This window comes from Oryx dammah, unplaced genomic scaffold (genome assembly GCF_014754425.2).
Source record: "Oryx dammah isolate SB20612 unplaced genomic scaffold, SCBI_Odam_1.1 HiC_scaffold_2, whole genome shotgun sequence".
Lineage (NCBI taxonomy): Eukaryota > Metazoa > Chordata > Mammalia > Artiodactyla > Bovidae > Oryx > Oryx dammah.
This window is the reverse complement of record NW_024070186.1, coordinates 105,388,305-105,460,393: the sequence shown is the minus strand read 5'-3', so window position 1 is coordinate 105,460,393 and position 72,089 is coordinate 105,388,305. Positions and strand designations below refer to the sequence as shown.

General features: G+C 38.2%; 1 long non-coding RNA gene across 1 annotated transcript; it reads right to left on the bottom strand.

The window, feature by feature from the left end:
* Nucleotides 1–16,605: 16,605 nt before the first annotated feature.
* On the bottom strand, nt 16,606–39,075 carry LOC120852092. Its single transcript, XR_005718475.1, has 4 exons — nt 39,065–39,075; nt 31,259–31,263; nt 27,058–27,066; nt 16,606–16,700 (listed from the first exon to the last, which is right to left on the bottom strand). It is a non-coding gene; the product is annotated as an uncharacterized LOC120852092 (long non-coding RNA).
* Nucleotides 39,076–72,089: the final 33,014 nt, after the last annotated feature.

Below are 72,089 nucleotides of genomic sequence, written 5' to 3'. Positions count from 1 at the left end.
ATATCTTTCTCAATGCTTATTATGGAAATTAGAGAAATATATATTATATATATATACAAAGACATAAATAGTATCATTTAATACAGTGGCTTATTTGCTATGAAATAATAAAGATTAGCTACTATTATCTACTGTGAAAGTTGAACATCACAAAATTGGCAGTCAGATCAGTTAGATATCTCTTCCTTGAAAATGTTCTTGACCATTTGAGCAGGAGGATTTACCTTTTATCTTACACCTTAGTGGGATATTTAGAACTTGCAAAGATTTCTTAGTCTACTAGTATTTCTCCTGACTATTCTCATTCCACTCTGCCCTATAATTACTGTATCTAACCATACTTAGATTTTTCTAATTATATAAAAAAAAAACTCTCAATTTTAAAATAAGTTTAAAGAGCCTTATATTCTCTCTGACCACTTATACTTTTAAAACATGTCAGAAGTCTTCTAAAACTATATAGTGTTTTTAGCTGTCTTCACAATGAAAATGCTCTGAATGTGGTTTGTGCCTTTAATCATGATGTCAAGTCATTGCCATAAGCATCATTTATTGTGCTTTGTCCTAACAAGGTGCTACTTTATTACTGTAGAGCCTTATAGGATCCCACCAGCACTATAGTCATTATATCAAATTTGAGTTCAACTTGCTTTTTTTTTTCCCATCTACTTCTTTGCCCTCATGCTGTCAGTGTATTTACTGTTTTTAGCCTTATGTCCATTTTAAAAGAGGAAAGATCTAATATTTGCCAAGAGAATATTTCTTAATTTGTTATATGATAGACCCCACTTGTCTCCTTAAAGTGCCTGGGTCTCCCAGGTGTTATTCATTTTGTTTTTTTGTTTGCTTTCTTTATTTTGTTTTTCCCCTCCTTCTTCTGTACTTCTTTGGCCAAAAGTGAGTAGGACTTTGTTTATGTGTAGAATCGAGAAGGTTTCTATGTGCGTTATATAATTTAAAAAGCACCAGGCTTCTCTGATGGCTGAGTGGTAAAGAATTTGTCTTCCAGTGCAGGAGACATAGGTTCAATTCCTTGTCTGGGAAGATCTCACATACCTTGGAGCAGCTAAGCCCATGCGCCGCAACTATTGAGCCTGTGCTCTAGAGCTTGGGAGCTGCAACCACTGAGTCTGTGTGCCGCAAGTACTGAAGACTGCACGCCTACAGCCTGTGCTCCACAACAGAAGCCACCACAGTGAGAATCTGCATGCATACCACAACTGGAGAGGAGCCCCTGCTCACCGAAGCTAGAGAAAAACCTGCACAGCAACCAAGACCCAACACAGCCAGAAATAAATGAAATTATGAAAGAAGAAAACAATCAATAAATTGAACTTTATCAAAATCTAAAACTGAAAAAAAAAAAAACCACACTGAAAAGCCTATTACTTTCCACCGTGTTTGACTCCTCAATTGTTTCTTTACATATCTATAAAAGGGCCAGAAATTATAGCATTGGAATATTGTATGAACAATTTTAGGTTTAACATAGCAAAAATGGCTTATCATTCCGTGCAATTCTAAAACAGTCAATGATGAAAGCTGGGGATTCAGATGGGCATTAAAATAGGTGTCTCTGAAACAAACATATTGCACCTTCATCTCACTTTTTGTTTCTGTTCTCAGGTAAAAGAATCTGAAATGGAAAAAGTGATCACTGGGTACTTTACAATGAAATGTGGATCATATCTAAAGGACCCTTCTGGGGTTATCTGATTTTATAACTTTCATTGTCTTTGACTATTCTGTAATATTCGAGATAATTTGTGAAGAGATGGTAAATGCAAATGATTTCTGTTCATAGAAAAGCAAATGAATTTTGGATGATGGAGATGAAATTGATTTCTAGCTTGTTGAAGAAACAAATGTTGTATATATCAGCAAATATGCTTCAGCATTGCTTAATGTCCATGTATGTATCTGTTCTCTGTTAGCTTTTTGAACTAATGTAATTACATGGATTTCCTAAATAATGAATGAGATAAAAATTGGCTAAACAAAATCTTCGAATGTATCTATTTTGTATTTTATAAGCTATGATTTTACTTTTCAAAAAGTCACTCTGTGACAATTTCACTTCACCTTTCTGAAGCTTTTTTTTTTTTTTTTTCCTATTTCTTCAGTCTCTATCTATGCTTTAGCACTGGGCTCAATGCATATTCTCTTAATGAAATGTTTCTCGATCTAACAGGGTGCTTGGTACATGGTCCTTACTTATAAATCACTGTGACCTATGGGCACCCATACTGAGCAAAGTAGCACTGTGGTCGTTAGATAGCGAGTCCAGGAATCTTTCTCTGCTCCTCTCTGTCTTATGCCTGACTCCCTAACCTGTGACTGGGCCTCCTGCTGTCTAGGGTCACCACTTACATTTTGAGTAGCAATTGCCAATGTCAGAATCTACCAAATGATAGAATCTGTCTGTTAGGGAATTGGCACTTTAATGAACTACCTTGTTTGTGGTCACCTGTCTAAGTTAAGATGTCTGAGCTTACTAGGAAGAGAGAAGAGTGTACTGAGATCTGAGGCAGAGGGTGATTCTTATTGAAGCAGCTGCTTCCTCACACCCCTAAATACGTGCCTCCCCTCAGGCTGGATTCTCTTGGCTGAGAGAATAACACAAGTTACTGCAGCTGACACAAAGTCCCCCTACCAAAGCCAGTTCACTCCAAGGAAAGCAAGAGTGCAGGGCAAGGGCGTGGGAGGGGTAGAGTACTTTCTCTTTTAAAAATATTTACTATATACTAGCTTCTAGACCCATAAAGCCGTATATACTTATTATTCAAACTTTTAGAGAAAAAAGGTAAAAAGTTCACTGATTCTTGCTATAAGTTATTATTTCAATTTATGACTTCTCTTTCCAAAAAGATTGTAAATTCTTTGGGGGCAACAAAAAGGGATAATTGTATACCATGCTCAATAATTACTAAATGAGTAGTTGTTTGCTTTCACCAATCCATACGCTTTAGAATCAAAATCTTCTTTATTTCCCTATTTAGCCCAATGCTAGACTTATAACTTAAAAAGCTACATATATTTCAAAATAAGAGCTAACCACATAGTATTACTACTTATCTAAGGTATTTTTAAAAAGCTTTGAGGTGGTAATTTTTTAAAAAAATAACTTTTCTATTAGTCAACAATGACAAAAATTTCTTTTTAAAGTTACAGGAGAGGTCCCAGTTAACAACAACAAAAAATTTTAAAGAAAATAGAATTCTAAAATAGGTCTTACTTAATTTTAACTACAGGGTATTAAATATTTCATGAGTTTTATAGGAAAAAACAATTTCCTCTTTTCTAGAAATTTCAAAGTATTTGTTTCAATAAATCTGACATTGATCTCTTACCTTCCTTCTCTGCTCTTTGAATCATACAAGGCCTATGACTCAGGTATATTGCATGTTGTGCGTAGGCCTTAGATAGATAACACTACAGATGTATTTTCTCATTGATATCTGAGTGGAGAGCTAAGAATTTTTGTCAGCCACTGCTCATGTTTTATTTTCTGGTTCTCACCTTTATTTTAAACAAATAACTCATGCTATAGACTGAATTCTACTTATCAAGTCATTCTGTATTCATGAGCTATAAGGTCACTCATGCTCAGGGTAAATATTATGTATTTTTGGTATGTGCTTATTTTGTTTGGGAATTTTGGAACTGGATGAGAAAAAGTCTCAGGTGAAAGGTAAGTTTGAATGAAAAAGCCTGGAAAATGGCATATCCCTGAGGATGATACATGATGAGTTTTTAAAATTAAACTTCCCTGTCAGATAGGCTTCAGAGTCATCTGTTGCCTGTTATGTCCTAAATATCTGAAGGAAGAAGCTCCAAGGAGATAAGCATGGTCATGTGAAAGGCACATTTTTAAGCAAATGTTAACTGTGAATATTCAGCTACATCCAAGGTGCTTGGTAGGGAATAATTCTTATTGTCTAAATTATTACTGTTTTTGCATAATTTTACAGATTTTTTTAGAAGAGTCTTTTTTAGCTGTTTGGAGCATAATACCTGGAAAACTGGGCCAGAGAAAGAAAGAAGGAGAAAGAAAGATCAATTTCACTTTTAAATATATATATGAAAGGGAGCTTTGTGTGGGTAAAAATTCTGTGACCCCGAAGATTATACTTTAGCCTCCTACCAGTCTATATGGAAAAGGCTTGTTTGCAAAGCAAGAAGTATAGACAGTTCAGAGATTGACCTCACACCAGCATTTTCAAGTGCAAAGGGCTTATAGCAAAACTCTAATTGTACCCATTATGAAAAGCTTCTTCTAGTTTATATAAAAGAACCTCCTGAATGTTTCTGTTCATTTAGAAATAAAAAGAAGTCATATGAACTTAGGGCAAATTTTTCAACCTTCTATACCCACAAGACATGACATGAGTTTGAGCAAGCTTCAGGAGTTGGTGATGGACAGGGAAGCCTGGTGTGCTGCAGTCCATGGGGTCGCAAACAGTTAGACATGACTGAGAGACTGAATTGATACCCACAGGAGACTGCCCAATGCCCCACAGGAGACTGCTTTAGGAAGAGAGAGACCGGGTGAAAAGCAAACCAACAACCATGTTGTGAAATGGCATAGATGGACACTTAGCAGGAGAGCTAGAAGCAAATTTCCTGATATAGCATTATCATACCTGGCATTTCCTACAGACTTCACCTTTTCTTTTTATGTAGGTGAGTGAAGAAAAATTAAGCAAAATTGGAAGAACAAACTTCTTTACTGTTTTTAAGAATGAATTTGGAAAAACAAAGCAAGAACATTATTTTTAATACATGCATTGTTGTGTTGCTACTCAAAGACAGATAAATTTCTATATATAAAAAAAATGGGTAGGATTAACTGTGGAGGAAAACCAAGAAACTTGTATATAAGACAAAACTCTATTTCTATTAAGAAATACTTGTTTATCTATATGGATCAAAGAAGAAACCATACTTGTAAATTATATCACAGTGCTCAAAAAAAAAAAAGTGGGATTAAATTTGGTATGCCACACTGGAGCGGACAAGAAGTAGGATTATGGGTATTGTCATGGCCTTGAGCTATGGATTTACGGAGTGGCTGATACCATCTTTCAACAACTTTACAAAGAAGAGCCAGATCTCTTGAGGAGGAAAAAGGACTATATAAAACTTAAAATGCATACCACTATGTTTGTTTGGATTCATTTTATCTGTTGAGCTGCAAACAGACAAGTGAGCTGGAAACGTGAAAGCTACTGAGGTTACTTCAAAGCAGTACTCAGCAGGAAAGCACAAAGAAGGGAACTCAACCTTTGTTGAGGACCTACCATATGCTAGAAATGGTGCTATGTGCTTGGCCACTCACCTGCATTTGATTCTTTGCAACCCCATGGACTCTAGCCCACCATGCTCCTCTGTCTGTGGGATTCTCCAGGTAAGAATATTGGAGTGGGTTGCCATTTCCTATTCCAGGGGATCTTCCTGAACCAGGGATCGAACCCAGTTTCTTGAGTCTCCTGAATTTGTAGGTGGATTCCCTGGTGGCTCAGAAGGTAGAGAATCCGCCTGCAAGGCAGGAGACCTGAGTTTAGTCCCTGGATGGGGAAGATTCCCTGGAGAAGGGAAAGGCAACCCACTCCAGTATTCTTTTTTAATTAATTAATTTTAATTGGAGGATAATTGCTTTACAATATTGTGATGGTTTTTGCCATACATCGACATGAATCAACCCCAGGTGTAGAGGCGTCCCCCCATCCCTCCAGAGCACTGACTTTGGGTACCTGCTTCACGCATAGAACTTTCACTGGTCATCTGTTTTACATATGGTAATGTACACGTTTCAGTGCTGTTCTCTCAAATCATCCCACCGTCATCTTCTGCTGAATCCAAAAGTCTGTTCTTTACGTCTGTGTCACCTTTGCTACCCTGCATGTAGGATCATGGGTACTGTCTTCAAAATTGGTTATATAAGCATTTATATACAGTATTTGTCTTTCTCTTTCTGACTTACTCCACTCTGTATAATAGGCTCCAGTTTCATCCACCTCATTAAAACTGAACTCCATGGACAGAGAAGTCTGACAGAATATAATCCATGGTGTCACAAAAACTGAGCCATTAACACTTTCACTCAGTTTATATTCAAATGACATTTAATAGTCACAATAAATTGACAGATGTTTTATAATTTCTGTTAGAGGAAAGGAAAATTAGAGGTTGTATATGATTTTCACAAAGTCACATAGTTAACTGTGGAGCTTGAATTCAAATCCAGGTCTGTATAACTGCAAAGCTGATGGCCTTTTAGTGCATTGTGGCATCAAGCCAAAGGAGTATACAGGTAGACCCCTATAAATTTTTCCATGTCTACTGGAAATAATATTCTTTCTACTCCAAACACCTCAAAGAATTCTTATGCTCCTTGGAGTCCGAGTAAGTTTTAGTTGAACACACTTATTTTGATCTTTCCAGGATTAATACAAATTACTCATCCTGAAAGATCAATAAATATCGGCTTTCTTTTTGTTCCCCAGTCTGTGTTTTGTGATGAGCTTATCTGATGTGTTAGCACAACACAATGAAAATGATGTGAAATGGCATCAAGGACCCATGACTGATAGCCAGGTAACTGCTCAATTATGGAAACAAAAAACTTTTTTTCCCTAGATATTAGGAAAAGAGATGTCACCTTATATGCCAGAAGAAAACAACATGTTTTCTTGAAAGGAAGTCACCCTAACAAAACGTTATTGAGCCATAGATGTCAGTTCAAAGCTCCATACAAAAAACTAATACAATGTTCCTTGTCCTTTAAGTTTCAGGAAAAAAGCTGTAAATTATAGGCTGAGGCAAATATGTATTCCCATAAATTCTCCAGTTCTAAAGTTTTAGAGAATGTCAACAAAAAATGACCCCTGTGTTCTGGAAGAAATCATCACTTCTTCATAAACAAAGAGCACCTTTTCAATCACTTAGTTTTCAAAGAGTATGCTTTTGCTAAAGAAAACTATTTTTCCCAGGCTATATCAACAGTATGGGTCACTTATTAAAACTGTCAATAAGTGGCTATATTCAGATTCAAAAGCAGTATGTTCTTTATAGTAGACATACATTTGAAAGGGAATAGTGCAAATTTTTTCCATAACTAATTAACATCTATTAATATTCAATATCTATTTAGATCTATTGACATCTCTATCACTTTCTCATTCAACCTATCACAAGGCAGAAAAAACTTTATTTCATTTTCTATCCTTAACTAGTTTTATTTTTGTCACTTATTTATATTTTCATTCATTTAAAACACATCTAATAGGCATCAGATATGTGCCAATCACTGTTCTAATCCCTGGGAGCCCAAACAAAATTGAAGTCCTGCATGCCAGGATCTCACAACTCAAGTTAGGAAGACAAACACTTAAATAGACAATTACAAAAGCAATGTAGAGGTACAGACCAAAACCAGGCAACACAACTCTAGTTTTTTCATGGGAGGTAACATACTGAATTTTGTTTAAATTAATGCTTAAATTTTTATCTGGCAGTGAATTCTTATACATAGGGATTTCTAAGACCAGTTTTTTTTCCCAATTATTTACCACGAGGTAAAGGACCTAAACAAAAGGATCTTTATGTTTCTCTGTTTTGTTTATCCAGATTCACTACGTGTTGTCACTTATGTCAAATACAATAAAAATATCACAGAAATATCAAATCACTATATTAATTTATGTGCTTATCTCATCAGAATCTGTAACTAACAGTTTTTTGACCATCACTAGCTTACAGATCCAGATTTGAGTATCATTGACTTAGTTTACCAGACTCAGGAATGTATTAATAAATCACAATATTTGGCCTTGTTTTAGTAGCAGATGCATCTATCAAACAAACTGAAGAATTCCAAGAGCTGTAACCTGCACCCCCAGAAACAATATTATTTAAGAATTCCATAGCTGCTGCTTTGACACAGGTACTTTACACAAGCTCTGAGATAGGAATACTCCTGGCTCCATTTCACAAAGATACTAAAATCACACAGCCAAAAGTGTCAGAAATGGGATATAAACACAGAGGGTCCAGTTCTGATTATAAGCAAACACCAGAAGGTGAGGACATGGCCCTGGCTATTTTGAGGCAGTTTTCTTTTCTTCAAATGAAAAGTCTAATATTCCCTGACTTCTAAAGAATATATTCATTCCAATAAAAATGTGAGCAGTGTGCTTGTTAATAAAAAGAATGACATTACAATAGTGAGTAGTTTTTTAAAATGAAGAACTTACTCAAATTCTGTTGATGAATTAAAGTCACTAAAATCAGATGAGGTAGGTTTTTGGCTTTATGTATGTTCATGCACTGCGGGAGTGTAACACCTTTCTGGACACTGGAGAAGAGGCACATTCCCTGCCCTCTGTGACACTTCTATGTGTCAGTTCAGTTAGGCTATTTATTGTCATTCAGTCACTCAGTCATGTCTGGCTCTTTGCCACTCCATGGACTGCAGCACACCAGGCTTCCCTGTCCATCACCATCTCCTAGAGCTTGCTCAAACACACGTCTATTGAGTCGGTGATGCCATCCAACCATCCCATCCTCTGTCATCCCCTTATTCTTGTGCCTTCAATCTTTTCCAGTATCAGGGTCTTTTCTAATGAGTCAGTTATTTGCATCAGGTGGCCAAAGTATTGGAGTTTCAGCTTCAGCATCGGTCCTTCCAATATTCAGGATTGATTTCCTTTGAGATTGACTGGTTTGATCTTCTTGCAGTCCAAAGGACTGTCAAGAATCTTCTCCAACACAACAGTTCAAAAGCATCAATTCTTTGGCACTCAGCTTTCTTTATGGTCCAACTCTCACATCCATACATGACTACTGGAAAAACCATAGCTTTGACTATATGGGCCTTTGTCCATACAATTAGGACATAGTACCCAGTTATTTAATCAAACAGATTTTGGTGTGGAGGTATTTTGTAGATGCAGTTAACATCTACAATCAACTGACTTTAAGTGAAAGAGATTACTTTCTCTAACAAGGGTGGGACTCATCTAATCAGTTGAAAGGCCTTGAGAGCAAAACAAGCTTCCCTGAAGAAGAAATTATTCTTCAAGACTGCAGCATTAGCTCCTTCCCAAGAGTTTCCAATCTACCAGCCTGTCCTACAGATTTTGGACTTGGTAGCCATCACAATTGCATAAGCTAATTCCTCAAAATAAATGTTTATATATATGTGTGTGCTCAGTTGTGTCAGACTCTTTGTGACCCCATGGACTGTAACACATCAGGCTCTTCTTGTCCGTGGAATTTTGCAGCAAGAATACTCGAGTGGGTTGCCATTCCCTTCTCCAGGGGATCTTCTTGACCCAGGGATCAAACCTGTGTCTCTTGCACTGGCAGGCAGATATCTTACCACTCGTGTCATCTGGGAAGCCCAAATGTTTATATAAGTGTATTAGTTGCTCAGTTGTGTCCAACTCTTTGTGACCCCATACACTGTAGCCCGCCAGGCTCCTCTGTCCATGGAATTCTCCAGGCAAGAATACTGGAGGGGGTTGCCATTCCTATAAGTAGTACTTTTGTTTTTCTGGAGAAACCTGGCTGATACACACTCCCTTTTGGTTATAACCCAAATTATTCAATTATTTAAAATAATCCTAAGGTATATATTAGAACATCCTCTATGTATATTTGTTAGAAAATTCAGTTTGAAAATTGCAACTTTTTATATATTTAAAAAATTTTTAATTTTATTTATTTTTTACTTTAAAAAATTTTAATGACCAAACCCTCCTCAAAGTCTTGAACAAAAAAGAGAGCATATCATATGTCTGACACTTCTTCATTGTACTCTGTGCTGACAATTTTGAAATATTCAATCTGTTCATTAATATTTTCATTTCATTTCATTACTGGTGGTGGTGGTGCTTAGTTGTTAAGTCAGGTCCGACTCTTTGTGGACTGTAGCTCACCAAACTCCTCTGTCCATGGGATTTTCTAGGCAAGAGTGCTAGATTGGGTTTCCATTTCCTTCTCCAGGTGTTCTTGCTGATCCAGGAATAGAACCTCTTGTGTCTCCTGCATTGGCAGGCAGATTCTATACCATTGAGCCATTGAGGATTACCTTCTTTCAATTCGGTACCTCAATTTTTTTCCTCTGTGTAATAGGAATGAAACTTGCCAACTTTCTGCCTTAGATGAATAAATATTTTAACATATGCAGTGTAGGGACTTCCCTGGTGGTCCAATGGCTAAGACTCCACTCTCCCAATGAGGGGTCCAAGTTTGATCCCTAGTCAGGGAACTAGATCCCACAAGCTGCAGCTAAAGAGTTCACATGCTGTGACGAAGATCAAAGATCCCATTTGCCAAAACTAAGACCCAGCAAAGCCAAAATAAATAAATAATTAAAAAAAAAAATCAATGTATTTAGAGTAACACCATACCTACATAGAAATAGCACTGTTTTGGTTCAAATATTTACTAATTCTTTTTAAATTTCTGGTACAGGTACACACATAAAAGGCAAATATAGTCAAGTTTAGCATTTTTATAATTAATAATTTGATAAGAAATTAAAACTACAAGCCTCCATTACCTACAAAATAAATTTTATTACACTTTAGGTTTATATTTTAAAGAAAATTTCATGAGAGGTCAGTTACAAAAAGCATAACAATTTATTTAATTTTAAAAAGCCATCCACAGGTCAAGCATCAGTCTTGGTAGGTGCACTTTTTAAGTTATCATGTTCCCTCTGAAAAGACTATCAGACATTTTCCAAAGAAGGGATAAAAGCTACTTACGGATTATTGAAAGTGCTTTTGTCAAGGGAATATTTAACTTTTAGTGAAATACAGATTCATTCCAATAGTTCAAAATAAGCCACTCTATTATTTTAACACAGAATATTCGCCATTTCAAAATTCTTGCACTAATTTTCCAGGGTCCATCCCCCTTTTAAATTCATTTTTGATTATCACATTGGAGTCAGTAGAAAAGAATGATTAATCATATCCAGAAGAAGCTCCAGAGTGTTTGTGGCAGCACCCGACATCTGGTGTATTAACTATCAGCAAATCGACCACAGAGCAGCTGATCATAGCAGACAGGACTCCAAAACAGGAGCATCCAGCTCAGTTGCTGCCCTGATAAGGTTCAGTGGGGCTGATATGAGTAGCTCTTCCCAAACACCTAACTGTGGCATGTACACTGTTTCCTGACTGAGGGGCAGAGGCACCCTAGGAGATAAACCTCTAAGAGAAAGGATTCAGACCTGGGTCCAAGTGACACCTATTGATTAACAATATCATATTTTAAAATAAAACAAACACAAAAACATTGATTTGTTAGAGAGGATTATGTACAGGTACATATGGACAGCTACAAAATGTTGTGTTTTGACATCTTTTGAAGATACTTTCCTTTTATTTTCACAACTCCACTGACATATCTCTCAGGGCCACTGTTCTTTTGAGTTTATTTTGGAAAGTCCCAGTAGTAGAGTGGGAAGTCTACACTGGAAGTCTGAAACTGAAAGTCCAGACTTCCACATATCTTTTCATTACCATTGACTCTAGACTTCTTCAGATAGTAGCAGATAAAGTTCAAAACAGTAATTTCCCCCAGTAAATAAGAATTGAAATTCTAAAGAGTTAATAGAGCTTTTTCATCTCAACCCAACTCTTGTGATCTAATTTCAGATAACAGGAAATATGCCAACTTTAGTGGCTAATTAGGGTTATTCATTGGAAATTATTTGTAGCCAATCTTTAGTCTCTTATAGCAAAGTGCATTGACAATGTTGGCAGCATAAGCACTGGCAGCATGAATGCTGGAATGGTTCTCAGGAAAGAGTGCAAGAAAAAATGGTTGCATTTAGATTATGCAATTCACTTGGCTGAAAAATTTATCAGACTATACGGATGCTAATTTTGGCTAAATTTAGCCACAGTTCACGTTTTTCCACTTGGATGCTGGAAGCCTTCATTTGTCGGGGAGGGAGCTGTAGTAGGGAGTGTCTTTCACGTACCTTGAAAATACAGTTTAATTCTGAAGTAGACTGGCACTTGCATTGTTAATTCAGATTTTATTAGATTTATTAAATTTGGGTTACTTTAGGATTAAACACAAAACCTCTCCTTTTGTTGACATAATTATACTTATTTGGGGTTTAACATTCTGTTACTGAAGGAGAACCCATTCTAATGTAAACTCCATGAACTCAGGAAGTTTTGTCTATTTGGTTCACTGCTGTATCTCCAGAGCTCACAGCAGGGTCTGGCACACAAGTAGGCACCCACTATGTATTTATTAAGTGAACAGTTGAATGAATGCATGAGACATAGTCTCAAGTGCAGGAGAGGATGCCACTGTACTGAGATCAGCTGGCAAGCCTAAATACTTGGTTTCAAAGAGGCTCACCCTCCGATGATGCCAGGAATATTTGGATCTCAACCACACCCTGTGTTCCATTCCTTCCTCCTCCTTGCTCTTACTTCCACTATTTTAATAAAAAGGTTTTATTTGAACTTTTTACAAGAGGGGGAGTTTGGCAGAGCTAATGAATGACCTTTCATACCATATTTGCTTAAGGGCAAGAAAACTTAACTTTTTCCCACAATATCACTGCCTTAAGGCAGGATTCTTTTTTGAAATAAACAACAGCTTTAAATCATGCAGGAAGTCAGTTACATCCAAAAGGGACCCTTAAAAAACCAACAACAATAACAAGAACAAGAGCAACAAATATTTAGTCAGCAAATTTTGTCTTTAACACTCCATGCTTCAACGTCTTTTCTTTTTTTTATACTTCTTTATAATTTTTGCACAAAGGTGTCCATTTTCTTCATTTCACCCTCCTCTCCCAGGAAACGATTTCATAACTCATTCACTTGGAATTATAAAGAAGACCTTATCTATTATTATTACTTTCAGAGCTATTATAATTTTAGATCAAAAGGATCCACTTCTAATTGGGTAAGAGTATTTTGTAGATAAGAGGCCAACTCTAAAATCCTATTTTCAGTCCTATAACATAAAAGAATATTAGTTAGCTGCAAAGAGTTCATGGTCTAGCAGTAGGAGCAATATGTAAAACCAATTATAAATTTCCATAATTACGACTAATAATGTGGGATATGACTATTTAAAAGGGAGTGATCAGTTAGTCTGGTACTCTGGAAAAACCACTTTTCATTGAATCAGAATCAGTCTTTTTCATTGTTGGGTAGCATTAATTATTTTAAATATTTATCCTCTTGTTGAGCTGAAGACTGCTTCCATGTGTTTTACATATTTGCCAAGTACTGACTTCTGGAGTAGAAAAAAGTCACAATTCTTCAGATATTTTAGGCAAGTAGAGAATTTTTTTTTTTTAAGGATTGCATATTGTTTAGAGATTTAAACACATCTCCCCCTTGTCTGTTTTTAACTAGTGCCTGTCCTATTAGAAGTGACAGATTACCCAGCATCTGTTCCGCTATACCAAGTATCTATCTAAGTTTGTAGCAGCTGGTAGGAGGCAATGGATTTGCCTCTAATAATTAATGGACTGTCATTCTCTTGGTAAGACCTCTGCCCCACTGCATTATTAGACATGAGGTAGAATATTAGATTAGGAGCTGAAGATGCATAATTTCAAGCACCGAGTTCCTTAAAGGATAAAGACCCAGGTTGTTGCCTGTGGCATTTGACTTTCTCCTTGTAGCCTGTAGCAGTCTACCTCTGAAGTGGTCTGAGGTTACGGAAAGAAAAGCATAGTACCAAGCAGGCTCCTGAATTATTCTTAGAATTCTAGTGGAAAGTTCACCATCAATGTAAAACACAGCAGGACTTTAATGACCCTGAAATTGTCCTGAGAAATTCAGATTAAAAAAACAAATGAGTAGTCTAGATTTAAAACAATGATAATACAAAATGTTAATGAGAAGATACATGCTTACATGATCCTGGTGGATACTGTCTTCTGGGAGGTGATTTGGCAAAAATATTAGAAGTTTGAAAATGTGCACATGATTTGACCCAGCAATATCTGGCATATAATTGGGAATGTACACAAAAGTTTGCCTTATAAACATATTTATAGCAGCATAATTTATAAAAGAGGAATATTTGGGCAATTAAATATTTGGCCATAGAAGATTGCTTAAATTAATTTGCTCATTCTAATGAGGGAATGAATACAAGGAGTCCTTGAAAATCATGCTCTAGAATACTTAATGACATGAGAAAATGCTCATTATTAACCAGTAAGAGGGAAAAAAAACAGGTTGCAAAAAATTATGTGCTGTGATGTAATTTAAATTATGCAAAGTATGTAAATCTACATGGCAAAAACAACATATGAGTATCTATATATACACATCAATGTGTAATATTTGATTCTTTAAGTATAGGGATTAGAGCATAATTTTTTTCCTTTGCTGTGCTTTTCTTGAGAGTCCATATTTTCTGTTAGGATGGGCCATAAGAAGTTGTCTTTATTTAACTGGGTCTTATCTGCAAATGGCCATTTTGTAAGGTTGAACTTATATAAATAATAAGATTTTTTCCTAATAAAAATTATGCTGTTAAAGAAACAATCTTCTCAACACACAGGCTGAGACACTAATCTCCCAACATTTGTTTTGGTTGCAACAACTAGAAGCCAGGCCTGTGCTTTTGTTCTTCAGCTCTTTCTCTATTTAGTATGGATATAGAAAATGATCACTTTCCAAGGATATTGTCAATTAAAATAGTTTGGTGAACACTGGTAGATCAAGAAGACATTTTCATAGTTGTTTTTTTTTTTTTCCTTGTAGGGGGTTGGGAGTGGTTTGGGAAAAAAAAAAAAACACACAGACTTTTTAGCATTATTTCTGGAAAGAGACTCAAATTTAGAAATTCCCTTTCTCTAGGAATCTGTGATACCAAAAAGATAGGTTTATCTGGTTCTCAAAAGAATTTTTCAGTTCCTATAATTAAAAGGGAGAACCGAGTTCATAGAGACTGAAATATAAAACCTTTTCTCTACACACCCTCCCACCCATCTAACCTCAATTTCATTTGCAAAGTCTCTCACCTCACCAGCAATCACTGAAATCCTAACTGCAGAGTATTTCTGCCAAGCTGTGGGATGTGGCATTTAGACTTGCAGCACTCAAGGATTGGTGTCATAAGGTAATCACAACACTGCTAACACACTGAATTAGATCATATGACGCTTTAAAACTTCAAGGAGGTAACATACCAAATGTCATGGCTCAGAAAAAACATAGCTTACTAGGCTAATTTACTTTCCCTTTACTGGATGACTAATGCAGCTGGTAGGTTTTGAACAATCGGTTAAAATTAGAATTGTGGTCAACAGACATACTATGCTTAAAGTCTTTGCTGTGAGTCCAAATTCACACTGGAATAAACTGTCTAAACTTTAAATACACAGAGAGTTGGACAACTGTCTACAGATATTTAGAAAAGAGTTGGAAGAATTTTTGAGGTTTTCTAACTCAACCCTCTACCCAGTGAAAAAAATCTACACTAAAGTATACTTGATTGGTGTCCGTCAGTCTCTGCTTGGGCAAACAGAAAGTTTACCACTCCTTGAACTAGCATTTTCCATTGTTGGAATTAGAAAAAAAAATTCATATTAGGGAGCTGGTATTGGCCTTGCCCTTGGTTTTGATTTTGTTGTTGTTCAATTGCTAAGTCATGTACAACTCTTTGTGACCCCATGGACTGCAGCACACCAGGCTTCTCTGTCCTTTACCACCTCCCAGAGTTTGCTCAAACTCATGTCCATTGAGTCAGTGATGCCATCCAACCATCTTATCCTCTGTTGTCTCCTTCTCCTTCTGCCTTCATTTTTCCCTGGCGTCAGGCTCTTTTCTGATGAAAAGGTGGCCAAAGTATCAGAGCTTCAGTTTCAGCATCAGTCCTTCCAATGAATATTCAGGGCTGATTTCCTTTAGGATTGACTGGTTGGATCTTGCAATCCAAGAGACTCTTGAGAGCCCTCTCCAGCACCACAATTTGAAAGCATCAGTTCTTCAGTGCTCAGCCTTCTTTATGGTCCAACTCTCACATCCATACATGACTACTGGAAAAACCATACCTTTGACTAGATGGACCTCTGTTGGCAAAGTGATGTCTCTGCTTTTTAATATGTGTCTAAGTTTGTCATAGCTTTTCTTCTAAGGAGAAAGTGCCTTTTAATTTCCTGGCTGCAGTCACCATCCACAGTGATTTTGGAGCCCAAGAAAATAAAGCCTGTCACTGTTTCCATTGTTTCTCCATCTATTTGCTATGAAGTGATGGGACTGGATGATGTGATATTTGTTTTTTAAGTGTTGAGTTTTAAGCAGCTTTTTCACTTTCCTCTTTCACCTTCATCAAGAGGCCCTTTAGTTCCTCTTCACTTTCTGCCAAGGTGGGTGTCATCTGCATATCTGAGGTTATTGATATATCTCCCTGCAATCTTGATTCCAGCTTGTGATTCATCCAGCCTGGCATTTTGCATGATGTACTCTGCCTATAAGTTAAATAAGCAGGGTGACCAATATACAGCCTTGATGTACACCTTTCCCAATTTTGTACCAGTCTGCTGTTCCATACCTCGTTCTAACTGTTGCTTCTTGACCTGCATACAGGTTTCTTAGGAGGCAGGTAAGGTGGTTTGGTATTCCTGTCTCTTTAAGAATTTTCCAGTTTGTTGTAATCCACACAATTAAATGCTTTAGCGTAGTCAACTACTCTTATCTGACATTAAGTTGTGACAGATTGTTATCCATGGTTATGGTACATTGCTTCCTTGCTAGAATTTTTTGCAGAAGTTCTACCAATTTGTTGTTGTTCAGTGGCCCAGTCAGGTCCAACTTGTTGTGACCCCATGGACTGCAGCATACCAGGCCTCCCTGTCCTTCACCATCTCCTGGAATTTGCCCAAGTTCATGTCCATTGCATTGGTGATACCATCCAGGCATCTCATCCTCTGATGCCCTCTACTCCTTCTGCCTTCAATCTTTCCCAGCATCAGGGACTTTTCCAATGAGTTGGCTGTTTGTATCAGGTGACCAAAATACTGGAGCTTCAGCTTCAGCATCAGTCAATGAGTATTCAGGGTTGATTTCCCTTAAGAGAAACTGGTTTGATCTCCTTCCTTTCCAAGGGACTCTCAGGAGTGTTCTCTAGCACCACAGTACAAAGGCATCAATTCTTTAGTGCTCTGCTTTCATTACAGTCCAGCTCTCACTGGGAAGACCATAGCCTGTACCCGACCACTGGGAAGACCATAGCCTTGACTATAGGGACCTTTGTTGGCAGAGTGATGTCTCTGCTTTTCAACACACTGGCTAGGTTTGTCCTAACTTTCCTGCCAACAAGCAATCATCTTCTAATTTCATGGCTGCAGTCACTATCTGCTTCGATTTTAGAGCCCAAGAAGAAGAAATCGGTCACTGCTTCCACATTTTCCCCTTATATTTGCCATAAAGTAACTGGGCTAGACCAGAGAAAGCAATGGCAACCCACTCCAGTACTCTGAAAATTCCATGGATGGAGGAACCTGGTGGACTGTCGTCTATGGGGTCTCCCAGAGTCGGACATGACTGAACCAAAAAAATCAGTTTTTGTAATATTTTTAAAAAATCTGTTTATAATATTTAGTTTTAAGCCAGCTTTTTTACTCTCTTCCTTCACTGTCATCAAGAAATTCTTTAATTCCTGTTTGCTTTCTTACATTTGAGTAGTATCATCCATGTTATCTGAGGTTGTTGACATTTCTCCCATCTATCTTGATTCCAGCTTGTAATTCATCCAGCTTGGCATCTCTTGTGATGTGCTCAGCATATTGCTTAAATAAACAGGGTGACAACAGACAGCCCTATCTTACTCTTTTCTGAGTCCTGAATCAATCAGTTTTTCCATAGAGGGTTCTAACTGTTGCTTCTTGACCTGCATACAGGTTTCTCAGGAGACAGGTAAGATGATCTGGTACTCCCATCTCTTTTAGAGCTTTCCAGTTTGTTATGATCCACATAGTCAAGGCTTTAGCTCAGTTGATGATTGAGAGGTAGTTGCTTTTCGAGAATCCCCTTGCTTTCTCTATGATCCAGTGAATGTTGGCAATTTGATCTCTGGTTCCTCTGCCTTTTCTAAACCTAGCTTGAATGTCTGGAAGCTCTTGGTTCATGTAATGCTGAAGCTTAGCATGCAGGATTTTAAGCATGATCTTACTAACAAGGGAGATGAGTGCAATTGTCTGATGGTTTGAATATTTTTTAGTATTGCCCTTCTTAGGAACTGGGATGAGGATTGGCCTTTTCCAGCCCTATGGATACTGCTGAGTCTTCTATATTTTCTGACATATTGAGTGCAACACTTTGATAGCATCATCTTTTAGAGTTTTGAATATCTCTACTGGAGTTCCCTGGTGGCTCAGATGATAAAGCGTCTGCCTACAATGCGGAAGACCTGGGTTCAATCCCTGGGTTGGAAAGATCCTCTGGAGAAGGTAATGGCAACCCACTCCAGTACTCTTGCCTGGAAAATCTCATAGACAGAGGAGCATGGTAGGCTACAGTCTATGGGGTTGCAAAGAGTCGGACACAATTGAGCGACTTTACTTACTTACTTACTGGAGTTCATTAGAAAAGACCTCACTTCTGGAAAAAAAATGAAGGCAGGAGGACAAGAGGATGACAGAGGGTGAGATGGTTGGATGGCATCACTGACTCAATGGATCTGAGTTTGAGCAAGGTCCGGGAGGTGGTGAAGGCAGGGATGCCTGGCATACTGCAGTCCTTGGGGTCACAAAGAGTTGGACACAACTTAGTGACTGAACAACAACAGCAAGTGGAATTCCATCTTATGCACTAGCTTTATTGACAGCAGTACTTCCTAAGGCCCACTTGACTTCACACTCCAGAATGCCTGGCTCTGGGAGACTGACCACACAGTCATGGTTATTTGGATCATTAAGATCTTTTTTGTACAGTTCTTCCATGTATCTTTCCATCTCTTCTTGATCTCTTCTGCTTCTACCAGGTCTCTACTGTTTCTCTCTTTTATTGTGCCCACCTTTGGTCAAAATGTTCCTTTGACATTTCCAAGTTTCCTGAAGAGATCTCTAGTCTTTCTCCTTCTGTTCTTTTCCTCTATTTTTAATGTATTATTCATTGAAGAAATCTTTCTGTCTCTCCTTGCTGTTCTTTGGAACTCTGAATTTAGTTGGGCGTAGCTTCCCCTTTCTCCCTTGCTTTTCATTTCTCTTCTCTCATCTGCTATTTGTAAAGCCCCCTCAGATGACCACTTTGCCTTCTTACTTTTCTCTGGGATGGTTTTGTTTGCGGCCCCCTGTACAATATTATGGACCTCATCCATAGTTCTTCAGGCACACTGTTCACTAGATCGAATCCCCTCAATCTATTTGTCACCTCTACTGTATGGGGGATTTGACTGAGGTCGTACCTGTCTGGCCTAGTGGTTTTTCCTGCGTTTTTTAGTTTAAGCCTGAATTTTGCTGTGAGAAACTGATGCTCTGAACCATAGTCAGCTCCAGGTCTTGTTTTTTTCTGACTGTATATAGCTTCTCCATCTTTGGATACAAAGAATTATTACAATTATTTTGATTTTGGTATTGACAATTTGGTGACATCCATGTGTAAAATTGTCTCTTGTGTTGTTGAAAAAGGGTATTTTCCATGACTAGTGCATTCTCTTGGCAGAATTTACTTCTTTATAACCATATCATTGTTGTTTGTCAGAAAGGAGATATGACACTGATAAATATGTTTTAACCAAGTTAAAGGTAGTTTATTAAGCAAATTTACCAGGTAGTAAGGTCATCTATGGATGTCTACCCAACATGCCAGGCAGATGTCAGCAACAAAAAGGAGGCAGAAAGGTGGAGAAGAAAGTCAACAAGTAAGAACTCCACTACCTTTAAAGATATTCCCCAAGCAAGTTTCTCATTATATCAATTTCTCTAGATAAGAGAGTACAGCATCTTTCTTTCTAGCCAGCAGAATCAATTGTTCAAGCAAATAGAGAACATCTATAGTTCAGAGGTACTTTTTAGTAAGACTTACCTAAAGATAAATGATGAGGAAGCTGGCCTTTACCAGATTGGACAGATATGCATTCCAGAGCCTACTGCTATATGCCCCCCATGGCCATTCCTCCATATTCTCCCAAACAGCAATCCACTAAGATAGAAGAAAGACAAATTGTGGTGCAACAAATATCCCCCTATTGGCCTAGAGATATGAGCCCTTGTTCTGCTTCTGCCAGTTAATATCTTTGTGCCTTTGGACAAGTCCACCAAATAAGTTGTCAACTAAAATAGATGAGTCACTAAATAAGGTTCAAGGTTAGTCAAGCTTTTAATGATTTGCAATAAGTGAAATCTGTCTTTAGTAACGTTAGCTGTTGATTCTATACCATTTTCTTGTTTCTTTTAAGAAACAAAGGAATTTATTATCTTCAAGGGATAACCTCTCTTCAATTCTGTCTAATGAAATTCAGTTTGATATAACAAATACTGAGATCTTGTTAAGTGCCAATAGGCACTAAGATAAACTCCTTTTGAAGATAAATAAAGCCTCAGTTAACAGCTCTAATAGAAGAAATACATAATTAAACATACATTTTAAAATGAAGTGTGATAAGGGCCCTAGTAGGTAAAGAGGGATGACAAAAATACTTAAGAAAGAGCCTCAAACTTTTAAAAACCTATTCCTTGGAAAATCTGAAACACATTCACTTTAATGAGAAAATGTCTACTAATAATTTAAAGATTGTTCCAATAGAAGGAAGAGAATATTTACTGATTTTAGGCATTAGCTAGCTTATAGGTGGACCAGACATTTCCAGGCTCTTGATGTCACCATAATCTAGATGGTCACTTACATGGCTTACTTGGCATGTGGCAGGATCTATCAAGACACTCCATGTGGTTGGAGGAGGTCATCAAGAGGACATGATCTCAAGTTGACCTAAGAGCTGAACTTGGACAATCAAATACTCCTTACTCCTCTCATGAGTTTGGAATGATGTTTGCACAACTGGAGTCGTTTTCAAGGATGCAGCCTTGAGAGAACAAGGTGGTATTGAGACCATCTGGGACTAGTTCCAGATTTCAACCAGCAAAGCTCCAGCAATTGGCAAACCAGCCCAGGAGACTTAATAAATGGGTCTTGAAAGAAGAGGCATCCAAGGGGAAGTCCGAGTTAGCCATCAACTTCTGTGTAGGGAGGGGATACCTGTATGTTAGATGCTTATAGATCACCGTGTGACGATGAGTGATGCCCTAAAAACCTGTCTGGTTTAATATGCTTGTGTAAGGAACTGTACAGAGCACACTGAGGCAAAGAAGAGACATGAACAGTTGCCATGGTAGGCTAGCCTTGTTGGATGCCCAGCGAGAAGCTGAAGCTCAAGTTAGGAAGTTGGAAGATGGGCTGAGATTAGAAAAGGATAGGCAGTGTCCACTGCTCTGCTAGCTCGGGGCTGGAAGACAAGGTGGGAGAGCAGGACAAGAAATCAGAGAACTTCGGGTGCCATTCTACAAAGCTAGGAGGGTGCAAATGGCCATGGAGGAAAGTCCTAGTGTTTGTGACAAAGTCTGATTGGAGCACTGGTAGGAGGAATCCTTGGGAATGTAGGAGAGCAACAGAAGGCGGGCATTATGGTGATTGACAGAAATGGATGAAACACCTGCTGCCGTCTGACTCCTAATGTACAGGAAAGGCAAAAGCACAGTAACCACAACCCCCAGCGGGTGGGGCAGCCCCACATTCAGGAAATGTTCATGATGAAAAGATTTACTCCTACTGAGCTTATTGAACTAGCTGCCGAATTCCAGGAAAGGGCCAGGGAAAGTATCCAGGCCTGGTTAGTGCAACTCTGAGGTATAGGGTGGAGTGGAATTTCCCTGACTGGGCAGGGAAAATGAGCAACATCACTACACATCCTGCCTTCTGTCAGTGCCTGTGTGGTGATCAGAGAGTTTAAGGTGTCCATTCTTTTGCAGACTGGGTTATTCTAGCTACAGGGAGGCTTGGCCCAATAAGGGGAATCTCCCTGGGCCTGTGGGACTCTGGATATCCATAGAGGAAGTATGACAGATTCTTAGGGAGCTGGGAATAAGACAGGCCTTCTAAGCTTCTGCTTTTGAAGGCTCTGCTCCCATCACATTCACCATGGGAGTGAAAGCCCGATCCTGCATCCCGCCCTCAGCACCTGGCATGGAACATCGACATCCACGCTGAGGTGCTGTGGGACAAGACATTTATAATGTTAGACAATTCACTGCTGATCCAGGAAAAACCACAAACTGACAAATCCTGGGAACAGGTTTGAGCTGTGGGAAAGGCCCAGGAGAGAGATGGGAGTGAAAAAACCAAAATGCTATCCCAACAGTCTGTACTGGATCTGGTAAAACTAACCCAGAAACAAATGTGGTTTGACCTTATTGCTGCTGGGACCATATCCAAAAATATACACTAACAACCCAATGTTGTGTTGGTCAGATGAGGAAAGCCTTAAAATCTGAACAGTTCAGACCTGGTCAACCTCCCTCTACAGTCCTACTTAGGGTGGGTGTCTCCACAGCCCAGGTATAGGATGCAGGCCAAGACTGCCTCCAGGTGAAGGGTATGAGGTGATTGGATGCCTCATGTTGAGCTCACTCTTCACTTTTTATGTTGTTTAGTCGCTAAGTCATGTCCGACTCTTCTGCAATCTCATAGGCTGTAGTGACCAGGCTCCTTTGTCCATGGGATTTCCCAGGCAAGAATATTGGAGTGGGTTGCCATCTACTCCTTCAGGGGATCTTCCCTACCCAGGGATCGAACCCCTGTCTCCTGTGTCTCCTGCATCGGTGTTACCCAAGAAGCTCTTCGCTATTCACTGGCCTCTCAGAAATAAGCAAAAGGTGACAGCTCTGTTGACACTGGAGCTGAACATAGGCTAATACACGGTCACCATCTCAAAGTTTTCTGGCCCTCTCAGTACCATCAGTGATTACACACAGTAAGTGGTTGTAGTTAGGAAGGTCCCTTTGCCACTACAAATTCTCTCCCATGAGAATACTAGGTTTTTTTTTTTCTTTTTGAGATACCAGAGAACATTCCAGGCATTGAAATCCTACAAGGTCAATCTCTGAAAACCTCTATCATGAGTTTTGCCTCTGTGTTAGAGTAATCAGACCAGAGCTGAGCAGAAACACCAATTATATCTACCAGTATATCTACCTACCACTCCCATGAAGAGTGACTGTCAAAGAAAATAAATTGCCTGGGGTCATAAGGAAATAGGAGAAACTCTGCAAAAACTGCACTGAGTGTGCATTGTAAATTCTGCCCGTAGTGCTTTCAAGAGCCCAGTATGACTGGTAAAAAGCCAGATAACTCATGGCTGATGATCATGGGCTATGGAGAACTGAACAAGATAGTGCACCTATCCATGTGGCTGTGCCAACAATGCCACCACCATAGATGGCTTGGCCCCTGTCATAGGAGTGTACCATGCTGTACTGAGTTTAGCAAATGCTTTTTTTCAGTATATCCCATATCACTGAGTCACAAAATCAATTTGCCCTCATGTGGAAGGGACAACAATGGGCCTTTCAAGTGCTTCCTCAAAGCTACCTGCCCACCAAATGTCATGGGATGGTAGCCTGAAAATTGTCCCTGTTCTCTTTCCCTAACTGGTAAAATGGTGTCATTGCACTGAATCATGTTAACATGTAAAGACTTGCCAAAACTGCAGGACACTCTGCAGACTCTGCTTGAATACCTATGAGGGAAAAGATGGATGATAAACCATGAAAAATGCAAGGTTCATGCACCACCATGAAGTTTGGTGGCATCATTTTGTTGGGCAAGATGCTCATGACTTACAAGCTGTGATTGATTAGATACAAGCCTATCCAATCCCCAAGAACCTGAGAGAGGTGCCAGCTTCTATGGGGATTTGGGAGTTTGGGAAAACTTGACTTCTTTACCTGCCACAGTGCCTCCATCACTTATACCACTTGGCTAAAAATGGGTATGTGTAGGATTGAAGATCAGAGCAGCAAGCCACGTTTCAGATGGCAAAAGTACTAGTGAAGCAGACGAAAGCTCTGGGTACCTCCAGTGCAAAGTAAGCATCTGAGAAGATGTAGCTGAGACTCTGGAAGGGGTGGGCTGAACACTGTCACAGAGAAACAGAAGGAAAGAGCACCCCTAGAAATTTGGACCCAGCTCTGGAAAGGGGCAGATTCTCTATATAGGGTGCAGATTCTCCATAGAGCAACAGCTCCTAGCAGTGTACTCCTCCAGGGAGAGCCCCTCATGAAGGAACAGTGTATCATGTGTATCATGATAAGAACCCTTTCTATGAAGGGCTGGGTTGAGAATGCCTTCCACCCACTCACCTCTGCCATGGCTCATGCTCCCATGTTGACAGACTGGCCTACCTGCCGCAGCATCCTGCCCACCAACCACTGTCTCTAGAAATGCAGGTTCCACTAGGCCCCATGGAGCATGCAGATCCTCCTGCCTTTGTTCCTGCAGAGGCCCTTGCAGCCCGTAAATAGGGAGTGGGGAAAACGCCCACTGATGCCTGCTATACAGGTGAGTCTATTTGGGGCAACTGTTTCATATGGACTGCAGTCACCATTTAGCCCAACACTGACACTATCTGGTTGGAATCAGGAACAATCATAGCAGTAGTGGGTTCAACGAGGTTTGGCTAAAATCACTCTTTGATCCTGGCTGTTAACTCTTTGTATTTTTTTTTTTTTAATAATTTACTTATTTTAATTGGAGGCTAATTACTGTATAATATTGTAGTGGTTTTTGCCATACATTGACATGATCAGCCATGGGTGTACATGTATAACTCTTTATATTAACAATTGGGCTGTTCCAAAAGAATTAACCCTATGGCTGGCTTAGACAATGAAAACCAAGTAGAGACTGATCATGAATAAGCCATTCCGGGGTCAGGATATGTCGGAAGACTTTTGGGTTCCTCTGCACAAACTTGAGGCAGTCCTCACTGTCTTCCATGTCTCAGTTCATAAGATGCTGACGCCCTCTGGCCATTGGGAAGCTGATTCTCTAGCTTGAGTACAAGCCCTACCAACTCTTATTGCCAGGGAATATGGACTGCCCCTGAAACAGACTGGCTTGATTAACACAATAACAGCATTTCCCATCTGCTCTTAACAATGCCCAAGGCAAATGCCAAAAGAGTATAGGACCATCTCCCAGCAAGTAAGGGGTTTGGAATTGATTATACTGACCCCCTCCCTCTGTATAAGTTCTAAATATGCCTTTGCTTGCATGGTTACTACATCTGGCTTAAGGCAAGCTTTCCCCTGCTGCTATGCAAACCAAGCTTCCATTCTTCATGCATTAGAGAAGATGAGTACCATGAACAGATACCCTCATCAAATAGGCTGTGATTGAGGGTCATATTTCAAAAGTGAATACTGGGCAAAAGGACTTGATATTGAATGGAGATTCCATCTCCCCTATGACAGGATTGGTAGAAAGAAACAATGAAATATTAAAGCAGCAGATTAAATCACTAACAGGTAAAACCACTTTGGCTGGGAGAACTGAAGTACTGTCTCAGGTTTTAACACATTGAATAATCAGTCATTAGGGCTATTGCCCCATGTGCAGACTGGCAAACCATGCCTAGAACCCAACATCTTAAAGACACGGTAGTCTCAGGAGACAGCCATTGCCCCAACTCTAAATGTGAATCAATGTCCTATGGCTGCTGAGAACACTAAGCCCCAGTGCACCTGGGAGAGGTATTACCTACTGAAATTTGCAATGGGATATCCCACTGAGATGTGTGCGTTACTTTGAATTCCTGGGTGAGACAAAACTACTCAAATGCCACTGGGATCCCACTGTTTCTGCTACAGGCGAGATCTATTGAAATGCATTGTACTTGGAATGCAGTGTCTAAAGAGGGAGAAGGTGGGGATCCTGATCTCGTATATCCCACCCCCAGTCCATCTCCTCCCTCTTGACAATGCTGCCTTCCCTAGCCAACGTGCATGGTATACACAACCCGGTCAGATTCCCACTGAAGGATCAGGCCACAAGTGTAATTTTTTTTGGAAAAGAAGACTATCCCACACAAGTTCCTACTAAATATTGGTTTTTTTGAACTTAGACTCCTGTTGTTCCAGCGGTATCTGGTCATTAGATGGGCACCTGATGGAAATGCCTTTCTACCATGGGCCTACTTGTATGCCCCCCAAAGGTATCAATCCGGCTGATGGATATGTGGGCAGCTGCCCTTCTCTAGCTCATCAGGACTACCATGGTTGGCATCACCACTCCAGGGAGGGGATCGGAAGGCCCGAAACCAGTAGCAAGAAAAAGCTAGGGCTTAATTCACCTGACACTACCGATGCTGATCCAGAAGCCTGGCCTGTGGCTTCACTACCAATAACGCCAGGCGCAGGGCTTCTTTCTGACAAACTACGCAGGTAGCCCATCAAACCGCTGATGAGAAAGGTACTAAAAACATCACCAATCAGAGCCACAGGTGTCTACAGTCGGACCTGGATCTGAGATGAGTTCATGTAGCTCACCTGGAGTTAGGGATATTGGAACCAGGTAGATCTATGCTGGGAACAGAAAAATCACTCTAAATGGAACCAATCCAATTGCATCAGGGATAGTGGGGTGGATATCACCAAAACTGTGCAGTCATTCTGTCATATCAAAGGATGGTGACTGGTTTGGCATGGACTATTTAGACTGCCCAGAAATTTAATGGATAGCCCTGAACAGGACCCAGTGGTTGTATGGCATGAATCTTTGGCATGGCTTCCACCTGTATGGTTGGGTCACTGCACCCAACCTGGGTTTTCCCTAGCTACAGGGGAGAATCGATCTCATGGTGAAAAAAAAAAAAAAAAGCCAGCTTACTTCTCCTAAAGGCTAGATGAGCATGTTCTAGTGGCTCAATCATTTGGCCACCATCTGCGTCCCTTCCACTGTGGCCTGGAACATTATACCGCATGTAGAAGCCCTTTCTAAATTCACCCAGCAAACCTTAAATAATAGCTGTCAAATTCTGTTTGTACTGAACACCAGATGTCTCTAATGAGAAAAGCTGTCCTCCAAGATTCAATGGCCTTGGACATTATTACTATCTCACAAAAGGCACCAGTGCCATTATCTAAACTGAGTGTTATGTGTTCAAATCTGATGAGTCTGCTAATGTATCATTTCTATTAACTCACATGAAGACACAAGTGAACAACATCCTGAGTGATCCAACTCCCAGCACGGGGGACTTAAATAAACCAGTGGTTCATGGGTAGGATCGTGGGGGTTTCGGTGGAAAAAATTATTACTTATTTTGGGGATCATTATTTTGATCTGTGTTTTGTCTTACATGTGCTTCTATTGCTGTTGTGTTACCTACCTCCAGAGAAGCCAGATAACCACCTAATGAACCACTTCCAAGCTAACGGGAGCCCTGGCTGATGAGTCAGGGCACATTGTAGAAGGCGGGTGTGGGGCTGGGGGAGGGATGTGTAAGATAGTAGCCACCAGAAGGAAGCGGGAGGGTTGGAGGAGGTCATGGAGAGAATGTGACTGATAGTTGACCTGCAAGTTGGCTCTGGAGAATTTGAGGCTCCTCAACCCCTACCCCTGAACTTGGAGTGTACCTTCTGTTCACCCTTCCCAGAGTTGGAGCCATTTTCAAGGACACAGCCTTGAGAAAGCAAGGTGTAGTTGAGACTATCTGGACTGAATACGTGATTCAACTGGTGGGTACAGAGATCTACTTATCTTGTGGTTGCCCAAGACCAGACTAGCCTTGAATATAAATTCTGTTTATCGGGAGTGGGCTGCCTCTATCTATGGCTTCTCCTTGCCCTCCATACATGGGGGCCAGCTTCAGATTTCACCTAGGGAAGCTCCTAAATTTGCAAACCAACACGTATTTTATCTTTAAATTGTCCTTTTAGCCTCAAAAATATAAATATTCAGTGTTATTAGGGAAAGAAACCCCTTCAACAAGTTTGTGACTTTGCCCACAAGTCCTGCAAGGAGAGCCTGTTGCAAGTGATAAATTCTTAATTTACTGTAATCTCTGTTTCAATCGGATCTGCTGCTGGAGCCTGGTGCCCAAGCTGATAGCTCCCTTATCTGCACTAACTCAGAAAATAAAAGGTGGTTAAACTGAACTGCTGCCAGTCTTCTTCAGTCAAGCCCTTCTACTTAAAAGGTCTGGAAAGGCCAGTTCACTGTCTAAACACAACTATGGAGTATAAGCTCAGCATAACGATTTAAGGACCGGGTGTTGCAGTGGGGGGAAACATAGAGAGAAACACTGATTTCAACTTTAAGAAAGCATAGGGCATTAAATATCAAACTCTGAGCTATGTCAGAGTCCACAGCAGCTGTGGTATTTGTGTCAGACAGACAGGAAATTTATAAACACTATGTTCCCTGCTGAACAGTAGTTACTATTTTACTTAAATTTATTTAGAGATTATGCTTTCTTTTCATATTTCACTAGACAGATTCTGAATTCACTTTGTTGCTTATAAGTCAAGAAGTGTTGGGTTTCTTCCTGTGTGGACTAAATAATAATGCTAAACTGCACATTCTGTCTGTTTCTCAAGCATAAGACTTACCCATACTTATTAAAACACTTCCTCCTGTTTACTCAGTAAGAATCACTGACCACTTTTTTGCCTTCCCCACCAACCACTGATAATTTGCTTATACATGTCCTGCTTCTCCAAACACAGCTGGTTCATATTCAAGTGTACATCCTGGGGCTGTTGTCTACAGTTAAGTCCTGATCAGTGGTGCTAGTGGTAAAGAACCCGCCTGCCAATGCAGGCGATGTAAAAGACATTGCTTCTGCCCCTGGGTGAGGCAGATCTTCTGGAGGAGGGCACGGCAATCCACTCCAGTATTCTTGTCTGGAGAATCCCATGGACAGAGGAGTCTGGTGGGCTACAGTCCAGAGGGTCACGAAGAGTTGGATACGACTGAAGCAGCTTTGCATGCATTAGCACTTGTGGACTGAAATTGTAGATGAACCTGTATATTTCTTTTATGCTTTCTTCACCCTTCTCTTTTATATTAGCTCAAAAACTAGAAAGGTCTTAACAGTGTAAACAGTATCTTGGTTTGGCCACATGGACTGGAGTTATGACTTATACTAAGCAATACAGGTACTCTTTTTAAGGGGTGGGTAGTGGTGGACTAAAGACCAAGAATAGGCAGTGCTAAACAGAGTTTCTGACTCAGCGTTCTCCTTCAGTCAGTTTGTGGAACGAAGTTGCCTCTGAAATATGTCACCAAGAAATACGATCAGTATGCCAATATCATGTTAGATTTTTTTAAAGTTTCCCCTCATTACATCATATCTTTTTTACCAAAGTTCTTTCCAATTTCTGAGATATAAATAAGTGGCCAGTCTTAAACTTGGGCCCCTTGACACAATGCTTTGATCTGAACTTGGCTTTTTAAAAAAATATATTACATCATATATCTTGGAGATAGTCCTCATGAGCACATATCGTTCTGTCTCAGCTTTTTCTAAATGGCCATGTAGATGTCCATGTATGGATTACTGTTATTTATTTAACCAATTCCCTATCAATAGACATTTAAATTACTGCCAATCCTTTCCTATTACAAATTATGCCACAAAAATTTATCTCTATATTTGTCATTTCCATGAGTTTATCAATAGAATGAATTTCTAAATATGGAATTCTGGGGGCAAAGGGGATGTACAATATTACATTTTTATAGATTGTGCTAAAGTATATTTCCATAGAGATATAAAAATTACACTCCCACAGTAATGTAACAGAACTTCTTTCCCCAAGTTCTTAATAAAACAGAGGGTTATTAAACCTTTTTGTCTTTACCTTTCTCTGAGGTGAAAAATGTTATCTTTATGTGGCTTTTAATTTGCATTTCTCTTATGAGTGGGCTTGAGGATATTTTCCTGCATGGAGAAGCTATGCCTTCTTTTCTGTGGCCTGTAGTCACCTTTTGCTCCTTTATTGACTTGTTTACATAGTTTTACTTATTTGTAAGGGCTTGCTATATATTAAATAATTTACTTTTTCTATGACAAAGTTATAAATAGTTTTCCTGGTTTTTAATTGTCTCTAATTTTATTTGTCATTTTCCTTCTTCAGAAAATTAAGTTAGTTTAATTAAATTTATTACTTGAAAAATTATTTCTAGATTTTGTTTTATATTAAAACAGGGCTTAATCTAAAATCTTTTAATATTTATTCTATTACTTTTACACTTTAATATTTACTCTATTACTTTTATATGTCAACTTTTGAATGTTTACATTGTGATGCACTTGGAATTTATTTTATGTACTTTTTTAAGATGGTTACTTAGTTGTCCCAACAACACATGTGTATTAAGAGACACATTTATCATCCACTAATGTCTCATATATATTGAAACTATTTCTGTGTTCCTATTTTTCCTACTGATCTGTTTATTTACATGTCAAATACCATTCTGCTTTAGTTCTAACAACTTTATAGCACAATTTACTTTTCTTCTTTTCAAAATTACGTATCGGGCCTTCCTAGGTGGCTCAGAGGTATTAATAAAAGTATCCTCTTGCCAGTGCAGGAGATATAGGAGATGTGGGTTCAATCCCTAGGTCAGGAAGATCCCCTGGAGAAGGGAATGGCTATCCACTCCAGTATTCTTGCCTGGAAAATCCCATGAACAGAGGAGCCTGGCAGGCTATAGTCCATGGGGCTGCAAAGAGTCAGACATGATTGAGCAACTGAACACACAGCAGCACTTATGTATTGAGAAAACTGTAGAATCAACTTATGTACCTTAAAACACATGTTATTTTCATTTACATTACGGGAAATGCCCCTTCCAGACATTTTTAAACAGAAGGTCTTGACTAGAAGATTAGCATGACATATATAAGTTAACTCAGGGGATGTTGATATTTTTATGATATTTAAGCTTCCTACTCTAGAATATTGTATGAATTGCTATGTGTTAAACTATTGCATGTCTTTAACTTTTATTTTAACATTGTCTTCATAAAGTCTATGATTTCAGATATTTTACCTTTTTTGTTGCTCATATTCATGAATGCTTTTTTCAACAAAGAATTTAAGTGGTAGTTGCTGTATATATGGCAGCTATATGATCCTGTGTATCAATCTTCTTCTCACTTTACTTATTTTACTATTAATAACTGTTCTTTTTTCTTCCAAACAAATGATCATCTAAAAAAGTACTGGTTTTATCTCTACTTTTCCTGTTTTCATAGCTACTTTTTCCCCCTTTTGCTTCCTTTCATTCATTAGCAACTAGGAAACAAAGTAAAATGGTAATAGTAATAAAATTCATGCTACTTTGCTACTGATCATATTTGGAAGGTTTCTAATGTTTTAAATAAAGAATGGATGTTAAATTTTATCAAAAAATTTTTCATCATCTGCAGAGATTCAGCTTTTCTGATTTTATTAATAGTTTGAATTATGTTAATAGATTTTAATATTGAATCAGTAGCTCAACACACTTTACCGTCATAGTGCTATTTTTCACTTTGCTTCTAGATTCTGTTTGCTGATTTTCAACTGTAAATTTTGGCTTGGTATTTGTATTTGTGAGTTTTGACATTTTCTTTTGTTCTTTATTTATTTTCTGTTCTTTTCTTTTTGGCTGTCTTTGCCAAACTTTGGTATTAACGTCACTGAAGTTTCATGATAAAGAATACGAATTGTTTTGTTGTTGTTGTTATGTGATCAAGCATACCTAAAACATTTAAAATTTTATTTTAAAATTAAAAGCACTCACTTCTTAGTTGGAGACACCCTGGCTTTAACAATTCTGGTGTATTCTCAGTCTTCCCAGGAAGGGATCTGAATCATAAGGACATTGAGAATGCTATAGACAAATTTGCATAAAGTCTAAGAAGAATACGGAAGGTAGTGATGGCAGGCACTGCTTACTTAGTGTCTAGTAGTACCTGCTTCTAGTCCAGCAACCAGTCCTAAGATGAGCAGATGCTGTGCTCTATACAACATCCATGAAGGAGCAGTTATATAGCTGTTTCAATGCTAGATTGAACTGTATACTTTATAAGGTAGCTAAATACTCCTTTATCCTTTTATTTATATTCTATAGCATTTTGAGCATCTATTTACACTAGAAACTATGCTAAACTGCTGAGAAAAAGAAAAACTTTTATAAATCAACAAAAGCATCACCGTCACCTAATTCACTGATTTGAAAATCTGTAAGCAATTTTTAATACAAGAATGCAAATAAGAAAATTTGGAGATATAAGTAGAAAATGTCAGCCAGTGAGTGGCTTTCATCACTAGAGACCTGATTCCCCAGAGCAGATAGATGTCCATCATAAGCATTACTAATACAGCAATCAATATAGCAACTTCTGATTTTCCCTAAGTTAGAAAAGCAGAAAAGGATAAAAAGCCAAAGTATGATAACTTTCCTTTAATAAGAATTTAATTGTGGGTAAGAGAAAACAAAAGAGAGAGCATATATCTTATGGATATTCCAAATAGGTGTGTATGTGTGTACTTTACAGGGGTTCACAGGTGGCCCAGTGCTAAAGAATCTATCTACTAAACAGGGAATGTGAGTTCAATCCCTGGCTTAGGAAAATCCCCTGGAGAAGGAAATCGCAACCCACTCCAGTATTTTTGCCTGGGAAATTCCATGGACAGAGGAGCCTGGTGGGCTGCAGTTTACAGAGTCACAGAGTCAGACACAACTTAGCAACTAAACAAGTGTATACTTTAGCTTCCTATTGAATTTTCCCACACACTTGATAATGGAGCCTTGGATTAAAAAGATAAGTAGCCTAGTAGTTCCTTCATTATCCCTCTACTCAAAATTTTCTCAATTCAATATTTGTGAATTGTTTCTTAGCTGCCCAGCAGTAGCCATCAAGTTACAATAACTTAATTAGAAACATTCATTTATTTGAATAGGAATTTGACACAGTGTTGAAAGATAATAAAATAACATTGCTTGAGCAGCCATAAGTTATGCTATAGGTATGGTGGGACTATTTAAATACTAGCCTCCTTGATGGCTCAGATGGTAAAAAAATCTGCCCACAATGTGGAGACCCAGGTTTGATCCCTGGGTCAGGAAGATCCCCTGGAGAAGGAAATGGCTACCCACTCCAGTATATACAGACATCCTTCTTTTAGAGCTTCCCAGGTTCCTAAGTGATCAATGCAAAGAAACAGAGGAAAACAATAGAATGGGAAAGACTAGACATCTCTTCAAGAAAATTAGTGATAACCAAGGGAAGATTTCATGCAAAGATGGGTAAAATAAAGGACAGAAATGGTATGGACCTGACAGAAGGAGAAGATATTAAAAGAAGGTGGCAAGAATACACTACGGAACTATACAAAAAAGATCTTCATGGCCCAGATAACCACGATGGTGTGACCACTTACCTAGAGCCAGACATCCTGGATTGTGAAGTCAAGTGGGCCTTAGGAACACTATGAAAGCTAGAGGAGGTGATGGAATTCTAGCTGAGATATTTCAAATCTTAAAAGATGATGCTGTGAAAGTGCTGCACTCAATATGCCAGCAAATTTGGAAAACTTAGCAGCGGCCACAGACTGGAAAAGGTCAGTTTTCATTCAAATGCCAAAGAAAGGCTATGCCAAAGATTATTCAAACTACTGTACAATTGCAAGTTGGCTTCAACAGTATATGAACCCAGAACTTCAGATATTCAAGCTGGATTTAGAAAAGGCAGAGGAACTAGTGATCAAATTGTTAACATCCTTTGGATCACAGAGAAAGCAAGAGAATTCCAGAAAAAAAATCTACGTCTCCTTCACTGACTACCCTAAAGCCTTTGACTATGTGGATCACAACAAACTATGGAAAATCCTTAAAGAGATGGGAATACGAGAGCATCTCACCTGTCATCTGAGAAAGCTGTATGCAGGTCAGAAAGAAACAGAACTGGACACGAAACAATGGACTGGTTCCAAATGGAAAAACGAGCACATCAAGGCTGTATATTGTCACCCTTCTTATTCAACTTATATGCAAAGTATGTCATGTGAAATGCCGTGCTGTACAAAGCACAAGCTGGGATCAAGATTGCTGGGAGAAACATCAGTAACCTCAGATATGTGCTGTGGCTCCGCTGCTAAAGAATCTGCCTGTAATGTGGGAGACCTGTGTTCAATCCATGAGTTAGGGAGATCCCCTGGAGAAGGGAAAGGCTACCCACTCCAGTATTCTAGACTTGAGAATTTCATGAACTGTATAGTCCATGAGCTCACAGAGTCAGACACGACTGAGCGACTTTCACTTTCAGATTTCACTTTCCCTTTCAGCATAAGATTCACCCACCTTATGGCAGAAAATGAAGAGGAACTAAAGAATCTCTTGACGAAGGTGAAAGAGGAGAGTGAAAGAGCTGGCTTAAAACTCAACATTCAAAAACAAAGATCATGGTATCCAGTCCCATCACTTCATGGCAAATAGATGGGGAAATAACAGAGACAATGACAGACTATTTTCTTGGGCTCCAAAATAACCACAGATGGACTGAAGGCAAGAAATTAAAAGATGCTTGCTCCTTGGAAGAAAAGCTATGACAAACTTAGACAGTAATATTACTTTGCCAACAACAAAGCTGTGTTTTTCCCAGTAGTCATGTAAGGATGTGAGAATTGGACCATAAAGAAGGCTGAGTGCCGAAGAATTGATGTTTTTGAACTGTGGTATTGGAGAAGACTTTTGAGATTCCCTTGGATGCTCAAAATTCTCCAAGCCAGGCTTCAGCAATACGTGAACCGTGAACTCCCTGATGTTCAAGCTGGTTTTAGAAAAGGCAGAGGAACCAGAAATCAAATTGTCAACATCTGATGGGTCATCAAAAAAGCAAGAAAGTTCTAGAAAAATATCTATGTCTGCTTTATTGACTATGCCAAAGCCTTTGACTGTATGGATCACAATAAACTGTGGAAAATTCTGAAAGAGATGGGAATACCAGACCACCTGACCTGCCTCCTAAGAAACCAATATGCAGGTCAGGAAACAACAGTTAGAACCAGACATGGAACAACAGACTGGTTCCAAATAGGAAAAGGAGCATGTCAAGGCTGTATATTGTCACCCTGCTTATTTAACTTGTATGCAGAGTACTTATGCGAAACACTGGTTTGGAAGAAGCACAAGCTGGAGCCAAAATTGCCGGGAGAAATATCAGTAACCTCAGATGCAGATGACACTACCCTTATGGCAGAAAGTGAAGAAGAACTAAAAAACCTCTTGATGAAAGTGAAAGAGGAGAGTGAAAAAGTTGACTTAAAGCTCAACATTCAGAAAACTAAGATCATGGCATCTGGTCCCATCACTTCATGGGAAATAGATGGGGAAACAGTGTCAGACTTTATTTTTTTGTGCTCCAAAATCACTGCAGATGGTGATTGCAGTCATGAAATTAAAAGGCGCCTGCTCCTTGGAAGGAAAGTTATGACCAACCTAGAGAGCATATTCAAAAGCAGAGACATTACTTTGCCAACAAAGTTCTATCTAGTCAAGGCTATGGTTTCCCCAGTGGTCATGTATGGATGTGAGAGTTGGACTGTGAAGAAAGTTGAGTGCCAAAGAATTGCTGCTTTTGAACTGTGGTGTTGGAGAAGACTCTTGAAAGTCCCTTGGACTGCAAGGAGATCCAACCAGTCCATCCTAAAGGAGACCAGTCCTGGGTGTTAATTGGAAGGACTGATGCTGAAGCTGAAACTCGAGTACTTTGGCCACCTCATGCAAAGAGTTGACTCATTGGAAAAAGACCCTGATGCTGGGAGGGATTGGGGGCAGGAGGAGAAGGGGACAGAGGATGAGATGGCTGGATGGCATCACTGACTCAATGCACATGAGTTTGGATGAACTCCAGGAGTTGGTGATGGACAGGGAGGCCTGGCGTGCTGTGATTCATGGAGTCACAAAGAGTCAGACACGACTGAGCAACTGAACCGAACTGAACTGGACTACAGAGAGATCATGCCAGTCAATCCTAAAGGAAAACAACCCTGAATACTCATTTTAAGGACTGATGTTGCAGCTGAAACCCCAGTACTTGGGCCACCTAATGCGAAGAGCTGACTCATTGGCAAAGATTCTGATGCTGGGACAGATTGAAGGTAGGAGGAGAAAGGAACAGCAGAGGACGATATGGTTGGATGGCATTATTGACTCAATAGCCATGAGTTTGAGCAAGCTCTGGGAAACGGTGAAGGGCAGGGAAGCCTTGTGTGAGGCAGTCCATGGGGTTGCAAAGACGAGAGTCTGAGTGAACTCTGGGAGTTGGTGATGGACAGGGAGGCCTGGCTGCTGCGATTCATGGGGTCGCAAAGAGTCGGACAGGACTGAGCGACTGAACTGAACTGAACTGAACTGAGCCACTGAGCAACAGGTGGCGCTAGTGGTAAGGAACCTGCCTGCTAATGCAGGAGATGTAAGAGATGCGGGTTTGATCCCTGGGTTGGGAAGACTCCCTGGAGGAGGGCATGGCATCCCTTTCCAGTATTCTTGCCTGGAGAATCCTATTGACAGAGGTGGCTGGAGGACTATATTCCATAGGGTGCCAAAGAGTCGGACATGACTGAAGTGACCTAGCACTTGCATGCTATTTTACAAGACCAAAGTCAAATGATTACGCAAATTCTTTCCAGTAAGAGAAACTTTAAAAGTCCATTTGGGAACACTGATAGTTTTGAAATGCTGGTTTATTTTCTTACTTTGAACATGGACAGTGCTTATTGCTTTAAAAGAAATGAAATATATAATAAACCACCTGCTATAAATTCAAGTGAAACTGTTGTCATATAATATGTCATGATATGTTTGGAATTAGGAATTAGCCCTCATGTCTAAGCAGTCTTTCTGTGATGCAGAGTTCCTTCTCACTCTGAAATTTCCATGAAGTGTTTGCATTCACAAAAGCTAATGATGGCATAAAATTCTTTCTGTAGAAAAATTTGCCATACAGGAAGTCCTCAGGGATCTTGGGTGGTGAGAAGCAAATCTGACAAATTTTTTTTTTCTCAGTAAATATTTAAAGAAATACATTGTTAAGCCTCTGAACTCATCTCAGCCATGATTTACAAAATGAAAAATACTTGAAGAAAAACCTCTTTCCTTCAATTATTAGTCTGTTTGGAATTACTAAGATACCACAACCTGGAATTACTGAGATAACAAAATAAATTAAAGCTACATATTTGCTTTTTATTTTTCATCTACTGTTTTTTTTTCCTATCAACATGTGGCAAACTTCAACAGGAACAGAAATACTATAACAGTTTAAAAAGCATACTTTTTGAGCCCCACCCTCTCAGATACAGCAAGAATATTAACACACCAGAAGCAGTTAATTTAGAATCATTTTTGATTAGCAATATGCTACTTTGGTGATTTTCTGATTCAAGATATCACTATCTTCTAAGGGAAAATGACAGTATAAACTTAGACCTGATGTATTTTCCCAAAAGAAAAAGAACAAAGCTGAGTTTGTGACTGTCTCAAGATGTTGTTCTTCTGTGACAGGCAAATTTGAATTTACACCTTGTCAAGACTCTTTGGTATTATTCTTATTGACTAAAAGGAACTTAAAGAACTGATAAGGGAAAGAAAAGCTTTTCCTTATCAGGATATTTTTGTTAACTTGTTAGAGAGCAATGGGCAGCTATGGGCCGTCTTGTAGGGAGATGCAAAGACTCCTATGATGATACATGGCCTGGTCAGATAGAAAACTTGTTAAAAGCATTTAAATATAGAATAGTGTCTCCATTACCTCTCTCTCTTTTAGCACCTACAGTGCTTTCAGTTCAGTTCAGTTCAATTGCTCAGTCGTGTCCGACTCTTTGCGACCCCATGAATCACAGCACACCAGGCTTCCCTGATCACCACCAACTTCCGGAGTTCACTCAAACTCATGTGCATCGAGTCGGTGATGCCATCCAGCCATCTCAACCTCTGTCATCCCCTTCTCCTCCTGCCCCCAATCCCTCCTAGCATCAGAGTCTTTTCCAATGAGTCAACTCTTCACATGAGGTGGCCAAAGTATTGGAGTTTCAGCTTTAGCATCAGTCCTTCCAGAGAACACCCAGGACTGATCTTTAGGATGGACTGGTTGGACCTCCTTGCAGTCCAAGGGACTCTCAAGAGTCTTCTCCAACACCACAGTTCAAAAGCAGCAATTGTTTGGTGCTCAGCTTTCTTTAGCTGAACTTATATTCTTATTGTTGCTTAATATAAAATATATACTATGTTATCAAAAATGGACGCAGTATTCCACATAGTATTACACGAAAGCAAGCTTTTACCTTTTGTTAGTCACTTTATATTATAAAGGGCGGCTTCCCTGGTGGCTCAGAGGTTAAAGTGTCTGCCTGGAATGTGGGAAACCCCGGTTCAATCCCTGGGTCAGGAAGATCCCCTGAGAAGGAAATGGCAACCCACTTCAGTACTCTTGCTTGGAGAATCCCATGGAGGGAGGAGCCTGGTAGGCTACAGTCCATGGGGTCGCAAAGAGTCGGACATGACTGAGCGACTTCACTTTCTTTTTATATTATAAAATTGTATGATATAGTTTTTAAAACAATTAAATACTTTATTAATATCTCTATGCTACTGCTGCTGCTGCTGCTGCTAAGTTGCTTCAGTCATGTCCGACTCTTTGCGACCCCATGGACTGCAGCCTACCAGGCTCCTCTGCCCATGGGGTTTTCCAGGCAAGAGTACTGGAGTGGGTTGCCATTGCCTTCTCCGTCTATGCTACTAAACACTCTTAATGACTCAAGATTATTATATTGGCCGTTGAATATAGCCATAATCTCACAAATGCTGAGATATACTAGGATATTTTCCCCTTCACTAAATTACATCAGCTTTTTGGATTTCTTTGTATTTGAAGTTGCTTAATTTTTTTCTCTCTATTGTACCTTCTTGTTATTAAATTGTATGCCTATAGAAGTCATGATTGACTGTGTGTTGCTTGAGTGAGGTCAGTCGCAATGATCCTCTACTAGACTTTAAACTAGAATTCTCTCTCTCATTTATCTGTGAATGAGCATGGTCTTTGGCACATAGTAAGTTCTTACCAAACATTGTAGAGTAAATATATAAAAGATGACTACCGTTTTAGAATACAGTGTGAGTCTGAGGTTATGCACAACATATATGCACATTATTTCCACAAAATCCTGCAAGATAAGTGTAATTACTTCCACTTTCCAAAGTAGGAAATTGAATGTAATTCAATTCAATTCACTACATTCTCAGTTAGGAAGTGGTAAATTTGAGATTTGAACTTGGGTCTATCTGGATCCAAAGTCAATGTTCTGTATTTGCTGGTCCCATAGTCCTACAACCTTGTCTTCCCTTCCATTTAAATTCACCACAACTTCAGCTGCTGCTGCTGCTAAGTCACTTCAGTCGTGTCTGGCTCTGTGCGACCCCATAGATGGCATCCCACCAGGCTCCCCCGTCCCTGGGATTCTCCAGGCAAGAACACTGGAGTGAGTTGCCATTTCCTTCTCCAGTGAATGAAAGTGAAAAGTGAAAGTGAAGAAGCTCAGTCGTGTCAGATCCTTAACAACCCCATGGACTGCAGCCCACCAGGCTCCTCTGTGCATGGGATTTTCCAGGCAAGAGTACTGGAGTGGATTGCCATTGCCTTCTCCGCTAAGCCTGAGAAAAAAGATGACCTATGAAAACATCAATACATAACATCATTTTATATTTTGTCTTCTAGTTCTCAACTATATTCCAGATAGTAAGAATTTGTAAATATATATATTTTACCACTCTTCGGGTATGGCCCAAACCATATTTACACTGATAAAATTCATTCTATGTCTAACACAAGAGTAGTATTTGAAGAATATGCAAAAATTATAAATATGGTCACTTTAGGGAAACTCCAAATCTCTGTTAAAATGAAAATATTTTCATTATTGTTTACCATTTCCCTTCACAGCTGTTTTGGTTTGTAAACTTTGATTTTACTCAGTATTTTCAGGTACATGTTTCTACACACAAGTATCAACTATGTTGTTCATAGAGGAATGGTCTTTAAAAACCATGTCCTTTATTATAAATATGCAAATATTATATTTTTATTTTGGAAAGATTTTTGATGATAAGATTGATATATTTAAAAAATAGAGGGAATTTCCTGATGGTCCAGTGGTTCAGACTCTACACTTCCAGCCACGCTTCCAATACAGGGGGCTCAGGTTTGATTCCTGGTCAGGCAACTAAGATCCCATATGCCATTTAGCATGATTGGGGGGCAAGGGTGAGAGAAAGGGAAAATGGCAGCCAAGTGTGCTGCAGTTCTCAAAAATTTCAAAAGCTCTTTTAATACAGTCTGCAATTTGTCATTTTAAATAAGTAATATCACTGGGATTTTGCCTGACTCTGTTTTGCATATACCATTATTATCATTAAAGAATGAAATGAAAGTTAAGAAGGGCCTTGCTTTCTTTCAAATTAAAAAAGAAAAACAATAAAATGCTATTAATGTGAATAAGACTTTTGACTGCTATCTACTGAACAAGAGTTCTTACAACGTGCAGCCAACTCATTTCTGGCACCATGACAGCACCAGATTCACTGAGGATTCTACTGAGGATTAAGAATCGACATACAAGGTAAAGGGTTGAAATGGCAGAGGCTTCATGAAACTGATTTAACTTAAGAATTACATTTGTTTCAATTTCATTAAGCTCTAATTAGCCCCTATAAAAACATATCCTTCCCTAATTCCTGGTAAAAGTCTTATTTTCCTCACAGATGTCTTAACAATTGCGAGGGTGAGTAAGACAAGTTCTAAAGCATATTCGAGTTCTCTGGCTAGAGCTAACTCTTAGCTGAAGTTCAGTGAACAGGTATGATCTTAGTCTTTATTTATAGAAGATAAATACAAATAAATAGGAGAATTGAGAGCAATTCAACCAACAAAGAATTGAAGTAGTTTGACTCTGGTGCCCAAGTACAACTCTATGAATAAATAACATCCTCTTTAGAAACCCCAAAGAAAGATGTTGCCTTATTCTAGCTAAACTGTGTAAAGACAAAGGCAATTTAATCTGACATAGTATGTAAAAGTTTATTTCAAGGGAGAAAGGATTTATAGCTGGAACATGAGTCTATAATTGCAATGATACGTTGCTTTTCCCATCTCCCCTGTTGCCACCACTTTCCTGAAATTAATCATTTCTAAAATAAAAGATTATGCATGCAAAAAAACTTGGAGGGTACATAAGGAGGTTAGTGTAGGCTTTATTAGGGAAAGAAACCAAAATCTCGGTGGCATAATCTAATAAAGTTTACTACAATGTGATGACATTTCTTGGCAGCTCCTATCCAAATAGTGACCCAGAGATCCATACCACTTGAATCTTTTGTCTGCATCAGCTTCTAGATGATGAGTTGGGGAAGAGCGAACTTGAGGGAACATACCAACTCAAATGCCTTGGCAGGAAAGTTACATACATCAGTTCTACACACAGCCTACATGCCAAAAACTAGTTAAATGGGCCCACTTATCTTCAAGGGGGCTGAAAAATATGGAAAAGATCATGGATATTTCATGAGGATAAACGTGTCTGTGACAAGGGAGCCAACTTTAGAATAGTTCAACAAGAAGTAACAATATTTATAACATAAGAGGTATAATAAGAATATTTCATGTAAAAAGGCTACTTGAATTTTAAAATAGGAGAAATTATAGCATTTTTATCATCAGAGAAACATATTTCTCCATCCATAAATGTTTGTATAAATCATTTAATTTGGAAAACTGTCAGTAAATTGCTAATTTTAAAATGCTGAGCAAGATGCAATATGTCCCTTTTCACAGACATTACAGACATCCAGGACCTTTTTTTTTTTTTTTTTCTGCCACTTCACATTATTCACTTCTTAGCCCTTTCATTTAATTTATCACGTATACAAGGAACAGTCTCAGCAGTCCTGTCCTACAAACCATATCCCTCACTTTAAATTGAAGTTCAGAGCCCATTTCAGGAAAGCATCTCAAGGGAAATTTCCCTCAATTAACTGTGGCTCATTCTTTGATCTGCACAATCCATTCCTTATCTCTTTCTGTCAGAATATTTCTTTGTATGTATTCATATTCACTGAATACGAACCTATCTCGTCTTTTTTGAAAGAGTATAAAATTCTCAGGGCATAAGTCATGTCTAATCTCAACTTTATACTTTAGGTTCCTATTACAGTGCTAAGCATCTATGCATACTCTGCAAATGTTATTGACCTATATACAAGGACTTGAAATTCTATGTAAAGATTTTGGGCTCTTCTGCTTGACTGAGTTAAATTCTTGATTAATTTCCTCCTGTTCATCAGAAAAGTATATTTCAGTGGATGAGAAATACATCATTTTGCCATGTTTATTTCATACCTGTTTTTTAGCTAGCTTTGTAATAATGAATGACAAGTTGGAAGAAATGTTGATATTCTAAGATACTAATATACTCACTGGATTCTAAAATGTACTGTAATTCTAATAGACAAAAGTAATTAACATTAAACATCAAATAATAAAAAAACAGCATTATCTTCAGGAAACAGCAAGTACAGAATGTAATTGAGAGTTTGAGGAAAGTGTGTTGCCAGGAGAAAGCCTATGTGTTTATTTTCCAGCAAGTTCTATGAATCTCAAAGTGAATTCCAACCTAGACAGGTTTATACTTTGACAGTAGTCTATCAGGTTATAAAATAATAACCCTTTGCCTCACTTACTTGGCCCTACTGAAGTACTTTCTTGTTTTGCATACTTTTGTTTCTTTCTTTTTTCTAGGACTATATAAAAACAATCTATATTGCCTTCATTGTCCTTGTTCAACTAAAACAAAGAAAATAATTGCACAATAGCACATTCTAAATCAGCAGTTCTTAACTTTGTATGCTGGAATCACCATGGAGGTGTTTACAAATATACTGCTTCCTCTACAAGTCAGAGATTTGGTTGTTGTTATTCCAGATAGAGTTGAGAATCAGTACTGTTTCTAAATTCATTTAGGTTTTTCAAATGTGAAGTCATGTTCCAAAAACCTGGCAAAAGGTCTGAATCTTTTTCTTTGTGACTGTCTGAAATAAACAAGAATCCTACCAAACCCTAAAAAGAACCAACCCCATCTATAACAATATATTAAAAAACAGAGACATTACTTTGCTAACAAAGGTCTGTCTAGTCAAGGCTATGGTTTTTCCAGTGGTCATGTATGGATGTGAGAGTTGGACTATAAAGAAAGCTGAGTGCTAAAGAATTGATGCTTTTGAACTGTGGTGTTGGAGAAGACTCTTGAGAGTCCCTTGGACTCCAAGGACATCCAACCAGTCCATCCTAAAGGAGATCAGTCCTGGGTATTCATTGGAAGGACGGATGTTGAAGCTGAAACTCCAATACTTTGGCCACCTGATGCAAAGAGCTGAGTCATTTGAAAAGACTCTGATGCTGGGGAAGATTGAGGGCAGGAGAAGGGGATGACAGAGGTTGAGATGGTTGAATGGCATCCCCAACTCAATGGACATGGGTTTGGGTGGACTCTGGGAGTTGGTGATGGACAGGGAGGCCTGGTGTGCTATGGTTCATGGGGTTGCAAAGAGTTGGACACAACTGAGCAACTGAACTGAACTGAACATCTATTTCACTTTGACATTTAGTTTCTGAGACTAGAGAGAAATAAATGCAACTGGAATGTGTATAGGTAAGTGAAAATTTCATTAAACTTACTATTCTTCAGATGTATTTACTTGATTACTTGTGTGTGTGTGCATGTTTGAAAGACCTGTGGATTTGACAGTGACATAGAAAACAGAAATATGTAAACAAAACACCTAAAAAGTTACTAAAATTTACACCATAAGTGTACCAAGAGCACATTTATGTGCTTTAACACTACTTATACTATAACATTGCTAACATGGTTATGCAGTGTTCCTCTATAAGGTATTCGTAAAAATTTTTTGCTTAATTCTGATTCTCCTCTCCTTACTATCACAAAATATCCAAAAAAGTCTTGTAGAGAGTCAAAAGCATTCTTTCTCTCTCTCTGAAGTTGCACATTTCATATCATCACTGTGGATAACTTTCTAAGATCTTTCTAGTTTGAGAGTAACAGGAATTATTTCCTTAATGTAAAATGGTAAGATTATAGAGAATTAATATGAAATTTCAAAGATTTGATTGCATAAGAATTGCTATTTAAAATGAAGAGCCAGTAACTGAGAGTCAAATATTATAACTTGGAGAAAGCCTCTAGAAGCAGCATGTTGATGAAGGTAAGAAACATAGGAGAAATCATCTGTTTAAACCATGAGCTCATTCTTAAGTTACAGCTGGCTGGGTTCTATTGTTCTGGTGAATTGAAGGTTACTCAAAGGGAAGAGCAGCAGAAGAGGGTGCACCAAAAATCTTCAATCAGAAAAAAGTCATTACAAGTAGCAACTCACTCCAGCATTCTTGTCTGAAAAATCCCATGGACAGAGGAGCCTCATGGGCTACAGTCCATAGGATCATGAAAAGTGGGACATGACTGAGCAACTGAGCATGCTACAGTATATCAAGTCAAGAAGGCAGAACTGAAATCAGGAAGCTGAGCAATCAGAATGAGGAACTGGGATCACTGGAGCCGGAGATAGGTGGTAGAAGACAAAAGGGAGGTCAGTCAGAAGGCGACAAAGCTATAGAAAGGAGGCCGGAATGAGTGAAGGGAACCCAGGGCTCTTCTGAGGTGCTCTTCTTGAGGAAGCTACTGTGCTGCCAGGCAGAACAAGCAAACAGGCAAAACTGACCGATGAATATAGTAGAATAAGCTCCATATTTATTCATATTTTCATTCTTTATTCAACAAATATTTATTACATGCCTAGTATACAACAGGCACTATGTTGGATTCTGAGGAAGGAACTAATGCTCTGTCAAAATATCTCCAAGTTAAGGAAACTGCACAGCCCAGTTCTGGAAGCCAGGAGGGAAGGGGTGGATGGTTGGTGGTTGTTATTATTGAACAGATGGCCACTTTCTCAAGGCCCTTATTGTTTCATGCTATAGAAATGCAAGCTATAAAGTCCAGCATCATCAAGCAATATTTCAGAAGCTCTTAAAAATTATTATGTCTGTGTACATAAATAAGAATCAGGATAAAGCTAAGGATTGGCAGAGCATTTTGGTAAATTAAATGAGTTTACTTCAAACAGAAACCTTAGATGCTATCCTCAAGATTCCTACCATTTTAGATATAGTTGTGAATCATGCTTAGAAACATACTTTACTAGTTGAGCTGTGGTCCTTCTTTCCTGTTGAGTTATACAGGACTGAGATAGGCCTGAGCACCAGAAATGAGGCAAATGCTAGAAGTGTTGAATACTTGTGCACTTCATTTTCAGATGTTTGATTTCCCCTCTACCTGGTGTAATGGGCTCTTTTAAATAAACCTCTCCTTAACTCGCCAACCTACGATTGATTTAAGCAACCATATCGGGTCAAGGCTGAAACACATCTACTTAATTTTAATAAATGTAAATTTTAGATCCTCCCTGAATTTTTAAGCTTCTTCTGGAAGGAACTATGTTTCTTATGGTTGTGTGTGTGTGCTCAGTTGCTCAGTCATATCCGATTCTTTTTGGCCCCATTGCCTGTAGCCCGCCAGACTCCTCTGGCCATGGAATTTTCCAGGCAAGAATACTAGAGTGTGTTGCCATTTACTTCTCCAGGGGATCTTCCTGACCCAGGGATTGAACCCTTATCTCTTACATCTTTTGCATTTGCAGGCAAGATCTTTGCTGCTAGAGCCACATGAGAAGCCTCTTATGTGTTTGTTTTACTTTTAGTGGCTGCAGAGGAGTCATATGTATTTATATTATCAGTCACTCTCCTATTGAAGAGCCATTACTTCCTATGTAGTATTTGGCTACTGTGAACGCACTGCAATAAATATCCTTCCTATTGGTGGTTTGTTTTATGGCTGGACTAACAAGAAGAGGGGTTTCCGTGTCAGAGGGTATATGTATTTTTAATTTTAAGAGACATTGCATTCCAAAATGTTTTTAATACTTTAGGTTTTATACTTGCCCAAGTTATCACCCTTTCAAATTGTTGGGCTCACAGCTGTAATGTGGTGTCTCTTAGTTATTTTATTTTTACATAAAAAGTTAATAGAGCATTATTTTCATATACCTGATCACTTGAAGATGATCTCTGTGAATTGACTATTATTGAGCTACTATTCTCATCTTGACAAATTTTTCAGTGTCCTGTGTGTATTATAGAGACAACATTATCAGTATTCTTCAGCACACATACTTTTCTTTCAAAACCTATTACACATCTTTGGATTTTGTCTGTGTTATATTTTGCTACCAATTTATATATCTTATCTCTTATGGCTTCTGAGTTTTCAGTATTAGTTAAGAGGTCATCCTTGCTGTTAGCTATTGTGCACGTAGTAGTCTCCTAGATGTTTGCAAAATTTATTTTTCTAACTATTTACAAAGAAATCTTCAATTCATCTGAATTTTTTTTTTTTTTTGCACAAGTTATAAGATGCAAATAGATAGTTCATTGTGCCAGGGCTAATTATTAATGATACATCTTTTCTGTGTGAGATGAAATACTACCTTTGTCAAGTATAAAATCTTCTATTATATACTATAATTCATTTCTAGATACTTTTTTTCTTCTACAGATTTATGTCATGCTGATAAAATGATAATTGAATATCAGTATTTTACAGGGTTTTCTATGGTTATGCTATCTCTTACTATTCTTTTGTATGTGGAGAGGGGTGAAAGAGATCGTTAAAACCTATTCTGTATATAAATTGTAAGGCAATTTTTTACATATTCTAAAATTTCCAGCTGGGATTCTGATTGATATTAAGTCCACATTTGTTTTAGAAGCATAAAATTTTCTATTCTAGTATATCTCATCTAAAACCTGATTTGTATTTCTATTTGCGGAGATATTTGTTTTATATCCTTTAATGAGATTTTTATTTTTCCTCATGTAGGAACTAAACCTTTAACAATATTTTACTAGGTACATAAAAGCATATGAGTATGCTTTCTGACAGTTACTTAATCCTAGCAAATCTTACAGGATCTAGTGCAACAAAAGTTAAGTACTTGATTGTGTATGTGTGTGTTGTGCTGATAACACATATCCGTTTTCTTTCTTTCTATATTATAGTCTAAATATAAATTATGAGCCCTTCTCTCCTATCTATAATTACCTTACTTAGATAGTTTATAATGCCATATCTGTTCAGCCTGTTCTTTTCTGGAGTAAACGACCCTACATTCAGTTCAGTTCAGTTCAGTTCAGTTCAGTTGCTCAGTCGTGTCTGACTCTTTGTGACCCCATGAATCACAGCACACCAGGCCTCTCTGTCCATCACCAACTCCCAGAGTTCACTCAAACTCATGTGCATTGAGTCAGGGATGCCATCCAGCCATCTCATCCTCTGTCATCCCCTTCTCCTGCCCCCAATCCCTCCCAGCATCAGGGTCTTTTCCAGTGAGTCGACTGTACACATGAGGTGGCCAAAGTATTGGAGTTTCAGCTTCAGCATCAGTCTTTCCAATGAACACCCAGGACTGATCTCCTTTAGGATGGACTGTTTGGATCTCCTTGCAGTCCAAGGAACTCTCAAGAGTCTTCTCCAACACCACAGTTCAAAAGCATCAATTATTTGGCATTCAGCTTTCTTCACAGTCCAACTCTCACATCCATACATGATCCTACATTATCAACCTCTAAATACTTCCCAACTGCCTTATAGGTAAATAGTCCTCTTTCCCAAAGGAGTTACTACAATCACCAGTTCTTTCCATTCAGGATAGAACATGAGCCCCTGACTAACTCTTACAAGTGATAGACATTCCATACTTTCCACAGCTGACTCTTATCTGTCTGCTTGTCTGCCTATCTATTATCTATCTATCTATTTACATGTAGTTGATCTAAAATACCATATCCCAATTTCAGTTGAAGTTTATACATATATAAACTTATTTAAACATATATAAACATATATAAAGTATTTATGTGATGAATCAATTAAGAAAACACAAGTTTGGACCTTACTATAGAAAGAGGAGGCGGAAGAGAGGAGGCTATGAACAGTATCCTAAGATCCAACTAAGGAAATACACAGCAAAATAAATGCATATCAAGACATCAATCCTGGGACTTCCCTGATGGTCCAGTGGCTAAGACTTTGTGCTCCCAATGCAGGGGGCCCAGGTTTGATCTCTGGTCAAGGAACTAGATCCCACAAGCCGAAACTAAGAATTCACATGCTGCAACTAAAGAACCCATATGCCACAATGAAGATTAACGATCCTGAGTGCCACAACTAAGACTCAGAACAGCCAATTAAATAAATTAAGTTAAAAAGACATAAATCCTGCCTCAGCTAGGCAGTAACCAGAGACTGATGAACAACACAGCCTTGCCAGTTAAAACCCTACTTTGTACAGTAGCTATTTTAACTATTGTTACTAGTCACAAGCAAACAGCATCTGTTGTTGCCATAACAACAGATGTATGGACTGTATTCAAGGACATAATTTGTCCTGGACTGTATTCAAAGACTTATAATATAATCCTGTGTTATAACTGGACACTGGACTGTATTCAAGAACATAATTTATCTAACAAAAATTAAGGCAAAAACTAGACTATACAATTTAGAGCCTAAATATGGCAACATTCATTTATAAAAGTTGGATTTAGAAGAAATTAATCACAACTGATTGTTCTATCCTGGCCTAAAGAAATTTGCAGCTCCCATTTTATTCAACTTTTTAAGTTCAGTTCAGTTCAGTCGCAGTCATGCCCGACTCTTTGCGACCCCATGAATCACAGCACACCAGGCCTCCCTGTCCATCACCAAGTCCCAGAGTTCACTCAGACTCACATCCATCGAGTCCGTGATGCCATCCAGCCATCTCATCCTCTCTTGTCCCCTTCTCCTCCTGCCCCCAATCCCTCCTAGCATCAGAGTCTTTTCCAATGAGTCAACTCTTCGCATGAGGTGGCCAAAGTACTGTAGTTTCAGCATTAGCATCATTCCTTCCAAAGAAATCCCAGGGCTAACCTCCTTCAGAATGGACTGGTTGGATCTCCTGGCAGTCCAAGGGACTCTCAAGAGTCTTCTCCAACAGCACAGTTCAAAAGCATCAATTCTTTGGTGCTCAGCCTTCTTCAACTTTTTAAGACTGGACAAATCTGAGGGTCTGGACTTGAATCCCTGTTCTGGTACTAATGAATTGTGGAAAGCTGGACAAATTCAATTTCTAATGCCACTTTTATGAATTAGAGATTATAATCTTATATACTTTATATCAGTGGTTGTCAGCTGGGCCAATTTTGGTTGTTACAACCGGGAGGGTGTTACTGGCATCTAAGTCAGTAGAGTCAGGGATTCTTTGAGACATCGTGCAATGCATAGGCCAGTCGCCACAACAAGGAATTATCCAGCCTGTAGGCTAATGTTGAGAAACTCTGCTTATTAGGACAGGGTTGGCCTTTGGTCAGCACGTACACTGTTGCTGCTCTCATCATAACTATTGTTAATAATGGGAAGTCACTCCTTTTTTTCCCATTCATCATTTTCTGTTACTATACTGTGGTTGCTTGTGGGGAGGAAGGAAGTGTTAAAGTATGATAATGATGAACAGTAAATTCTGCATATAGGTAAAATGCCACAGGAATAGTAACTTATTAAGGAAAATCTGCTGATTAGCTCTTTAAAGTATCTCCAACCCTTTAACTCCAAATACTATTTTCAGGACTGTTTTACCTGTTCTGAGAACTTCCTTCAGAATTAGCAATTAAGGGCAAGACCTTAAAGTGAACTCCATCAGGTACGTAACGTAAACAAACAAAATCCCCAAATCCCTGTATGCAATTTCTTTCTTGTATTCTTTATTTAATCAGACATGTTATAATGATATTTTGTTTGTTTGTTTAGTCACTAAGTTGTGTCTGAGTCTTTGTGACCCCCATGGACTGTAGCCCACCAGGCTTTTCCGACCATGGGATTCTTCAGGCAAGAATACTGGAGTGGGTTGCCATTTCATTGTCCAGGAGATGGCATCTTATATAAAATGTCATTTTAAAGGTAATAAAAATTAAAATAAAATATTTACACAGTCACTGAATTAATAATGCAATCTGAAAGAGCAAAAGGATATAAATGTGCTATATTGCTGAAGATTAGTAAGCCATTAAATGAATGACTTCAGTGCTGCTTTGGGTAACTCAAGGTCTATTTGGTTTGTATCAGGACTTTTTGGTTAATGAAGAAAAACTGAAGTACTTAACAAAGGCGGAAAAAAGGATTTTAGTTAAAGATTAATAGCAGATCAGCTAAGCTTTACTGAGTTCACACATGAACAATTTAAGAGCACTGATTCCACTGATTTTAAGACAGAGTCAAAGCACAGTCCCAGTGCAAGCAACATCATCATCACAAGAGAAAGCACTAGAAATGCAAAGCCTCAGGCTTCAGCCCAGGTCTCCTGAATCAGGAACTCCAAGGATGAGTCCAGCCACGAGGTGTGATCATAGTCCTCCAGGCGACTGGGACGCACACTGAAGTTTGTGAACTACTATAGAAGAAACAAGCAAAACAAACAAAAGGAGAAGCTGCTTTCCATGGACTCCTCAAAGCAAATAATTTTATATGAATTTATTTTCCATTCCTCAAGGAGGATGCAACCCAGGTCCACTCTGCTGAGGAGTCTTTAACTCAAATACAAGGGATTCACTTAACTAGATTTTTACCCTCAACTAGACTTTTAGTCCAACTGATAATAGAAGAGAGCTTGGTGACCACCACACAAGATGTACTCTTGCTACAGCACAGGGAGCGTCACCAGGTATATGAAAAAAGGGAAGAATTCTAGGCTTGAACAAAGTCTCTATCACTTACTGTTACGTGACTTTGAGTAAATTATATTATCCATATATTCTCCTCAAAGTTCTGATCTATTAAAAGAGATAAATTTATAGGGTTTTAATAATCTATAACATTAGGTAAGTGTCTGTTACATACATTTTCTAAAGAGAGAAATGAAACTCTCAAGAGGAATGGATGTTATGGCCAGCTAAATCATTTTCTGTTTGTACAGATGAGCGATTCTCTCTACATACTGAGAGATCTCTACAGACTCTCTGCTGCTAAGTCGCTTCAGTTGTGTCCAACTCTGTGCGACCTCATAGACAGCAGCCCACCAGGCAAGAAGACGGGAGTGGGTTGCCATTTCCTTCTCTAGGAAAGCCAAATTATCAGAGGGTGGCATAGTGAACACAAATTCAGAAAAGGGAAATTATTTACATAAGTGTTTTCCACTTCATGCTAAGATGGCCTAACACATCCACCTCTGCAATAATAGCTACCACTTAGTTAGTTCTTACTGTCAGGCACTGTATGAACACTCTATACATATTCACACATTTACTCCTTTCAACAACCTATTTTCTCTGTCTTATGCATGCAGAAACTGAGGCACACAGACTGTACAAAACTTGTGCAAACTCACATGACAAGCAAGTGGCAGGCATGGATAGGAACAGTGGAGACCAGAGCTTGCTTATTCAGCACCTATGCTAGGAATGCAGCTTCCTGGTTTAAGCCTGAAAGATAAGTTGCTGTTCTGAGCCTACTAATTACTCTTGGCTTAGAATCTTCTTGCTCCTCTGCTTTTTCTCTTAGCTAGCTTAACTATCTCCCAGATTTGGAAGAATTGCCAGCCAGGGTTTCCATTCAGGTGTCTGGGTGTGTAGTTATTGACCTACTGGGTGGCAGTGGAAACTCCTCTTTATGATTTCAGCCCCAATAAAGATAAATGAAGGCCAAATAGGAAAAAGGTTGAAGTAAACATTCCATTTTGATATGGACTAAGTCCACACAGTGTTAACCCTTCATAATTTTTTTTTATTCTTAAACCTTTTAATCTCAAGTTGAGGAAAGAAAAGCTTTATTTCGTGAAGACCTTGGGAGATGTAGTTTTATGCCAAATCTTTAAGCTGTGGACCGTGATAATAGTTTTAAAAGCAGTTGAGAATCTCTTCAGTGAAATAAAAGCAAAAATAAACCAATGGGACCTAATTAAAATTAAAAGCTTCAGCACAACAAAGGAAAATATAAGCAAAGTGAAAAGACAGCCTTCCGAATGGGAGAAAATAATAGCAAATGAAGCAACTGACAAACAACTAATCTCAAAAATATACAAGCAACTCCTGAAACTCAATTCCAGAAAAATAAACGACCCAATAAAAAAATGGGCCAAAGAACTAAATAGACATTTCTCCAAGGAAGACATACGGATGGCTAACAAACACATGAAAAGATGCTCAACATCACTCATTATTAGAGAAATGCAAATCAAAACCACAATGAGGTACCACTTCACACCAGTCAGAATGTCTGCGATCCAAAAATATGCAAGCAATAAATGCTGGAGAGGGTGTGGAGAGAAGGGAACCCTCCTACACTGTTGGTGGGAATGCAAACTAGTACAGCCACTATGGAGAACAGTGTGGAGATTCCTTAAAAAATTGCAAATAGAACTACCTTATGACCCAGCAATCCCACTACTGGGCATACACACTGAGGAAACCAGAATTGAAAGAGACCCATGTACCCCAATGTTCATTGCAGCACTGTTTATAATAGCCAGGACATGGAAACAACCTAGATGTCCATCAGCAGATGAATGGATAAGAAAGCAGTGGTACATATACACAATGGAGTATTACTCAGCCGTTAAAAAGAATACATTTGAATCAGTTCTGATGAGATGGATGAAACTGGAGCCAATTATACAGAGTGAAGTAAGCCAGAAAGAAAAACACCAATACAGTATACTAACACATATATATGGAATTGAGAAAGATGGCAATGATGACCCTGTATGCAGGACAGCAAAAAAGACACAGATGTGTATAGCGGACTTTGGACTCAGTGGGAGAGGGAGAGGGTGAGATGACTTGGGAGAATGGTATTGAAACATGTATAATATCATGTAAGAATCAAATTGCCAGTCTATGTCCGATGCAGGATATGGCACGCTTGGGGCTGGTACGCGGGGATGACCCAGAGAGATGTTGTGGGGAGGAGGGGGTTCAGGTTTGGGAACGCATGTACACCCGTGGTGGATTCATGTCAATGTATGGCAAAACCAATACAGAATTGTAAAGTAAAATAAAAAATAAATAAATTTAAAAAAATAAAAAAAAATTAAAAAAAATAAAATAAAATGGAGAAAGAAAAATAAATAAATAAATAAATAAATAATAAATAAAAGCAGTTGAGAAAGATAGAGAAAGACAAGAGATTGACATTATACTTAATCTATTCTAAACCTTTATTTTTCTTTTCAAAAGAAAAGTAATACTTCACAATCATACAGAAAAATGCATAATTTGTTAAAACTGTACTTACCTATACTAATTAATTTTTGTAATTCATGGTATAGATGACCCTAGTCCTTGAATCAGCTGTTCTTGAAAAATGTTGTGATGATCAAACCTCAATAATAGGGCCCAGGCTGAGCATGAAGAAGGAGTAGTGCCCAGGTAATCACTGGAGTCAGTGAGAAAAAGAAGTGCTCCAGCTGGAATGTTCATTGCTGAATTTGCTGGGAGGGTAGAGAATATGGTAAAGCTCCCTGGCAGTGAAACTGTACAAGTTGAAAACCCTGCTCTAGTTATCTCATGGAATGCACATAAAACAGAATCTGATCACTGAGTCATCAGCAGCATGGTAAATTCGGAAAGGGACATTTCATTAAAATATTCACTGGTTACATAGAACATTTCAGGCAAGCTTCCAATTTTCTGGGGATACAGCAGTGAACAGAACACAATGTCAGTCCACAAAGAACTTAAATTCTTAGTAATCATCAATGAGGGACTCTTTGGTGGCTCAGTGGTGAAGAGTCCACCTGCCATTGCAGGAGACACAGGTTGGATCCCTGGGTTATGAAGATCCCCTACAGCAGGAAATGGCAACCCACTTCATGGGAAATTCCATGGACTAAGGAGCCTGGTAGGCTACACAGTCCATGGGGTTGCAAAGTCAGACATGACTTAGCAACTAAATGATAATAACAATCACCAATGAAACCACGTAGCTGTAGGAAATAAAATGGACATAACTACTTCCGAATCTCACACAACATAGAATCTGGAATTTATTTCAGAATGTTTTATGTAACTGTCCTGGAAATGATACAGTTATAAAATCTTCATATTGCATAGTATCTCCTTCAGCAATATACGAGGATTTGTATTGGGATGGAACAATCATTGAATAGGATAAGTTTTGTCATCAGAAGTAAAGCAAGATTTTGAAAACAGAAGAAATGTAGGCGTGGATGCTCCTTGCTGCTGCTGTCCATGTTGTTTATAAAATCGGACTCTTGAGCTGCTCTTTCATTTGCCTCTTCTAGAATTTCCATAGGTACTCAGCCCAGTGAAAACATAACAAGAGAGGGAGAGAACAAAACAGTAACACAAGCATTCATATTCAAGAAAATCTGATGGTCACCAAATTCTTATTCCTGTCTTATGCATAAATAAGATTTTGGCAAAAATGATTCATTGGGGTGAATTTTGAGAATTGTTGACTGAGGATATTAATACACTTTTTCCTTGTTATCTGAGAAAAGTTTAGTTATTCACAGCATAACAGTGCCAAGACAATATGAACTGAGTTATTCATTCATTCATTTTAATAACTATTAATAGACTTCTGCTTACCAGGTTATAAGTAATACAGGGGATACACTACTGAAAAAGAACATCACTGGGAGAACTTAGAACTATGGTGAAGATGAACAAGTTAAAAGAGTAATTACAATGGTTAAAAACAATTGTAAGCTGTTATATTATTTTCCTAGAACTACCATAAAAAAGTACTGGTGGCTTAACACAACAGAAATTAATTCTCCCACAGTTTTGAGGGCTAGAGGTTAGGGATCAAGTTGGCAGCAAGGCCACACTCCTTCTGAAGATTCCAGAGAAAAATCCTTCCTTACCTCTTCCTAATTTCTAAGTTTCTGAGTAGACATAAGTTTTGGGAAGAAATTATTCAACCTACCACAGGTGCATGTATGATTTGTAGAAAGAAAAAATATTTTGCTGTAACTGGAAAGATATTTACAAAAATGAGGAGCCTCTCACAAATAAAATAAATTATCATTTTTAGGTAAAGAAGAAACACAGGTTATAAACTGATAGTTGAGAAAACTGAGCACAGAGAGGTCATTGTCCTACCTCACACAGCTCAACAGAGAGAGCCCTGAATTTTAAATATAATTGCATTTTTTGGAATATAAACTTGAAGTGGGTCACTATTAAGTTCAGTATAAAGTTTTGTTTTGTTTTTTTTTTTACAAGCTTTAATAGTTCATGCATGGAAACTTTTATCTGTTTGGATACAAACCCCAGATCTCATTTTAGGTAGTAGTTGCTATTACTCAAGTAATGCTTTAGTCAAAGCCATAGAAGAAACTTCCTCTGACTGATAGAGGTGGTAATGGATAATGGTAGAGATAATAAAATATCAAACATTGAAGCAAAAAGAATATTAACTATCTTTGTCAACAAATCAGATAAACAACCCTATCTAAAGTGTTGGCTATATATCTAGAAAGTTCATGGTAAAATATTTGTGAAATATTGCTAGCAGAGTAGAGAAGTTGGACCATTGCAGACACAGAGATCATATAGCAGTAAGGTTTTAAATAAGGAAAGGTCAGAAATGAAGAGTAAGTTGATTTATGTCTATAGATAGGCTTTAGAATTTAAGATAATAGCTTTTTTTTTTTTTTTTGCTTATAGAGATAATAAGGTAGAGGTTTAATAGATGAGATAATATTTCTAATATACAAGAACAAAATGGAAGCAAAAATAAAATGTTTTGAACCCATACTACATCTCTGACAGCTTAGTTTTTTTCTCAGGTAAACCTGATACAGATGAAAAAAACTGAAGGTCAGAAGTCATGCAAGTTGGTAGTAAATGGTAATACTGGGATCCTTGCACAATAATAAAGAACATCAATCAAACAAATTGAGATGGGAAGAATGGGAAACTGAATGGCAGAGAAACAGAAGGAAATTACTAGTCTCATTATATTGAAGGGTTGTGGTAGAAATTTGCTAAAATCTTGATTTTCCTTCTTGGACACGCAGAAAGACCTTGTCTCCTAGTTCCTTCTAAAGTAAGTTTAAGACCTCTACAGTAAGTTTAAGACCAGATAACTGAATTCTGGCCAATGGAATGTGGAATGTGGCCAAATTAATGTATGCTATTTTGGGATCTGTTTTTAAAATGCTGCATAAGATTTTACCATCTCTCTGCTCATTGGCTAACTGAATGACAGCAGAGACCTCCACGTTGAGCCTGAAAGATAGCAAAGACACTAGATAGAAGATTCCTGGACCCCTGAGTTGTTACTTGGTAGAGAGTCACCCAGAAGAACTACCTGAGTGGCACTGAGGTGTGATATGAATAAGAAATAAAATTTTATTGTGTCAAGCTATTAAAGCTTGGGGGTTATTTGTTATGACACAGTGTTAATTGCTCTCAACAAACATCTTGACTTTGGGGGCTTCAAGAAAACTCATAGATTACTTGAGTTACCTACTACTCTTATTTTATAATGAAAAAGAGATAGAAATGAGAGTGACAACTTGCTGCAAAACACACAGCTAATTAGCATAACTTCTCAGGTGGCACTAGTGGTAAAGAACCCGCCTGCCAATGCAGTAGACCTAAGAGACACAGATTCTATCCCTGGGTCAGGAAGATCCCCTGGAAGAGGCCATGGCAACCCACTCCAGGATTCTTGTCTGGAGAATCCCACGGACAGAGGAACTTCGCGGGCTATAGTCCATAGGGTCTCAAAGAGTCAGACACAACTGAAGCGACTTAGCATGTATGCAGACTATAGATCAAAATTCACCCTATAATTCTTGATTGAAAAAGCCAGTAGAAATGGCAAAGACTTTTAAAATAAAGACATTCTACAAATATATCCTTTTTTATTTCAGAATTTGACACCATAAATCAACCATTCGATGATATCCTTTGAACAATGTTAATTCTGGGAGAAGAAGAGAATTAACTAGTGTGTAGAAATGCAAGCATTGAGCTAGAGGTAATTAGATGTGAATATGATGCCAGGTAGAATCTGAAAGAAAATGGGAGTAGACAGAGAGACACTGAATTTCCTCTGAAAGAGGTTGTCCGTAATAAGCAAAAAAGAAAAATAAACTCTTGTTACCTGGGGACATATCTCCTTGGAATCTGAGATATAATGGCATAATGGAATGTCCAGAGAGGCTAGAATTATAGGTACGTTGGGGATAAATGTTAGTATAGCAATTCTAAAACAAATAATTGAAAAAGTACCAGGACATAACAGCTATTCAAAGGAGCTATGGATAGATTAGATTGCCAAAAAATAAATAAAGTTTTGAGAGTGGAGTTGAATGAATTAAAACCAGGACAAGAGTGTATTTCACTTTTGAGCAAAAGCTTTCATGTGCAGTGAGGAATGGAATGGTTGTTGGGAGGATTAGCAAATCTTGATTTCTGAGGATTAGAGAAAACTAAATTGTCTTTAAAAACAGACATGAAACAAAACAGGAAAAAAATGAGGAGCCTCATGTTCACTGAGGGAGAACCTCAATTAAGCAAATATTGAACCCATTCAAAAATCATTTCTAACATAATTCCAAACTTTGATGTTTGGCTTTTCATTTAGTTTTTGTAAAACACTAACCTTTTGGTTTTTATTTTATCTGATTCCCTGGGTAGTCCTATGAAGTGAATCACTTTAGACCTAGACTTATTATCATGCATAATGTAAGGATTCTGTTTAGCAAAGGAAAAAAAGAAAGAAAAAAAAAAACACCACTAGTTTTTATTTAACTTCCTTTAAAAAATCCTCAGTAGTTTCACTTAAGGGGAATGTTTTTAGGGAAGGTCAATATTTCTCGAGACTCCAAAGTGAAATGACTTTTTGAAATCAAAGCAGAGACAAGGTTCTTATCACCACTCATAATGGAAGACTCTCAACTTCAGACACAGCTTTCTCAGTCTTTATTTTAAACATTAACTATAAAGTCTGAAGCAGCTGATGGAATCTAATTTTGCCTAAAAAATTTATCCCTAGTAAATTAAGAATATTAACTAACTTATGAATAAAGTAGAGCCTGATGATAAATCATTAATGAACTATTTCACCTCTGTCCATCACACTCTCAACTTTCCCAATTACTGAATATTCATATGAATGGCAGTAAATATTGGTTGTTGTTGATGACAACAATGGTGGTGGTGTATATGACAGAAGTTCTACATCTCTTTTGTTTCTGTTAGAACAACAGCTCTATATCCTTGGGAATGACCCATTCCTCATTCCATATGACTCTTTGAGCTCCTGATCAGAGCACATCTGCCCTCTTTCTGTTGGGTGTACATTTAACCATCAGTCACAACATTTCACCCTTCTGACCACAGAAGCTGGCTCAGGGAAAATCATATGACATAAGTTGTGCAAATCAGAATCTTTGTACAGAACTTAATATCGATATTAAAGGAAAACATTTATCTTTCCCTTTAAATTATGACCTGTAAAAAAAAAATGGTCCCACAGCTGCTGGCGACCATAGATCTGTCATGCAGAGAAGACCTTAAAAAAGTCCTCAAGCAGGAGACTTACACAACAGTGTTGTCCTTTTGTTTCAATTATGCATGTATTGTCTATTTTGGCTGGGCTTCCCTGGTGGCTCAGAGGGTAAAGCGTCTGCCTCCAATGCAGGAGACCTGGGTTCGATCCCTGGGTCAGGAAGAGCCCCTGGAGAAGGAAATGGCAACCCACTCCAGTACTCTTGCCTGTGAGAATCCCATGGACAGAGAAGCCTGGTAGACTACTGTCCATGGGATCGCAAAGAGTCGGACATGACTGAGCAACTTCACTTTCACTTTCATTGTCTATTTCATATAAAAGACTAGGCTAGAGATAATAAGAGACAGAAAAATAAATATGATATTACCTCTTTGTTAAATTTTCAGCCTAGTTAATAGTCTGTAATGTTTTAAGCATCAGTTTATTCAAAAGAACCTAAATGGGAACATTTTTCCAGCTATTTTATATAGTGGTGTTCAAATTGATAAACTTTTCGGTTTCATTAAATTTATAGTTTATGGGGAAAAATACATTAATCAAACAGCCACAGAAGTATTTAGTTTTAAACTATGATCAATATTTTGAGGTAAATTCAGCATATTTGAATATTTATGTAAAAGAGGCATCTTACTGATATTCGGTGGTGGGGTGTGGGTTGGGGTAGTGGTAAGGTGGTAATTCAGTGGACTTGAAGGCTACAGATAGAAGTAAACAAGGCCTAAATGCTTAAGGCTGCTGCTCAGTCCTAAAGACACATATGGCAGTCACAGCTCTAGAGAATGTTTCCTGCCTTTGACTAAATTTTCAAGGTCTCCACTACCATTCTCCATCCTTTATGCTGGAGCCCCTTGGGAGCCCACAGCAAAGCAGCAAAGGAGCCTGAGGCAGAGGTGCTGCTGGGACACCCTCTGGAAGTCAGTGGACTGTGGTCTGAAGCAGCAAGGTCTCAATACCCCTGGGACCAAGGAGGAGGGGGGATGGTTAGGAGAGTCATATCTCAGCCAATTGCCTCAGACCGATGGATGGTGAGGAATGTCTAATAATATTATAGTGTTCAATGGAGAAAAATGAGATTACTTTTCACCAGTGTAGGTAAAAATTGGAGTGGCTGTTATACATATTTGTCAAAAGCAAAATACATTATCAATTCCCAGGAAAGAAAAATAAAATCTGTAATAAAAGTGTAACCTTTTTTTTTCCTTTTTCTCTTTTCCTTTGTGCTTTGCCTAGTTTCACTTGCTGAGAGGATGCTGTGCAGAGACCTTGCACCTGACCAGTCCTTCAGACTAGAGTGTCTCATGAAAAATAGCTGCTCCTGACATCTCAGCTCTGTGGCCAAGTCCAGATTCAAGATGGTGGCAACATGCAGAGGTGCTGGGCCTGCACTGTGATCTGGAGAGTGAGCAGCGCCTGCGTGCTTACTCAGGCAAAGCTGTGTGGAACTCTTTGTGACCCGATGGACTATAGCCCAGTAGGCTCCTCTGTCCATGGGATCTCCCAGGCAGGAATACTAACGTGGGTTGCCATCTCTTTCACCAGGGGATCTTCCTGACTCAGGAATTGAACTTAAGTCTCCTGCATTGGCCAACAGGCTCTTTATCACTGGGCCACCAGGGAAGTCCTGAGCAGCACAGATGTGTCCAACCCATGAGACCTTTGCCCTATCCTACAAGGTCCCTATAAAGCAGCCCCACCAACAGCTGCAATCAGAAGAAGCACATGCTCTCGAATGAGAGCGGCACCTCTTCATCCTCTGAAAAAAAGAATACAACTTTTCTTTACTTCGGAACCAAATGTGGCCTCTATTGCTGTGAGTGATGGAGGGCAGAAAGCCCCTTGTTAGGGACCCACTCTGCTGGGATGGTGATACAATCAGCATATAAAGTTGTACCACCTCAAAGGGAAGCAGGGAGGACTCCATTTCTTCTTAAAGTGTATAATTTCTAGATTATAAGCCTGAGAGACACTGGACAAATACTTTGAGGGAACAGAGAAGATGAGTCTACTAAACATATATTACCCTCTGTGGCAAGGTTGATGGTCTGAGTTTTCTGCCATGAAAAACTGTCATAGGGCCTAACTTATAGTAAACACTCACTCAATCAATGTGTTAAATGGGTAAAAGATTACAATGAGAAACAATTACATGCTTATCATAGCAACTTTGCCTAAATTTCTGGGCAGAATATCATTTTCCTTTTCAGTCACTTCTCTCTTACTATTCCTTTATCAATCCCTATTAGAAAAAAAAAAAGGTTCTCTTGACTTCTTTCTTTACCTGAAAAACTGTATCAATAAAATAAATATCTTAATTACATTTCTAGTTATTTAGGAAGCTTCTTTGCTGGGTCATTATCATCTTCTAGTCATGTAACCATTGCTATTGAGGAATTGCATGATCCTAATTCCTACCCAAAGAGCTAACAGAAACAGTAATGACAAGTATCAGCTTCACATCCAAAAGTGTGTGTTTATTTACTATTCATTATTCAGCATTGTGGAAGACTTTGATGACGTTCTGCCTGAAAAGTTGAGAAAGCCATTTCTGAGCAATGTAAGTACTCACAAAGACTTGAAGGATCTAAAGATGTCAAATCAGCAAAAATGTGGGAAATACTCTTAAGGGAAGAAGGGAAATCAATAAAATTGTATGCAGAGGAAAGTAGAGTTTGATTTTTAAGGATTCCTACAACTCTAGAGAATGTGAGCATTTTAACATGGTTTAATAGCTTCAATAGTAACTTTCCAAGGGACTCTATTTTCCAGTTGTTTCTATCAATTTTTATCTATACAGACTATAATCTGAAGAATATCCATATGGTAAATAAACTTTCCTCGTTAGAATGAATTTCTCTAAATTATAAGCTGGTGGAAATTTTCTATAATTGAAGATAGTAGAAAAGGAAAATAATAGCTTCAAGTCGAAATTTTAACTGTGAGGAAACTTCATTGAGTCAAATTGTGAAAATTCAGCTATTTGTGTTATGAGATTTCTTTTATGCTTATATTATACAATCCATGTTTATGCTCTTTAAAATCATGCTAGCTCTATACATAGCTCCTTTATCGTTTAAAAGCTTCAAAAGAATCACACAAGCAGATTGTAAGAAAAACTAAATTCAAAGGAAACATAAAATGCCAATAAATAATTTTATATAAAAGAAAACAATTTAGAATGCAACAGTATGGGCAATTAGGGTCAATAGAAAGTAAAGACAAACAGCTTGAGTTTTAAAGGAAGAATGAATATATAGACATAGAGGTTTTTATGTACCTACCCATTCATCCACTTATCCATCCATTTATCTAGCCATCCACTGAATTCCAAACTCTATCTACAATCCAGATCCATATTTTCAGATTAATATTTCTAGATACTGTTTGGACAACACTATCAAGACCTTTCAACTTTCTGTCTTATAAAATTGAAAGCATCAGCATTCATTTAATTTCTCAAATATCACAATATTGTAAAGCAATTATCCTCCAATTAAAATAAAAAAAAACATAATTTCTCAAGTAACAAACTTAGAATCATTCTCAATTCAACATTTTCCTTTGCCACTCATACAAAATTGATCATCAAGTCATTTTGACTTTACATTTCAGAGCTCTCATTAATCTTTTTTTTTTTTGGAGCCACTGTCATAGAACATCTCTTGCATGGATTACTGAAATAGAATTGCAACAGTTCTGATATTACTTTACAGAGCCCTTCCAATTAATCTCATTTATTGATATGCAATGTATTTTTCTTTCTTTTAAAGAAATAAATCTTCCAAATACACAAGATATTACAGAGAATAACAGAGAAGTATATTTAAAATTTTTAATATTTTTGGTATATATTTGAGAAGCTTTTATTTTTTAGGAAATAAAGTGCTGTTGATAATCCAAAGACGTTTTACCCCTGTGTTTTAATTTCCTTCCCACCCTTCCCAAACAAACATAGTACCCTGAAGTTGGTATGCTTCCTTCTTCCCACCTTCAACAAAATATTACTCAGCCATAAAAAAAGAATGAAATAATATCATTTCTGGCAACATGGATAGACCTAGACATTATCATATTAAGTGAAGTAAGTCAGACAGACAAAGACCAATACTATATGATATTGCTTATTTGTTGAATCTAGACCAAAAAAAGGGTACAAACGAACTTATTTACACAACAGAAATAGACCCACAGACATGGAAAACAAACTTGTGGTTACCAAAAGGGATAGCAGGAGGGAGACTGGAGAGAGAAATCAGGAGACTGGGATTAAGGCTACTATATATAAAATAGATAAACAAGGATCTACTGCATAGGACAGGAAACTATACTCAATTTTTTGTGAAAATTCATGATGGAAAAGAATGAAAAAGGATCTATGCATATATAACTTAATCAATTCCCTGTATACCTGAAGCTAATCACAGCATTGTAAATTAACTATGTGTGTGAAAGTGTTAGTTGCTCAGTCTTGTCTGACTCTTCATAACCCCACAGACTGTAGCCCACCAGGCTCCTCTGTCCATGGCATTACCCTGGCAAGAATACTGGACTGTGCCATTCCCTTCTCTAGAAGATCTTTCTGACCCAGGGATTGAACCCAGGTATCTCACATTGTGTGAGTGACTAGGGAATACTTCAAGTAAAAAACAGTTTAAAAATATTGTATCCTGTATGTATACATCCACATCAATGTTCTGTATCATTTTGGGTATTTTTAAAATAAAACTACGTGGTATATCAAAGTGCATATCCTTCTGCCTCTTGCTTTTTTTCATTCAATGTTGCTTCATATCAAATTAAAATTGAGTAAATTTTTTTCATTGAAGATTGTAAGATGTATTTCTGTTGATATAGTTTGTTTGAAATACCATGTAGTATTTATTCCATCTTCCCCTCTTTCTGATTATTTATTTTTAGTATTTTGCTTTCAGCTTGCTATTAACCATTGCCTCTTCCTAGCTGGCTATTGTTAGTAGTATTAGTAGAAGTAGTTCAGTTCAGTTCAGTCGTTCAGTCATGTCCGACTCTTTGTGACACTGTGAACCACAGCACGCCAGGCCTCCCTGTCCATCACCAGCTCCCGGAATCCACCCAATCTCATGTCCATTGAGTCAGTGATGCCATCCAACCATCCCAACCTCTGTCATCCCCTTCTCCTCCTGCCCTCAATCTTTCCCAGCATCAGGGTCTTTTCCAATGAGTCAGCTCTTCACATCAGGTGGCCAAAGTATTGGCATTTCAGCTTCAACATCAATCCTTCCAATGAACACCCAGGACTGATCTCCTTTAGGATGGACTGGTTGGATCTCCTTGCAGTTCAAGGGACTCTCAAGAGTCTTCTCCAGCACTACAGTTCAAGAATATCAATTCTTCAGTGCTCAGTTTTCTTTATAGTCCAACTCTCACATCCATACGTGACCACTGTAAAAACCATAGAAGTACCCATCAATGATTATGTAAATTTACAAACATCTTCATCAGTTTTTTTGCTCATTTCTCCTCCCATCCCACTCTTTGTTTTGGCGTAAACTTCCTTGGTAGAAAAGTCTATTTTGAAAGTAAAAAACTCTCAGAGTCTTTGACTGAAAGTACTATTCTCTCTCTTAATTGAGTTCATAGCAATCATTTTACCTTGGCATATGATATTATTGCATTACTTGCTGGAAAATTTTTTACTTTTAGCCTATTTATTTATTTATTTATTTTGGTACCTTACTTTTTTTTTTTTTTTCCTTTAATCAGTGTAAAGGCCTTAAGAGCAGAACTGAGACTTCCCAAAGGAAATTCTGCCTGTGGACTACCATTCCACCCTGCCCTTCCTGCCAATGTGTCCAATGAATTTCAGACTTTTCCTAGCCAATCCCCACATTCATATATGCCAATTCCTTGCAATAAATCCCTTAACATACATCTCTTCTTCTGTTTCTCTGTTTGAACTCTGACGGACATATTGGCAAAGAAAATTTTCAGATGTAATTAAAGATAGAAAAGGAAGAAGTACCTCAACTCTACACTGACAAGGAACTTAATTCTGCCAACAACTTGAATGAACCTCAAAGCAGATTTTCCCTCAGGATGTCCAGATAAGAGCTCAGTCCAGCTGACACTTTGATTTTGACCTTGTATGACCTAAAGCAGAGAACAGAGCTTGGTCTGCCAGGTCTTTTAGCCTAGGGCACTGTGAGTTAATAAATAAGAATTGTTGTAAGCCACTGTTGCTGCTGTTTAGTTGCTAAGTTGTATTTGACTCTTTGCCACCCCATGGACTGTAGCCCACCAGGCTCCCTTTCCATGGGATTTTCCAGGCAGCAATACTGGAGGAGTTTGCCATTTCCTTCCAGTTGGTGGTAATTTGTTACACAACAATAAAAATGAATAGAAGTAGTTTGAACCAGCATTCATATTTGTAATGATTTCTTAAACTGGCATTCCAAACCATGACTAGTGTAATGTGAACTTATGCATGACAGGCTTGAATTTAAATTTCTGGTGTGTGACTATTTCTACCCTTAGCCTCTGGCAGGTAGCATTGTTCCTTGTAGTTTCTTTAGTCAGTGGTGGGTAAAACATGACTGATCTTGTTTTTATGAAACAGGCAGATCTTGGCTTTATGAAGGATCTCAGGTCCAGGTCCACTTAGTTTTTTCAGAATTTATATAGCTAATCTTTCAAAAATCTTCATACAATATTTCTAAAGGCTAGATTGAGGCTTCTTTAGGTAGGGAATGGATCTAGAAAGAATAGAAAAGGCAGAAGAGGTCTTTGTTAAGAAAAAGAAAAACTAAAATACAAAACAGAAACAACAAAACCCCCTATATAATTATAGGAAAAATCAGGATCAGATGATAAAATAAGGCTAGAATACATCATACAATCACTGAATTCCTTGGGCACAAATATTTCAGAACTGAGTATATTTCCAATGTGACAAAGGTATTGCAGGGCATTTACTATATATTGGAAATAATACCTCTTCTAAGCCTGGGTCAGTGTGCTATGCTCAAAGACAGTGGAATGCAGTATATCAATACCCACTCTAAGTGGAAAAATAAAGAATATGAATGTCTTCATATAAGTTCATGTGATATGTCACTGCTGTTTGGTTTAAGTTAGAGCAGAATTTACCACCAGATAAAGTAACATAAATTTTAAGATTTGGGAGCTCTTAGGTTTTGGACTTTTAATGAGAGATTGTGGGTGAGTATAAACATTCACTGGAAAGCATTTTTAGTAATAAAACAATCAGATCCTAAAAATTGGGATTAAAGTAATATCCATCCATATATTATGAAGAAAATCTGACAACATGGCTTTTCCAGATAATTATAGATTTTTTGAGAGAACTTGACTAGACACAATGCTTTATTCAAGCTTAGCACTCGGTGTTTTAAAGCTGCTCTTTTAAACTCCACCTGGGCAGGAATACACCTTACCACTATTAGTATTAATAAATATTGTAAGGTCAAAAAGTAACCAAAGCACCAGATTATCTGCCCATGTGCTGTCTCACAGATCCTCTGAATTCTGTTTCCCCTGGGGATAACAGCAACGTTTGTTCATAATTGGACACTGTCTTGCTAAAGGGGCCTCTACAACCACAGATGCCACTGTCGCTAAAAGGAATTTGATTTACAGCTTAGTAAAAATAAGTCATTTACTTCTTTTGTTGTTCTGCAAAGGCAATTAGACCAGAGCAGAAGCTGCATATAATTGTGGAATAATGATGAATGGAGAGTCTGTGTGTGTTTGTGTGATGCGTAGCATTTTAAAGCAGGTGTAAATAAATAATCTTTTCATTTATTTTAATTCTTTCGAAGAGGCTGACATTAGGAAAATAAGAACAAGGGAGAGTGCTGTAAAGAGCACAGTTGTCATCAATCTCTGCTTTTCATTCCTGTCACTTTTAATTCAAAGATACACTGTGTCTCTTAAGTGATCCTCCATTCAAACTCTGTGTTTAGAGTATTTGCAATGACAAAGAGCTTAAATCTACCAAATCTTGATCTTCTACTGACAGTGTTTGTCACAATTCAAATAAACATTTACCTCCTGTGCTAAATGGTTTTCTTGATAATCTTTGGCCTTTGTTGTGACTTTTTCTGTTCTCCTGAGGCTGTATTTCTTAATCTAACTACATCAGCTGAGAGAGCGAGGACTGGTTCCTCTTTTAGTTAACATTATCTAAACCATTTCTATAAAACAGTTTTTGAAATCACCCCTCCTCTAATTTTAGTTTCTCTCATCATTTGTGCTTTCCCTTAAGAAACGTTAGTCGTCATTCTCACAGGTGACAAATTTTTTGACGGAAGTATTGATGCCAACAGCAATGGGCTGCAGTAATAGTTAATTACGCTCTGGTGCGTGTCTTTCATTAAGGTGCTGTTTCCTTCACTGGAGCTCTCAATAAAGCATTACTCAAAGGGCCCCTTAGGAGTCTGTGCAGGGAGGAGCCGTCTATCAGGCAGTTCCGGGCGGGATGTAGTGTTGCAGCCTGTGAGGTGGCATTAATGAGGCTGAGCAATGCAACTTGACAAGGCCTGATGAATGCGATTCTCTGGGGGGATGGTCTGACAAATGTAGGCTTCATGACAAGCACAGTTTCCTAAACAATGTGAGGCTTCATTTATCAGTGGATTGGTTGTGAAAAAGACCTAGTTCAAAAGGAGGGTTGGGATTTAATGAAATTGTCTTCAGTGGTTAGGAGCAATACAAGTTGATGATATTATCAATGAAGAGTTTATTGGTAATTATGCTTTTCATCCTGCGACATCAGAGAAATCTCTGGCTAGAGAGCATAACTAAGAAACTGCCTAATGGTAAACTGGAGTGAAAAAAAAAATGATACCTCTGGACTTAACATCTTTGTGGCTGTGAAATATATCTAGATATGCCAACAGTGGGGACTGATACTGTGTAATAGCTTTGGCTTCTAAAATATGCTCTATCACCACACTCTTGACTACAATGTTTTTATATCTTCAGCTTAAAAGAGTCTTCTGGATTTTTTTGTAATGTTCCATAGGAAATGAATATTAGCTTTGAAAGACAACTTGTAAAAGGATACTCTTTTCTTGTGTTTTTCCTACACTGGAAACTAGAAACTTAATTATAATGGTTGCATTGGTTTTTCTAGATGAGGTATGTTTAGTAACAGAGATTAAAGGTATCTAAGTTAAGCCCTTATGGAGATGACAACATTTTGCTTAGGGAGATTATGAAATATTTATACAGACTGAAGTAAAGAGTTAATACACTGGATTTGGATTTGTCTTAAATTCCTCTGTTGTAAACAATTGACAACACTTAACCACTGCACTTAATGAAGTAGTTCTTGTCAGAACACTGCCTTGTTCTACATCATTTATGCTGAGATGTCAGCTTCTTATATTTTTAGGCCCCTGTTACTAATTAAGGTTTTCACATGACTATAGTTTTTTGGGGCATCAGCTTTGGTACCCTCACATATGCTTTACAAAATGTTGGCTCTGGGTCTGTGATGTAGCTGCTCTCTATTAACTTGTGTCTCCATCCATCTCTACTAGTGGCTTTTTTCCTTTTTGTGGTATCAAGGTCCTCATCTTCATTATTATTACTATCAGTTTTGGTGGAACAATAGAGGAAGATATGTTTGTGATGTCTCTATTTCTTGAAGAATGAGAATGAAAGGGGTGTACAATTACCAGGAGACATGGAAGCAATGAAATTTTCTATGCAACACTACTAAATATATCCACCTTGCCCTCCTTCCTCACTGATAAAAGTAGGGTTGGCACTACTGCAGTTAATTTTTAAATTCTGTACACTGTCTTCAAGTCAATCCTATGCTTGAAATAGCATGATATGCTGATAGATATACAGCTGTTTCTCTAAAACAATTCCTCAATTCATTTGCAAGTCAACCAATCCTTTGTCACATTTTGCTTCTATTTTGAGACCCCGTTTGTCTCTGGAAGAAGTTTTTGAAATACGAAGATGATGATAATCATAATATGCTTTTGTGAAGATCAAATTCTACAAATTCTTTCATTAATGTCACAGAACTCATCTCTCTTAATAGTTAAAGGGAGGGCATTTCAAATCTATGAATACAAAGTAGGGGTGAGTTGCAGAAAATAAGAGAGAATTTACAAAGAAAATTCATATGGTTCTGAATTTAAGTATGTATCCTGATTAACCTACACATCTACATTAAGTTCTTTCAAGCCTGAATTTAAACCTTCAAACAACTATTTTATTACATGGCTTTAACCTAAATTCTCCCTAAAGTTAATGAAATCTTTGAATCTGGAAAAAAGTGTGATATTTGAATGTAGTGTTCACGTTGCCATTTCAGTGTCTCTTCATTTTTTCTGGTAGTGTAGAAGGTCTGGCACTTCTGGGCTTGTCTAATTACCACTTTCTCTTGGCATTTAGCCCAGTTAATCTCATTTTATTTCCTTATACAGAACATCCTAGATAGAGTAGGCTTGTTTTGAGATCTTTACAGTGAATAAATGAAATTCTTCTTAGGTGGCTGCTCTCATTTCTAAATCAACACCTTCTTTTTATAAGTCATTGATAAGAGAAACACATTTGACCAATTTAAAAGAGGAAGTGTGTGTTAGTCACTCAGTCATGTCTGACTCTTTGTGACCCCGGGGACTACAGCCTGCCAGGCTCCTTTGTCCATGAAATTGTCCAGGCAAGAATACTGGAATGAGTTGCCATTTCCTTCTCTACGGGACCTCCCTGACCCAATACAGGTTCTGGTCTCCTGTATTTAAGGCAGATTCTTTACCCTCTGAGCCACAGGAAAAGCAATGACTATTTAGCAATTTTTGTGTGTGTGTGTGTGTGTCTAAGAATGATAGGCCAGATAAGATAAAGGAAAGATAATCTCTAGGTGGAAGATTCTAAAGTCAAAAAATTTTTCTTGATTACAGTGGTTTTTCATAAACTTTAATAGCTCTCTTTTTTCATTACATATAAAATATATTTCAGGAGTCCACATGGAGATCAAAAACAAAGCAAAACCTGTATATCTCCAACTACCCACAAGAAATGACTTTTTGTTAATATGAGTTTTATCATATGGCACCACAGTACCCACATGAAAATCTTTAGAAAAAGACTTGAATTATAGAAATATAATGTGAAGATAAACATAATATCACCTACTTCATAATCTACAGTGTCTGGCATTAAACACAAACACACATACACATACACTGAAACTTGTCGTTTTCAAATTCTTATACCAAAAGGATGAATTTTGATCAGTGCCCAAGTATTTATTGAATTATGGAGTAAATAAGTGGGGACAGAAAATGTTTGAAAATAGGAAAAATGTCTATATTTTACCACAACTGAGCTTTTCTAAAAACATGTATTCACTTTTTCCTTGGCCTTTCATGAAGAAGCGAAGCTCAGTAGATATAGGGGCACATGTGGATTTATTACATAAGTTTGAAATCATAGAAAATAGTTTCCCATATTATTTTCTGAAGTGTTTAGCTCTGAGACATGTTGATCAATGAAAATGATTTAAATTTAAGACATGTAGGTATGTTTTGGTAACTTGTTAGTTCTGAGGAAAAATTAGCAATGAGTTAGATAGTTGAACACACATGCATGTACTCATGTGCAGAGAATTTCAATATACTATTTTTTTGATGATTTACTTCTGGGGCAAGTAATTTCAAAAGGTTTCTTTCTTAATATTCTGGGCATCTAAAGTTAATTATAATGGGCTTTCCTGGTGGCTCAAATGATAAAGAATCTGCCTGCAATGTGGGAGACCCGGGTGCAATCCCTGGGTTGGGAAGATCCCCTGGAGAAGGGAATGGATACCCATTTCAGTATTCTTGCCTGGAGAATCCCATGGACAGATGAGCCTGTCAGGCCACAGTCCATGGGGTTGCAAAAAGTAGGACATGACTGAGCAACTAACACTTTCACTTCAAGGTTAATTCTTTTACAGTTGAAGCTATTATAAGGTTATGAAATTTCACAAATTATCATAGTAGTTTATATATCATATATGGTACATAACCATGTCATACAATCTTCAGCATTTTCAGTATAGAAAACAAAAGATCCTGTGACATATAGTTTGCTAGTATGAACTTGCACAACTAGTGGGTGGAGCAGTAGGTAGAGTTGAAACAGTAAGTAATGGGAGGAGATTGAAAAAGTCCAAAATTCTATATAAAATGAAGCAGAATTCACATCTAGACCATTTCAGCAATTTTTACATTAAAATATCATCAATTGTTTCTGCAAGGAGAAAAGATATGTTATTTTGAAGGCTCACTCTACTTTCAATTTAAGCTTTTCTAGGTGCAGAGTCCGCTCCTCTGACAGCACCACAGCACTCATTATGTACCGCAAGTCATCAAGCTGAGGTTAGGAGAGACGGAGCCTGTTCCCTGAAGCAATTTCTTTCAGCAGTGCTGCTGGAGCATAGTTCAGAATTATCTTTAATATGAATGAGAAGCTGGAGCCACTTGAATAGGCAGATGGAGTTTGGTTTTTTCCCCCTAGACCAGGAACTTGTCTGCTTCTTTTTTCCAAGTACATTCATCATCTTGGTTGCTATTTTGTCTAACCTTGTTCTGCCATTCTTTCCAATTACTCAGTTTAGTTTATCCATTCCAGGTTAGCTAATTGGCTTTGCTTAGCCCTCCTTTTCACACATTTCCATTCCATTCCATGTGTAATTCAAGTCCCATTAGCTCCCACTTCATTTAAACCAACATAGGGCTCCTGGGAATAGTAGGGCTGCTGGAAACAGGTGCAATTGGCCAGATGGTTGCCTTGCCAAGAAGGAGGAGCAGACTGAGACAGCTCCCTTGCCAAATTCAGACTGTGAGGCTGAGACAGCTAAATGGGTTAGCAGAGGGGTAAACCTGGATTTAATTGTTATAGTCCTTCTGCTATTGGTTCCCTCTTAGACTCGAAATGCATATTCTCTTCAGGCTTAAAGCCAACTTTAAGAAACAACCAAGTTGCTTATAAACATGAGGCCACCACTATAGTATATGCTGCCAAGATATTGTTTGGTTCTATTTTGAAAGAAGTAAGACCCATTCTAGAGACTATTTGGCTACCAAGTTGCCTCTGTGAACATTTATTTTCATGCTATATTTGTTGACATGACTGAAGTGACTTAGCAGCAGCAAGACTGCCTCACAGTTTAACTCAGAGGGAACCCATTCTGAACCTTGAATTACCCCTGGATCTACTTTCTCCTTTATTGGCCAGGACTGTAAAACAGACAATCATGTGGATCTTGCCCACTGAAAATTCATGGTACTCAGTAACAAACAAGCTCTAACCTAGT